The sequence below is a fragment of the Sceloporus occidentalis genome, unplaced genomic scaffold, assembly GCF_023333645.1.
Source record: "Sceloporus occidentalis isolate IW3139 unplaced genomic scaffold, rSceOcc1.0.p SCAF_282, whole genome shotgun sequence".
Lineage (NCBI taxonomy): Eukaryota > Metazoa > Chordata > Lepidosauria > Squamata > Phrynosomatidae > Sceloporus > Sceloporus occidentalis.
The window spans coordinates 6,006-70,766 of record NW_028317262.1 but is presented as its reverse complement, the minus strand read 5'-3'; the positions used below and the strand labels follow the sequence as shown (position 1 = coordinate 70,766).

Sequence of the window (64,761 nt, the reverse complement as noted above, 5' to 3'; positions counted from 1 at the left end):
GTGCACTTACTCACTTTTTGGCTCTGCGTCCTATACCCTGCAGACATACCGCGGCTTGGCTCCCTCCATAAACCTTTGCATACAATAACCTAATACATTAAAGCGCAGGTATTGGCACCAGCAGGGGGGGGATCATCATGTCTTCCTCCATGACTTAATAAAACATATCTCAGTGTGACCAACGCCAATAGATGAGTAATATTTGCTTTCACTTGATCGTGATCATGCAAGTCTCCGTTGGTCCTCAATGAATATCATTTATAAGCGCTGAAGACCAAAGTTCAATCCTACAAGCGAATCGTGGAGTCCTTTGAAAAATATACATAAAATGTTTTTTAGATTTTAAAAGGACATACTAGATAAAAAAAAAAAGCTTATAACCCACACAAGATGGTTTCTTCCAGGCACTCGATTTGCCCTGTAGCATCCGTTCCAGGCATGTCAGTATCTGATGTCATAAGCATCTACAGGCCGACAATAATTTACACAGAGATCTAGCTCAGTCCTGAAGCAGCCAGAGCCAATTCTGCATTTCTACAGAAACATAGATGTCTGGCTGGCCAACAGCCCTCAACTCATTCTCTGCCAGCTCGATCTGCCCACCTGCCAAATGCCTATCGCTCAGAGAGTCGCACCAAGTGGGCAGGCAAGCAGCAGGAAGGAGCCTCAGAGTGTTCATTTATATGAAGAATGGAGACTGCTAATATTATCCCCATTTGCAAAACCAAAATACCTGCAGCGTTGACACTTAGGAGACCTCAATCAATCAAAACAACACTCACCAAAATTACCAACAACCTCCTCACCGTTAAAACAAAAGGTCATTTGTTCGAGCTTATCTGCTTGGACACTGTTGACCAACCCCTTCCTTCTCATGGCATCTGCGATACAGCTGTCTCCTGTCTGAAATTCTACCCCTGACCGTACCTTCTTCTGTGGAACATGTTCCTCAAACATTCTCTGTTGGCGGCATCAGGGCTCAGTTCTGGAGCCTACAGTCTTTCCTCTTATGTTTTTGTCTATTGGAAGACTTATCTTTTTTGATTCCTGCCTATGCCAATGACACACTTATTCCCTTTTTTTCTCTATTGACATCTCACCCTCTCTTCTAATTTGCCTGGCTTTCTAAAATTGGCATCCTAAGCTGCTAGTCATTCCCCGTGTCTCCTCTATCCTTAGATCCAGATAACTCACTGGTGGCAAACTATACCTTACCTAGATCTTCTAATTCTCCAGGCTACTGGCTTCTCCATGAGACTCTATAGGCACAAAGTACCCATAGGTACAAGCAGGTAATTATAAAAAATGTGCTGGCAAGACAAAGGGCACACTTCATAGGTTTAGGGGGTACATTATCTTGGTCAAGCTTAGGATACTTCAAACGCAGGAGCTCCTTACAATAGAGTAATATGTATAAAGGTTACCACCTAGTGGCCTAATGCTGTGTTACAGCAGTTATCACCAAGTTGGAGGCCGATAACAAAACAGATCATCAGCGCTCAGTTCTCACCAATGAGGGATTCAGGAGCCGCGTGACAATAATGAAAACGCTAGTAAGACCCAAGATGGCGGCACACGGCATCAGTTCAAGGAAGTGTCCATGAACACACAAACTCAACTCATAGCTTCAGAGACGTGACCTGCCCAAAAAATCCCACCGGGAGAATTTGAAGAATTTAACTTTTTGCTCATGAAAGAATTATTAATGGCCAACCCAACCATGTTTCTCCCACAAGAATGGGGAGTGTCTCACCCAGTCGGACTCTCTTACTAATGAAAGTCTATGGATGAACGGACTTCATTAGCACTGCCATAAAGCATCAGCTCAGTGTGGTGCAGATAAAGTCGTCCAAATATCACACTTGACAAATCTGTTCTGAAGAGACCTCTGAGGTTCCAAATAGTGTATCAACTACAACTAAAGACAGGAGGCAAAAAATAAATAGACATTACCAGGTTATCAAAATAATTGCTTTATTTTTTAAATCCAAAAGTAATTTCTTATAAATGTTTTTTCTTTCATTGTCATGTACAGATAACACCGAGCTGTATAAAACAAGGCTCGGCTTTGGAAATGGAAGAGAAGGGGGACTCTGTCCCTAACAAGTCATGTTAATAAGTCACAGATGTTTGCTCGGACTGGTGGCAAATGACCGCTGCGGCCACGCTGGGTAAAACGTTCAGTCACCATTTTGGTGGAGTGCCCAAGATTATCCATCAGACACAGGATGCCTCCCTTAAAACCAAGCAGAGAGAGGCTACCAGATTACTGCAGGATAACGTAAAAGTAGTGGTGCCACGTGGCCGAATCCACACCAGATGGAAGAAGTGAACTTGTGTCAATGTTCTGGAATTTTCCATAATAGTAACAAGACCTTTATAGGGAAAGGTGTGTTAAGGTCACCCATTCGACTTTAAGGGGCTGTTAACAGAACAACCCCGTGCGAATGAGCAGAAGCTGGCCCAGGTTCTATCGATATTAAATGCGGTCATATAAGCCCATTGTTGAGCGGAAGTTTATTACCTCCACGCAAGGAAGAACCAATTAGAATTAGCCGTTTTGTATCATCATCCCTACAGGATCCCACTGATGTCATCCTTAAAACCCTTGATATAACCATAAAATAAACTAAAATAATAATAAAAAAGAAAAGAAAATTGCAAGCCAGCACCGAGTACACAGACGTCAGGCTGAAAGGCTGGTAAAATAGTGGTTAGAAAACATATTTATACAAAAAAAGCACCCAAGTCCTTATTAACCCCTGAGTCATCAAAAAGCCTCGCCAAGCGATTTTAGAAAAAAAAGAGTAAAAAAAAAAAAAAAAAAAAAAGCAGTAGCCGTATCGACGGACCGTCAGTCCTGTAGTGTATTGAGTGGGAGCTGAGTGCAGGAGCCTGGCTCTTTAATACTAAATCAAACCGGATATTGGAAGCGATCATTCAGCCATCGGTGGCAGCGCTCTGTGGCTGGGAGTAATTACCCATCAATTAATTCAGTAATAAGAGGGGCTTATTACGTCTTTGTTGGAGCAAAATTACAATCGCCCCTCATCACGCGTCAAGTCTGTCCAATTCGGTTTTAGGGCTATCGGGCTTGTGTCTTGATTTTGGGCAACCTTCTTTTAAAAGAAATACCGATTTAAAAGAAAAGAAAAAAAATCTAAAAGAAATAGTGTTATTTTAAGATGCCCCCAACCACAGGAACCGGACAAATTGCAGACGTTATGACGATCTTGATATTTTCGCAGCCATCTTTATATATATTTTTTTTTTGCACAAAAAATAGCACAAAAAAATCTAGAAGCCAGAGGCACTTGGCTCCTGGGATTTGCCAAGCCCTGGCCTAGCATCATTAAGACTTTTTTTTTTCCCCAAAACCAAGCATTTGCCTCTTTGGAAAAGTAAGCGATTACGTTTTAAAAAAAATTTTATTTAAACAAATGTTTTAAATAACCAGGCCGTGAAAAACTAATATTTCATGAACAAGCCACCCTGCAAAAAAACCCTCAACTTCTGTTTCATCCAAAATAGCCCAAAATCTCTTCCTGAAGAAGACTGAAAACACTACTGGGCAGGTTAAATCTGAGATTACTCTACACTATCCACTCGAAAATGATATTCATCGCAGAACATCTTCTCATGATTCTACCAAGGAACAGCTCAAGTCATATGAGCTTGATAAATCATGAAGGCTAAGGTCCTGCCACCGCTTGATGTAGGTCCTAGATGGCCTAGGTGAACTTATCAAAGGTCCTTGGATAGACATCCCCAAAGGGTTCCACTACTCAGTCCAACAAACCACCAAGACGACCAGCATTCAAGCCACAAACAAAGTCCATCACAAAGAGACGCCTTCAGCCTCTACAGGAAAATCCAACAAAGAATCTACGAGCCCAGATAAGGTCTTCAGAAGCCTGAAAGGGAGGCATCCAAAGCGATCTAAAAACGTCATAAATCATTATGCGCCAGCCATAACATTTCAGAAGCCATGGCTACATAGCTCTCCTGAGATTTGTCCAGCCCTGTGTTTAACCCCAAACGGCTCCACTACTTTGTCCAACAAACCATTAGTTGACCAGCATTTAGTATCGCAAGTGCGGTCCACGACAAGTAGAACACGTAAAATGGGGCTGGACAAACCAATGGAGAAAGCCATGATCCAAAATGAGGTTTTCAGAAGCTAGGAAGGGACGTATCTATAGTGATTGATATAAAACAGCACAGGTGGTTAGGTGCCAGCCTTAGAATTTCAGAATCCATGGCGTCACAGAAGATGAAGCATTGGTGGTATCATGTGCTGTTGTAGAACTTGCAATTACTGGGGTTAAATGGGTTCCTTACGCTACAGAGATTACTAAAAAATTATTTTTTTTCCTTCAATTAGAAAATGAAAGCCGCCTCTGCAAATCAAGCTTCGGATATATTATTGGCATAAGCTCATTAGGACGTAGCACAAGCTCCTCCAACACCTCAACCCAAGGAACCCATACATCAACCTTTAGCATCAACACCTTGCCTACAAATCTTATCATCAAATTTCCCAAGCCAATCGTTAAAAATTAGTAAATTTCAGCTGAAAAAAAAAAACAAAAAAGAGAGCATATTCATTGGCAGTTTCAACAGGCGGTGGCCCTCCGTCAGCCTGTGGCGGACGAAGGGGGGCGCGACCCGTCATCATCTGCTTCCGTCTAGATCAAACGTTGTCTCCGCCTCGTTCGCGACTTCATACTTTCTCGCTCTTGCACGCCTTGCCATCGACTTCAGTTGTGCCGCTATCTTGTCTCTCTTGTGACGACCTGAGAGGAATGCTGTCCAAGAACATGCTGGGGATATCAGCTCCAAAGTAGATCTTGCTGTTCCCGGAGATAGCCTGATACTTCATGAGCTCCAGGTACTGAGGGGTCAGCTTTAACTGCACGGGGGAGATGTTAGCGAGAAACAATGCTTTCCAGCAGCTTCATATTAAATAACAGAGCGAGAACTCATACAAATGGCTAATCTCCAATCTACTAGACAACCCCCCCCCCCCCCGGACTCCTTATCATACTGTCTGTGGGGGACAATAGAATGACTCAGTCTTAATTACCCATTCAGGGCCAATGTTTTGGAAATATCACCAATATGACTCATATCGACGGCCGGAGCTCTCACCTTGTTTGACTCCGCAAACCTCTCAGCGGTATAATACTCGGCGTCGGCTTTGGCTTTCTCCCTGGCAAGGTAAGCGGAGTCTGAGGGAAGCGAAACAGAAGAGTTTGTTAGACCATGATCGGCCCCTCGCTGTCGCGTTTATTACAGGATGACAACTTTGTGGCACCTGCTCCTCAAAGTCTGGACTGTAACCACCACAGAACTCCTTTATCTTCATAGCCTTCTATTTTGGCAAAAAGTTAAATTCTTTGGTGTAAGAGTAAGGAGCCGAGATCAGTGGTTGAGCCAACATTAACTCATGAATTTCCTGTCTTGATGTCCTTTACCTTCTACTCCTCCCCCATCCTTAAAGGCTGCTTGAACCAAACAGCAACTTAACAATAGGGGGGAACATTACGTAAGAGTTGCAGATGCTTAAAAGAGGAAGTTATTATGGTTGCTCCAATGGTATACTCAATTTCTAACCCACACACACATTAATATATATATATATATACACACACATCTGTAAACAGTTACACGGCTGTAATTTGTATAAAGGTGACACATCAGCTTTAAATGAACCCTTTCAGGACATTACTTTTAGTCATCCAGCTTCTGTGAAGCGGTGTATTTGCGCATCACCTCCGGTCTCGCACCGGTCGTCGAGGAGAAACGTACCTTCGATCTCGGAGATGCGTTTCTCGGTTTCCTTCTCCATGACTTTTTGCTGGAAATTGATTTTTGCCACCTGGGCAAACTTCTCTGCCTCTGTGGTGAGAAGAAAGGAGGGCATTAGGTAAGGACAGGAGGTAATGATTTGCTGCACAGTCCTTCAGCCCGGAACGAGCGGCAGGGTGAGGCACCTAGAAATCAGTCAATGATTCCCCATCATTTCAAAAGCCTACCGAACTAACGGAGGAGACCCAAGGGTTGAACGTCCACTTCTCACCGGCCACCTAATGACCTGTAGGTTGCACATTTGAAACACTTCCAAGCCACATCTGTATGAACACACCATGGAGTCTCCAACCCAGACCACGTTAACTGTACCTATTATAGCCTTCTTCCGCTCAGTCTCTGCCTCTTTCTCCACCAGTTTCTGCCTCTGAGCCGCAATAAGGAGCTTCGTCTTCTCACCTTCCCTGCAGACGAGGGTTTAAGTAAAGCGTTATGAATCTGATTTTGCATTAGAACCTCAGAGATAATATGAACTGCGGTGAGGAGAACCGGAGAGGCCCTCCCATACCAGTTTGCGTTTGAGATCATTATGATCTTTTTCCCCATCCATTATGTTTTGCGTGGAAGAACACTGGGCACAGGCCTTTTATTGAGTGTGCCCAGGTACATCCACCAAATGTGGAAAAGTTGCCACCTGTCCACCAAAATACAACCCTGGTGAGCTTTAAATTATTTCTTGAACAAAACACGGACTGGTAAAGATCTATAGTTTTTATTATGCTCTTAATGGTTGACTTAATAAAACTAAATACGTACACAAGCCCCTCATTTCAGAAATTTTTTATTGTCGAAGAACCAAGATCGGCTACTCACATCAGCTCGAAGTTCCTCCGAATGGCTTCTGGGATTTTGGGTTTGGTAACTCTGACGGCCTGATGGCAGATTGGAAAAGATCAGGATTTGGGCGTAAGCCAGGCTGGCATGTTACTAAAGCGGCAAACAAGGGACTAATTTGCACACCAAACGTGGGCTATTCGAATGGAGATGCACCATGCAAGGTCCTTCAGCATGTCTGAATATACTAAGAACTTCACTAAGAGGAAATACTCCAAAAACTTTTTCAGGCCGCATATCCAAAAAAAAACCTGTCTAGAACCACAATAAATAAAATAAACCTGCTACAAGGGTGCAGCCTTAAAGAATATCAGGCTGGTTTATGATGCATTTGTGTCACTGGCAGAGCGACGGCCCTGGGTTATGAAAAGCGACACCTTTGACAAATAGCTGCTAATCTCACTCGACTGATGAGAGACAATAAAAAAGGGCAAGGCAGAGGAACACACTTTGCACTCAATCCTTTAGGTCAGGATCTTCATGGAGTTAATTGACCGATAAAGTGCGATCCGCCATTGGCAGATGCCCCCCAAGGTTAGGAGCGGATACGGTGGTGGTCTCCTAAGCAGCCGCACCATCACGAACAGTGGGGCACGGAAACATTACCTTTTATTTTTCATACAGTCCTTGCCTTTGCAACACAGAAACAGATCCTTCTCTTAAAGATCATTATTTATCCCGACATTATGAGCGGATCTCATGTGAGGGCCTCTGCTCGCAGATTTTAGTATAAGCTCTGAAGGTCGGAGGTTTAAAGGCCCTCCTTCCACGCCTTTAATTACACTCAGGGCACAGAGTTCCTGAAAACTCTGCCTAACGTCCTACACAAAGATGGCGGAGCGTGAATTAGTGCTATCTGGATATTAACCGAGAATTCCCTCCAGGGCAGAGCTCTTACCTGTATCGAAAGTCCTGGAGCCATGACGTTGAGCTCCTTCTGTAGCGAGAGTTTCAGGTTCTCGTCTATTTGATCTGTACGAGCGAAGAGAGGAATAAGTGAAGAGCGTTACTCAACCTTCTCTAGAGTCCACCAAAGCTTTTGGAATCCAAAACGAACTCCAGTTCATTACAACCCCAAACGTTCCTCGTGCTGACTGAAGATGGACCCAAGCGTTTGTAGACCAAGGATCAGGACTTTAAATGAAACCTCTCCTGGAGGATAAATGTATATCTACCCAGAATCATAGACGAGGAACATATGGAAACTCACCGAAGAGCTCAATGTAAACCTCCTGGAGGGTGTGAGAACTGCAGAACTGATTGAGCTCGTGGTGGATCTTGTTGAATATTAAGGTCTTGTCGTAATCGGCGGTGTAGTTTCTCACCGTGTCATACACTATAAAGACAGAGGTTGAAAGAGCTTTGCATCAGGGAATCGGTTGCCCGGATCTAAACCACCTAAAGCTAGAGATGACCTCTTCTTCTTTGTGGCCTTTATGGAACCAGAATATTTTTGGTTTACAACAGAAGTAGAAATTCCCTGGCCAAACCGAAACAAAAATGGCAAATCCTAAAGCAGCGTGCGCGAACTTGACTAGAAGCACAACGCCATCAATCATGCTCAAGGAGCTAGAGCCAAGTCAAAATTTGTCGACCTGCTGACTTTACGCATGACCCAGAATGATTCATTCACTCGCCTGCTGACTTTAAGCGTGACCCCGAATAATTCATTCACTCACCTGCTGACGGAAGCAACATATTCACAACCTCAATTCTGTCAAAATAGATCATGACGCCACCGCTGGAAGGTAAAAAAAAACAAAAACAAAGATGGGTATTTAGGGAAAGCAAGTCTTCAAAACGTTCAGATCTGGACACTTCCTAAAATCAGAGTAACGCTTCAGAGCTTTCAATCACACGTGGTCGGATTCGTGCCCAAAGCGTTACCGTGGGGTATGTACATAACCTGTAAGAGCAACCCCCGGCACATGATCAACGGATACTACGATACATGCCTAGTGACCAGAAGCCAGCATCTTAATTCCTTCCACGCGGCAAGAACGGGGTTTTACAGAGAAAAGAAAAAACAGGAATTAGCCCCCAAATATAATCAGAGACAGACCTGGTGCCGCATGGTACATTTTTTACTTCGTCAGTCTGAAGAGTGGTCTGAAAGGAACAAAACAGCATGGTCAGCAACACTATCTCCAAAAAACAAAAACACAGCAAACCCCTCCCCAAAACACTAAAGATGCTGCTCTCGGTAATACATTATGGACGTTGTCTTTCTTTGGCCCATCCTCGCAGGGGCCCCATTGTACAGCACCGTGGGATACGATGGCGCTACATAAATGAATAAATAATAAACGACTTAATGCCATCTGCTCATTAGTCGCTCTCCAAAGCTTCTGTGACTCCCGGCCACTAACGTTATGACAGCGCTCCTGTAACTTCCCCGCAGCCACCCAAACGGCAAGCGCGCCGTGAAGCGACTCACCTGGACGGAGCGGAAGCTGGTAATGAAAGGAACCATGATGTGATAGCCCGGCCCGCTCGGGTTACTTAATAACGCACCCCCTCTAAAAGAAAAGAAAGATCAGCGATGAATTTGAAGAATTTGTACAAAAAAAGCGCACAAAACTATTGTTTAAAAAAAGAAGCAGCCACCAGCATGTCTGACCCGTTCCCTCTGCAGAGGAGCGGCATGCTGGTAGACCATCCCCCCCCCCATGGTGTCTCGAGCGCGGCTCTGATGGGACGACGGTGCTGCCAGCCCCCCCCGGCACGCGTGTTTCAGAGCCATTCTCTTACCTGTAATACACGGCCAGGTGGCCTTCCTCCACCTTGTGTATGGACGAGTGGAGGACCAGGGCAGTGACAGCCGTCAGCACCGCGATCACCGCTCCCAGCTGTGCCATGGTCATCCTACCTGCAAGACACGAAGCGCTATGTCAGCAGCGGGCCCCGCGCGAGGCTCCGTCCATGTTGGCCTAGGAACTGTCTACTAACGGCAGGGCTACAGGTAGTAATTAAGACCGGGTGCCGTGTCTCGTTGCTTTCCCAAGTTACGCCTGCTGGCACGTGCCGAGGAACCGAGAGTAGGGGGTTCCAAAACCGACTTCCACGTACCCCCAACCGGACAGACTTTACGGCGTTCCCAGAGGAGCTGCCATCAAAGCTACCAGCGGACCTGGACGGACTTCTTACAGCGCACGTTTTCAGGGTTTTAAAGGGGTATTTGGTTTAACCCACCACTTAATGGGGAGGAATAATCCTGAGAACAGGAAGTTAAGACGGCTGCTCTCAGGGTGCATGCCGGGCTTCAAACGCATATAGAATAATGAATCCGTAAACAGCATTACACAGCTTTATAGAGTGTAGAGAACGAACAGCCCGGAGGCAGCTTTAACCCTTAAACGAGCGACACGTCCTCTTTAAAGGCACGTTTGGCCCGAGTTTCAGGAAGAACATTTATTGCAGATCGTTAGACACACGCACGCGGGCGCGCACACACATACACACACACACACGCACACACGCATACACGCACGCACACTCTCTCTCCGTGCCCACTCTCCGACGATCTCTTCTTAATGTTTATTTTACCGATACTCCTAAAAATAACCCAGAAGTAAAAGGCGTCCTCGGAATTCCGCTGATCATCCTCGCACCCGGGCAGACGTTCCCTGCTTAACCCTTAACCACCCCTCCCCCGCTCGCCGTAACTTATCCACGTTCCAGGGATCTTCAACGCAATCAATGTTATGCACATTCTTACTTTTTATTGCTTTAATCAGACTATTTTTTTTTCTTTAATTATAATTCTGAACATAAATATATATTTTTAACATTATATATATAAAATGTATCTAGAAATGCATTCTAGACCTTTGAGACAAAAAATTCGAGCATATTTTGGAGATTTTAACCAGGGACCCCTACATTTTTATATACGCTTTTAATTTTAATACATATCACATAAAACAAATTTCATTTCAGTCAGTTCCTTTTTTTTTTTTTTTAAGCAGACTCAATCAGAATTAATTGAAACTGTATAAATATATATAAAAAAACAATCCTTTGGATATTTTACGATATTACGTCTAATTTTTTATTACATAATATAGATTTTTTTTTTTTACTCATTTCTATTATCGATAAAAAATGCCAGTATTCACATTGGGTTTTTTTTTTCCTAAGCAGATGTTTTTTGTATAAATATGAGAATAGATGTATATTTCATTATTATTATTTTTAATGAATACATTGTATCTAGTGATATATATCACTATATTTTGGAGATTTTAAGCTAAAAACGTTATAAACATTTTCCGCCCTCCTGGCGTAGGAGACGCAGCCGCGCTCCGCACCGTCGCTTTATTAAACATGCTGTCCTTTTATATACAGAACAGAAGATCAGGAACAACCCCCCCCCCCCAACCATTTGGCAACGCGACGCAAAAGTCAACACAATATCCCAAGACAGCCCGGGGGCCGCAGAATAAACAGCCTCGGCGTCACACTCCAGGAAACGGAGATGTCTCACGCGGACTCGCCCCGCACTCTCAGGCCTCTATGACCCGTACGCCATAAACCTAGACCGAGGAACAGAACTCCTATCCGCCTAGTGGATATTACAAGCTGGGTGTATAGTGAGGGGCATTAGAGGCAGGTACAACGAGGAGGTTCTGCCCCTCCACGGCTCTCTGGTCAGACCTCACCGAGGGTACAGGGCAGTCCTGGAGACCTCCAGAAGGAACCCGTCATGACACAAGCATTTCAGGGGTACCCCGACCAATCAGGGCTTCTGCAAGCATTTCAGGGGTACCCCGACCAATCAGGGCTTCTGCAAGCATTTCAGAGTTACCCCGACCAATCAGGGCTTCACAAAGAACCGTTGCCGCCGGCATGTAAGACTGACGCACAGAGCGCGACCTTTCACCCACCGTGAACCCAAAGTGACCTTGGCCCTTTAAACATGGCTCTCCAATTTACATAATGAGGGGTGGGGGTGATGCGTTAACCAGGGTGATGATGTCACACACGCCTGAGGCCATTCTGGACCGGGTCGAAAACCCCCTAAAGACCAGCCCCCCAAACCAGAAAACTATACCAGGAGCAGTTACTGCCGCCGGCTGGCACATCTTACACTGGCCAATGGGGTTTTATTTTAACTCATTGCTGCCCATAATTCCAACCGCCAACACGGGGTTAACCCCTCAAGTGCTATATAAATAAAAGATAATAACAACAATAATAAAGACATAATAAAGCTTTCTGGATGTTTTTTTTTTACGTAATTATTTTTTCCCACCCATCCCGGCTGCCGGTGAGGCAGATTTACGAGAGGCGTTTAGCCGCCGACCCGCTTCGTAAACAGGACATGATCTTATTAAGCCGTGATGTCACGCACTAGCCAAACCATTGTAACCTCTACCACCTCTGCCGAGAGGCTGTTCTACTTATGAACCACCCTCTCTGTAAAGGCACAGACGCGGAGGATGGATATTTAAACAGAGGAGATTTTGCAGACGCCGCGGTGCAGACTCTGCCAGAAGGGGGAAATGCAGCCCCCCGGAGAGGGAGGCCAGGACCCCACGCTGGCGCCACAAACGCTTACTGTGTTTACAAATGTGTAACCGCTTACATTGTTTACTTACCCCTACCAAAGCTGCCGGGGGCAATGCCCCCACTCACCCCCCATACCCCTACCCAAAGCTGCCGGGGGCAATGCCCCCACTCACCCCCCATACCCCTACCCAAAGCTGCCGGGGGCAATGCCCCCACTCACCCCCCATACCCCTACCCAAAGCTGCCGTGGGCAATGCCCCCACTCACCCCCCATACCCCTACCCAAAGCTGCCGGGGGCAATGCCCCCACTCACCCCCCATACCCCTACCCAAAGCTGCCGGGGGCAATGCCCTGCACTCACTCCCCATACCCAAAGCTGCCGTGGGCATTGCCCTGCACTCACTCCCCATACCCCTACCCAAAGCTGCTGGGGGCAATGCCCTGCACTCACCCCCCATACCCCTACCCAAAGCTGGCGGGGGCAATGCCCTGCACTCACCCCCCATACCCCTACCCAAAGCTGGCGGGGGCAATGCCCTGCACTCACCCCCCATACCCCTACCCAAAGCTGCCGGGGGCAATGCCCCCACTCACCCCCCATACCCCTACCCAAAGCTGCCGGGGGCAATGCCCTGCACTCACCCCCCATACCCCTACCCAAAGCTGCTGGGGGCAATGCCCTGCACTCACCCCCCATACCCCTACCCAAAGCTGCTGGGGGCAATGCCCTGCACTCACCCCCCATACCCCTACCCAAAGCTGGCGGGGGCAATGCCCTGCACTCACCCCCCATACCCCTACCCAAAGCTGGCGGGGGCAATGCCCTGCACTCACCCCCCATACCCCTACCCAAAGCTGCTGGGGGCCATGCCCTGCACTCACCCCCACCCGCTGTGGGAAATGCCCCTCCGTAGGCTGTCACTCGCTCGCACTGTGGAGGGGCAGTTCGGTGACAGGTATTCCCAGTAACAGCCCTTCTCTTTGCCCCCGGGACGGCCACTTACTCAGTACAGTCCCGGGACTCTCCTCGGCCGTGCGGCGCCCTCTCCCTCACATACTCCGCGCTCCTGCGCTCCAACAGCTACGGAAGGCGACAGGGCCCAGAGCCGTCACCATAACAACGGCTACAGACCTCCTCCAGCGCGCGGCTCCACTTCCGGGAGCTTCCTTCCTGGTCAGGAGGATTGTGGGAGGAAGTGTCCGGATATCTCGCATTCCTGGGCGTAACCAACACCCCCACTACTCTCAGGCAGCAACTCACACGCATTAACCATTTCAGCGCCGCGCCCCAAGTGCAAACAACGTCTTTTAACCCTTTCATCGCTCACCACGTGTGGGGTACATGCTTGGCAAAGTGGTCTCAGGATGATGACGTGATGATGATAAGGGGCCCTTTATGTTGGGGGGGGTCACCAGGGATCGGTGGTCCAGCAGCCACCCTGAATGAATTAAAACAAAACCCAAGCGCGTGAAGTACGTATAAATAGAAATATGCGCAGAACCGGTTTATCCCATCACTCACAGCCAGAGCGGACTAGGTATCTACGAATGGCTTTAAATGGGTTGCTCTCTGCAACGTCTCGTTCGTTAATGAATAAAATTCCAGTAAAACTGATCCCTGCGCATATGACTCGCTAAAAGCGAGCGTGCATCAGCAAAAACCAGACCTCGTGTGCCCTCGCACACGGTTCACGTCCGCAGTGCCCGCCACTTTAAATCTCAGTTGGCACTTCACTTTGCAAGCCCCCCCTGCACACAATAAAACCAGAGGTTTTCCAGGACTCCCATTAAACCAAACTGGGGCCTGACGATTTTCCCCTCTTCTGTGATTGGTGGAGTTGAGGGTAATTAAATAACCCTTAGGGGGGGTATCTGCGCCTCTATACCCTAAAACTAGAGGTGGGGGACCAACCTTTATCGCTAAAATCTAAATATGTAGTAGGGGGTTGCTGATTTTGCGAGTTATAGGCAAAGACATGCAAACTCATGTTGAACTTGCATGCCCTCACCTTTAACATTTAATATTAAAGCACATGTACAACCCCCCAAAACAACTCACAGGGTAGTGAAGCTAAGAAATGTTACTCGTGAGATTACCCATCACCTGCCTCACGGTGTCATTCCTGCCTCACGGTGTCATTCCTGCAAGCTTGGGGCAATAAAAGACTAATATAATAGAAAGAAATCAGGATACTACAGCTAGAACCCCACGAAAGTCTACAAAAAGTATGTGAGATAAACTACACCTGCTGCATCTGCCTGAGCGTTTACACCGATCCCGGAACCCTGACATGCGGACACAGCTTCTGCCAGGTCTGTATTGGGAACGCGCTGGACACCCAGGAAATGGGGGGATACTCGTGACCTGAATGCAGAGAGTTTAAGGACTCGGCCTGAGCTTATAAGAGCCCGGAGACTGAGGAACATATCACTGAGTCTCAATACAGAACCAGTGCTGAAAAACACCATGATCCCCTGTGTTGTATTAACTCTTTGGTTCCTGCTTCTAAAACCTGTCTACACTGTGAAGCTTCTCTGTGTGAGGAGCACCTGAGGGTCCACAGCAAGTCAGCAGAACACGTCTTAACGGAACCCACCACCTCTACTGATAAAAGAAAATGCTCCGTCCACAGGAAGGTCCTGGACTATTACTGCCCAAGGGATGCTGTCTGTATCTGTGTGTCCTGCAACTTGGCCGGAGACCACAGGGGACACCAGGTGGAGACTCTGAAGCCTCTGAGAAGAAGAATCAGAAACTGAGAAATGTTCTGCAGAAACTGACCTCAAAGCGAGAGGAGACAGAGAAACGAGTCCAGAGTCTGCAGGGGTGTGCAAGAAACATGCATGGTGGACTAGCAGTGCCAGTCACCACCTTCATGAAGGACATCAGGGAACAGCTCGAAGCTCTAGAGAAGGGAGTACCGAGTAAGATTTCCCGGCAGGAAGAGCAGGCGTGGCAGCTGGAAATATAGAAGGAGGGAACTTAAGATGTTAATCAGAGCATTTTATTTAGAAAGATAAAGAACCTGACATACACAAAAGGCAAATCTGCGTTAAAGGACGAAGGCGGAATAATGCCTCCTGCCTTTAATAAAATCTAGACTTTACGTCACTGCCCCCCAATATTATTATAGACAAGTTTTTAAAATCACATAAATTACATATAAAATATAGCTGGAAATAAATCCATAACAAATCCATCTAGCTAACGTAGCCGTGGATACTGGAGTGGATGGTTTCCATCATATGATTATAAACCAGAGGATGCTGAGAATGCAACGGAAGTTTGGAATGGAAAAAAAGAGCTACTGATGGTTTTAGTTTGTGTGGGAATATAAAATGTCTCACATTTTGGGTCAAAAAATCTTTGAGAAAATCTAGAGTATGTACATCAGCAGCTCTCGGAAGAGATTAAACGTGATAACATTTTAAGTTTGGCAGAAAGCACCTTCAAAGGGAGATGTTAGTTATCAGTCCAAAGGAAACTGTGATACTTTGGGGACATCCCATGTTAGATGATATCAAGTTTTCTGTCCACCATTCCGAAATACAACGCAGCACAATCGACATGTCCCAATCCAAAAGTCTGGGCTGGCAGAGTTCTTTTGGTGGTCAAGTTGCCACGGTAGAGAGAATTCTGAAAAATCTACAGAGAAAAAGGGCATCCGAAGATCACCAAGAAACTCCACGGGCAGAGAAGGACAATAGTGTCTGGACTAAATAATCCAAGACGCTCTCGCGCTAAATGCATGAGCGACATTAATCTGTGCGGAGAACAATTTATACCAATATCACAAAATATGCAGATGGACGTGGAGGAGTGACTCGGAAGACAACAAATGTTCATAAGCACATGGGACTGTACCCAAGCACCATGGAAGGTGGGCCCCTGACATCAAGATGGTCTGCTTCTTCAGTTTTTGTTTATGTACTTTATTTTCGTATACTCCAGGATCAATCTTTACATAATTTGGGTGGCTATAGGTATCGGAATGGTCCTCCTGGGAGGTATTCGATGATGATGAAGATATAGAATTTCCAACTGATGTATCACAATCCATGCTCCAAAAGGAGTTTCTTGTTCGATTGTTGACTCCAGAAATCCAGATAATGTTGATAAAATTATTAATTAATTCCTCATTATTCATTCATTTTGGCCAAATAATCCACTTTTTGTGTAATTTAGAGTAACCTGGATGTTATTAAAAATAAATCCCAAGCTATTTTGGTATGATGCCCAATTGTTTATACATAAATTTCCCCTTCTTAGACGTGATTATCGGGCATTATGCACTGCTCCACCCCACGCTGTGCAACCGGCCAATTCCTAATTATGTATCTAGGTGAGAGAACATAAATAGGACACGGTAATTATTCACAGAAACAGAAGGTATGTGAAATAAATAGTCTGCGCCCTGTATTTAGATAAATCTCATCCTTTGCGCTCTGGGAAATTCAGTATAGTTTTCTTCCCGCTGCTTTCAGTGATGGCTTCTTCTGATATGAGTGACCTGTCCAGTCTGCCGGAACATTTACAGAGATCCTGTAATCCTGCCATGTGGACACAGCTTCTGCCTAGTCTGTATCACCAGTATATGGGATAGTGATACGGAGAAGCAGAGAAATTGGTGTCCGGACTGCAGAGACATGCATGGGACTCACTCTTACCTTAAAAACACCCTTAGACCATGCAAGGACGGGATCTTCTGTACCTACTGTGACTCTCCTGTACCTGCTGCCAAAACCTGTCTACACTGTGAAGCTTCTTTGTGCGAGAAACACTTACAGAAACACAGCAAGTCCCCGGAACATGTTCTAACGGAACCCACCGCTTCACTGGAGAGCAGAAAATGCTCTGACCACAGGAGAGTCCTGGAGTATTACCGCACTGAGGATGCTGTCTGTGTCTGTGTGTCCTGCAGGCTGGATGGAGACCACAGGGGACACCAGGTGGAGACTCTGAATGAAGCCTCTGAGAAGAAGAAGGAGAAACTGAGAAATGTTCTGGAGAAACTGACCTCAAAGCGAGAGGAGACAGAGAAACGAGTCCAGAGTCTGCAGGAGCGCAGGAGAGACGTGCAAGAAAAAACAGCTGGAGAAACGGAGCGAGTCGCGGCCCTGATTAGAGACATCAGGGAACAGCTGGAAGCTCTAGAGAAGAGAGTGCTGAGTGAGATCTCCCGGCAGGAAGAACAGATCTCACCCCGAGCCTCCGAACTCAGCCTTCAGCTGGAAATAAAGAAGGAGGGACTGTCCAGGAAGATACAAGACATCGAGGAGCTGTGCAACACGACTGACCCAGTAACTGTCTTACAGGAACAGGAACCAGGCTGTGGTGACTTTTGTGAAGCTGAAGATGATGATAGAAAGCTCCGTGCTGTAGATCTGGATGAGGGTCTGATCTCGGTGACTTTAGAGACAAGCTTAGCTGATATTGTGACCGCTGCAAAGAGACGTCTCGATGCTCCTCAGGCTTCAGACATATTACTGGATGTAAACACGGCTGGTAATGATATAGTTGTATCAGGTGACTTCAAAACTATAACCAGAATAGAAATAAACCAGAGTTGCCCAGAAACACCAGAGAGATTTCAGGATTATGCTCAGGTTTTAAGCACCAGGGGTTTCTCCTCAGGGAGACATTACTGGGGAGTGGAGGTCAGTGAATCAGGGGAATGGGGTGTCGGGATGGCCTATCCCAGTATATACAAAAAAGGAGACCAGTCAATGATTGGAAATAACGCCATGTCCTGGGCTTTGTGGAGGTGGCCGGATAATCAGTATTTGGTGAGACATAACAGTGAAGCCATCAAGTTGCCTAATTTATCCTGTCCGGTATTAGGGATATTTCTGGACTATGAGGCCGGGCGCCTGTCCTTTTATGAGCTGTGTGACCCGGTCAGACACTTACACACCTTCACTGACACCTTCACTGAGCCGCTTCACGCTGTGATCAGGGTAGGGAATGAATCCTGGGTGAGGATCCGGAGCTGGGATTAATGATCTCTGTGTAACTGATCTGCCTGGCAACCGGTGACAGCTCAGAGAGGGGAAATCTGATTGGTTACAACAGATAGCAACATAATAACCCGTTGTGTGCCAGGGCTATTTCATGTCTGAGTAAATCTGGGAGTGTTACTATGTCTGCATCTGAATGTAATTTCTCATTTATTGTACTAAAATATACATGGTTTCATTAATGGCAATTAGCTCTATTATCTATCTATCTATCTGTCTATCTATTTTCCTAACCAATTTTTAAAACTGTTTTCTAAATTCTTTCTCAAATTCTGCATCAATTTAATGTAATTTAATGTTTTTTATTTAATCAAATAAAAAACCTCAATTTAGGTTGGTTATATTGTGAACGAAATCAAACAAATGAACAAGATCTATTTAACCTTTTTTGGCTTGGACCATCTATCTGGAAAAAATTAAACTTTACGAACCAAGTTATATTGGATGCCTTAAAAACAGGTTATAAATTTAGAAGATCCGAAAATTCAGAGGTGTATTTTACGGTTTTTACACCTTTAAAGGTCCTCAATTATTATATTCAGAATATTAATCTCAATAAATGGACCTTAAGTAATATATGTACACTTGGCGATTTAAAATCAAATGATTTATTCCTTAGTTTCTCTGAGCTTAAATGTAAATTTAAACTTCCTGAGAATGAATTATTCACGTATATTAGAGTGATGCATTTTTTGAATACTCAGATAGTTCATCCACCTTTAGAACTTGACATATTTATTAATAAGTATTATAAAAAAAACTTAATATTTTTGATATCATCATATTTAGATAATCAAGAGAGTGATGTATTACCCCTTTCAGTAAGGAAATGGCAAAATGATTGCGAGGTTACTTTTCCTATGGAAAAATGGGTGGATACTTGGTCGCAAGTTAGGAACGCAGTACACGCGATTAACATTCAAGAGATGTTTTTTAAGCTTCTTTATCGCTGGTACTTAGTTCCGTCCCGCTTAAATAAATTCTCCAATTTAAATTCTAATTTATGTTGGAGGTGTGGATATGAGGAGGGGACCCAATTCAATATATGGTGGGCCTGCTCTAAGCTGCGTAACATTAAGACTCAAGTTGAGAAACTTTTTTCTTATATATTTAAATCTAAATTTGTTATTTATTCTTATATCTGGCTTTTCCATTTGTCTCTCCCCTCCTCAGAGACTGTATACAAATTACTAATAGTCAACATTTTATTGGCTATTAAATTATGTATAGCGAGAGCTTGGAGGAAATCCGAACCTCCTACTTGGAAGGAAATAATTGAGCAAATAAATCATCAGGCTAAGATGGAAAAATATTTTTATTTGATAAATCAAAAGATCTCCAAATATAATCATATATGGTCCCCATGGTTTAAATATACGGCGGAGTCTTGCTTAGATAATTTCGATTCTTAGCAATATTCTCTCTTTCGACATCATATATACTATTGCCGTATATGCCTTTTCTTGATTTTTACACATTAATTTATATTTATTTCCGTACCCTGTAAGACCCCAATGGGTATAGTGTCTTGAATCTATCATAGCTATAGATGCTATCCTACCGCCACATATGTGTGAATGCGTCCTCGTCAGTGTAGTGAATGGTTCTGTTTGGTATAATGTATTATCTTCTATGGTATTGCATAATTATTAATATAATATACAAAGTGATGCAATTTTTGATTCTCAATTTATTTCTCATACTTTGTATGTTTTTGTACGATATTCTATGCTGCATCTTTTTTCCAAACTTTGTACGGTATTGTTTGTTAATGTATGTTTTCTTCTTATATATTTTAAAAATTAATAAATTATTTAAAAAAAAAAAAATAGCTGATGAGAAATATTCTTTTATCGCATCTGCAATAATCCGTTCCGCCGAAATCATACTTTATGTGTTGGATTTAAGAGGCATTCAGGGATTTAAATGTCAAACGGAGTCAGAAACCTCATACCATATCATACCCGCAAAGGTCCCTGTTAAGGTTGACCAGTCCGTCTCCCAAATCTCTGTGCCCTTCTTCTCTCCCCTACGACACTCTTCATATTTTTGTTGCTTCTTTTTTTCGACTGTTTCTGACACAGCTGTAAGGGGTTTCTGAGACCCCCCCATCCCCAACTTCTCTGTCAAACAAGGCGCTTAATCATCTATTACTGTTAGAGTCGACTAGCTTTATTTTTGCGGAAATCAAGTGCCGCTCACCTTTGTAGAGTGTATGCTTTGAAGTAGAAGGTCTGAATCCTACCCTTGGGTTTGTGAGCACCCACTGCTTTCCTTTTGGGGAGTTGGATGGAGTTAAGACGCTCGGTGATTGTAAGTGTTCGGGGTTAAAAGAGGATAGAGATCTAGCCGATGCCTCAATAAATACTTCTGTTCGGTTTTTGAGGATGACAGGGAAGGGGTTTGTTTCGGTGGGACTCCCTCACAGTGTGATTGGAATCCCGCAGAGTTCTTCAATCTTCTTTTTGAATTCTCCTGCAAACACTACATACTGTAATGGTCAATATTATTGGTACCTCTGAGTTTTTCTTTACATCATATAGACCTTCAGAATTAATTTGAAATGTACCTACTTTGTATTATGAGAATATTTTAACTGGACACCCAAAGGGATGTATCTTCAGCTGATGTGATTTCATAAAATATGACGTGGACAGCATTAAAGGCAGAGTCCTAGTGTTTCTATAAGCTTCTTGCAGTCTCTTCCACTCTTCATTTGCAGGATTCCTTTTCCCAGCGGCAGATTTCGGCTCCTTCCAAAGGTTTGCAATTGGATTGAGATGGAGACTCATTGATGGCCTGTCTAAAACAGTGTCTTTTTTTAACCCATTCTCTTGTACTTTCAATTGCGTGCTTTACATCATTGTCCTACTGGAAGACCCTTCATCCCATACCTAGTTTTCTGATACCATTTTGCTGTAGAATACCCTGGTAATCCTGATTTTATGATTTCCTTAATAGGTTCAAGGCCTCCAGTACCAGAGGCAGCCCCACAACATTACGGATCCTCCACTATATTTTACTGGAAGTAGGGTGTTCTTTTCCTTATAAGCTTAATTTCGTTGCCTTTAAATATTTCACAGGGATGCATCGCCAAAGATATCTACTTTCATCTGTCCATAGAACATTTACCTGAAGGAAGCTAGGTAGGTTTGGACAAAGATCAGTTGCTTTCAGCAGTTGGGTCCTCATTGACCTTTGCCCATAAAGCCTTCTTGGTTTAGTATGCAGCATATAGAGCGGGATGAGATCATCACACCAGATTGCTCCAGGTCAACCGTAACCTGTGTGGATGTCTCATGTGGTGTTTTCCCACAGTTTACACTTACCTTTGAAGGTTTCTCTTATTAATTTGACTCTGGCCACCACACCCTGGAAGGTTATTGACAATTCCATGAGCAGAACGTGTCTTCATAACATCGTGAACTGTTGAAACGAGGACTTTGGACCCTTTCGAAATCCAGTGTTAAGTTATATATTGTGTACTGTGGCCTATACAGGTTGTGTGTGTAATCCACACGTATGTATCATCACAAATATACTTTAAAATTACTGAAACGAAGGGCATCCATTGTTTGCCACCATCTTGCCACAAGCTCCTTCTTTCCCCTATGTCTCGGTTACCTATATCATAATTCTTAAATTGTAAGATGAGGAACATGGTCCTTATAAGCCCACCATCATTGTCAGGAACTTTGTAAAGTGTAATAAGGCTACCTCCTGGTATATATGTGTGTGTATATTATGTGTTTGTTAAGTCCCCTCATATTTAAATTGTACAGTGTTGTGGAATTGTTGTTGGTGCTTAAGAAAGAAAAATAGTAAAAGAACACAAATGAGGTACTACAAATAGCAACCTATAGGGTTAATTAGTTACGAGTAGCTTTCTGGGAAATCAGACCAGTTTAGTTTCGTTTTCTTGCTCCTGCTTTCAATTATGGCATCTACTGGTCTGAGAGAGGAGCTGACCTGCTCCATCTGCCTGAGCGTTTACACCGATCCCGTAACTCTGAAATGCGGACACAGCTTCTGCCGGGTCTGTATTAGAAATGCGCTGGATTCTCAGGTAGCGGGGAGATACTCATGCCCTGAATGCAGAGAAAGGTTTCTGACTCGACCTGAGCTGAAATCGACCCTGAGACTGAGGAACATAGCACAGAATCTTTTTTCGTCAGATCTAAGAAAAACTGGGATTTCCTGCACTTACTGTATCCTCTGTCACGTTCCTGCTTCTAAAAGCTGCCTACATTGTGAAGCTTCTCTGTGTGAGGAGCACCTGAGAGTCCACAGCAGGTCTGCAGAACACGTCTTAACTGAACCCACCATGTCATTTGAAAAGAGAAAATGCTCCATCCACAAGAAGGTCCTGGAGTATTACTGCCCAAGGGATGCTGTCTGTATCTGTGTGTCTTGCAGGCTGGACGGAGAGCACACGGGACACCAGGTGGAGACTCTGAATGAAGCCTCTGAAAAGAGGAAGAAAAAACTGAAAAATGTTCTGCAGAAACTGACCTCAAAGCGAGAGGAGACAGAGAAACGAGTCCAGAGTCTGCAGGAGCGCAGGAGAGAAGTACAAGAAAAAGCAACTGGAGAAACGGAGCGAGTCGCGGCCCTGATTAGAGACATCAGGGAACAGCTAGAAGCTCTAGAGAAGAGTGGAAATAAAGAAGGAGGGACTTTCCAGGAAGATACAAGACATTGGGGAGCTGTGCAACATGACTGACCCATTAACTGTCTTACAGGAACGGGAATTAAATGAAACTGACTTTTGTGAAGCTGAGGAGGGAGATATTGAGAGTGATGAGCATGAAGAAGTTACTAAGGACACACAGAGAGATGATAAAAAGCTCAGTGCTGTAGATCTGGATGAGGATCTGATCTTGGTGACCTTATACACAGGTTTAACTGGTATTGTGACCGGGGCAAAAGGACATCTTGTTGCTCTACAGGCTTCAGACATATTACTGGATGTAAACACGGCTGGTAATCGTGCAGCTGTATCAGGTGACTTGAAAACTGTATCCTGGTCAGGAATAAACCAGATTTACCCAGAAACACCAGAGAGATTTCAGGATTATGCTCAGATTTTAAGCACCAGAAGTTTCTCCTCAGGGAGACATTACTGGGAAGTTGAGGGCAGTAACTCAGGGGAATGGGTTGTCGGGATGGCCTATCCCAGTATAGACAGGAGAGGAGATCAGTCATGGATTGGATATAATAAGAAGTCCTGGGGTTTGTGGAGGTGGCCGGGTAATCAGTATGCAGTGAGACATAATGGAAAATTAATCCTGTTATCTCACCTCCCGTCCTGTCAGGGGTTGGGGATATTCCTGGACTATGAGGCCGGACGGCTGTCCTTTTATGAGCTGTGTGACCCGGTCAGACACTTACACACCTTCACCGCATCCTTCACTGTGCCGCTTCACGCTGCGTTCTGGGTTTGGGGAAAAGCCTGGGTGAGCATCTAGAGCTGGGATTCATGATTTCTGAATAATTTATCTGCCTGGCAACCAGTGACACCTCAGGGAGAGGAAATCCAATTGGTTACAATATACCGCCAGGGCCATTTCGCTCCCCGTAACTTGACTAAATCTGGGAATGTTACTACGTCTGCGTCTGAATGGAATTTCACATTTATTGCTCCAAGTGATTTACTGGGTTTAATTAAAGCTATTATCTATCTATAGTTCTTTAATAATTTTTTTAAAATTCTGGGCTGCTTTGGAAAAAACTACATATCCCTTTCTAATAATGAGAACAAGTAAAAATAAATGTACCTGTAATAAAGATGGCGAATGTAACGAAATGTGGATTTTCTTTCTTAAATTAAGTGTCAATAACACATAATTTAATAGTTTTATTTATTTAGGGGGGTTTACCCGTGTATGCGAGACAGGAGCGTAAGAGGCAGCGAGTTATAGGTATGAAGCCATGGCTGGGAAATGAAGCCAAGAACAAGGATTTGGTTTTATTTCCCACAATGGCCCTATTTAGCGGAATAAGAAACTATAAAAAAAATATGGATTCCGCCTTCCTCCAAAAGGAGCAGAAGTGGGCAGCGTTTGTCCCGAGTCAGCATTCTAGTCAGAGATATTCTCAAGATCTCTTTTTGTATCATCTGACATCTCCCTCTCTACCACAGGCCAGATTCTACTTGTGAGGCTCGAAGACAAATATAGGCCTTGGTTATATTAGGAAAGAGTTAATCTAACTGGAGTCAGCCGGGGGTTGGTGATTGGGTTACCATGTAGTGGGTGGAGCCTTGTGTGATTATATAAACTGTTTATATTAGTCGGGCAGTATTTTCTGAGTTTGCCGGAGGTGCTGCGCTGGGTCAGGCCTAGGGCATCGTCTGAGGTAAATCCGTTAATCGGCAGCTTTTGTCCAAATACAGCATTTTCTAAGTGTAGTTGGTGATAATCAGGAGGTGATCTGGTGGTGATAATAATCATCTGCATACATTTCAGGTACAGTAGTAGGCCGCCGGCCTGTTGACGTGCAATTTGTGTTGTATTTTTACTTCAGACCAACATGGCGGATTATAAAAGGCTAGCAATTCTCTCTTACACCAGGAGATTCATAAAGTGGAGGCTGAGATTTATAAACTCTCCAAATCAGCAGGTGCCACTGCCTCAGAGGCCTCCTGGAAATAAATAAATAATAAACAAAACTCCCAAAACACAAGAAAAAGGAGCTAAGAGAGAAAAGTGTCCCTCAAAATGGCATCCTCCAGAACAATAGTGATGCGCGATCAAATAACCATCAGACTGATGCATTTTTCAATTAAAAAAAAAAAACTTTTGAACAGTTTTCTCATTGGGTTTGTGTTAAATGGGAAGATAATGGGGATTAAAACTTTAAAAAAAAAAAAAAATTATTGTACTATTATGCGAAGTCAAAATAAATAACAAAAGTGGAAATTATGAGTTTAAACGTCTCTACTAAGACTGCTGCTGCCATACAGGTCTCCTTCCTAGCCAAAAAAAATCATATCACCAGAGTGCAAACCATAAAGGAGTAAATAAATACAAAAATATGTATTTATTAACCCCTTAAGGATAATGGGCGGTCCCTAAACCCATTGAAAACCATGCATTTTGAGCCCGTACATGTACAGGCTTTGTCATTAAGGGGTTAATGAATATGTGTTTATTAATGTCCCTTTCTGGTTTCTGTCGGTTTCCATTTTATGATGAGCCAGGTGCAGGGGTAAGCAAGGTATATAAAGATAGCTTAAATTGTCCTCAAGAAAATATATGGAGATTCCCCTGAGTAAAGTGTAAAATTATCCCAGTGTCTCACACAGGACATTTTGGCCTGGCACTCAGAGGGTTAAATTGAGTCATACCTCCTACGTTTTTATAGATGAGTGATGCAAACTATGTCTCTGCAATTTGCATTAAGCTTGCCCAGCGGATGCTGCCAGACGTCACTTGGGTAACAGCGCTGAGTATCTGCGAATGAATGTATAATCCTGTATGGAGGGAATGAATTTCTCCTGCTCATTACCCAGATTTACTCTTTTTATACATGATTATTGGGCTTATGCACACCCTCCCCCCAACACCGTGCAACTCATAGTTATGCATCTAAATACGAACATAAATAGGACACGGCAATTATTAATCTAGAGCGTCATCAGAAAGTATGTAAAACAAACAGTCCCCACCCTGTATTTAGAAGATGGTAAAGCTCACCATCTGCGTTCCGGGAAATTCAGTATAGTTTTCTTCTCGCTGTTTTCAGTGATGGCTACTGGTAGTCTGAGACAGGAGATGACCTGCTCTGTCTGCACTGACATTTACAAAGATCCTGTTACCCTGACATGCGGACACAGCTTCTGCCGGGAATGTATCACTAAGACATGGGATGGCCAGGATGACGAGCAGAGATTTTCTTGTCCTGAGTGCAGAGAAAGGTACAGGACTCGCCCCAAGCTTGAAAGAAGCCATAGACTGTATAACATAGTGGAGAGTTTCTTATCTACTCACCCAGCGCAGGAGTACGATGGGGTCTCCTGTACTTACTGTGACTATCCTGTGCCTGCTGCTAAAACCTGTCTGCATTGTGAAGCTTCTCTGTGCGAGAAACACTTAAAGAAACATAGCAAGTCCCCGGAACATGTTCTAACGGAACCCACCGCTTCACTGGAGAGCAGAAAATGGAATATTACTGCACTGAGGATGCCGTCTGTATCTGTTTGTCCTGCAATTTGGCCGGAGAGCACATGGGACACCAGGTGGAGACTCTGAATGAGGCCTCTGAGAAGAAGAAAGAGAAACTGAGAAATGTTCTGCAGAAACTGACCTCAAAGCGAGAGGAGACAGAGAAACGAGTCGAGAGTCTGCAGGAGCGCAGGAGAGAAGTGAGAGAAAAAGCAGCTGGAGAAACGGAGCAAGTCGCGGCCATGATTAGAGACATCAGGGAACAGCTGGAAGCTCTAGAGAAGAGGGTCCTGAGTGAGATCTCCCGGCAGGAAGAGCAGGTCTTACTCCGAGTCTCAGATCTAATCCAGCAGCTGGAAATAAAGAAGGAGGGACTGTCCAGGAAGATACATGACATCGGGGAGCTGTGCAACACGACTGACCCAATAGCTGTCTTACAGGAATGGGAATCAGACCATTATAAGTTTTGTGATGCTGAGGAGGGAGATGATAACGACAGAGAAATTGATGATAAAAAGCTCAGTGCTGTAGATCTGGATGAGGGTCTGATCTCAGTGATTTTACACACAGGTTTAGCTGGTATTGTGACCGGTGCAAAGAGACGTCTCGATGCTCTGCAGGCTTCAGACATATTACTGGATGTAGACACGGCTGGTAATCGTGTAGATGTATCAGGTGACTTGAAAACTGTATCCTGGTCAGAAATAAACCAGATTTACCCAGAAACACCAGAGAGATTTCAGGGTTGTGCTCAGATTTTAAGCACCAGGAGTTTCTCCTCAGGGAGACATTACTGGGCAGTGGAGGGCAGTAAATCAGGGGAATGGGTTGTCGGGATGGCCTATCCCAGTATAGACAGGAGAGGACGTCAGTCAGCGATTGGATATAATAAGAAGTCCTGGAGTTTGTGGGGCTGGTCGGGTAATCAGTATGTAGTGAGACATGACGGTAAAGTAATCCAGTTACCTCACCGCCCATTCTGTCAGAGGTTGGGGATATTCCTGGACTATGAGGCCGTGCGGCTGTCCTTTTATGAGCTGTGTGACCCGGTCAGACACTTACACACCTTCACTGCCACCTTCACTGAGCCGCTTCACGCTGCGTTTGGGGTAAGGAGTGAAGCCTGGGAGAAGATCCGGAGCTGGGAATAATGATTCTTGTGTAGCTGATTTGCCTGGCAACTACTGACAGCTCAAAGAGAGGAAATCTGATTGGTTACAACAGGTAGCGCCTTAATAACCCGCTGCATGCCAGGGCTAGTTCACGCTCTAGGACCCGAGTAAATCTAACGTCACTATACCTGCTTCTGAATGGAATTTCTAATTTATTGTGCCAAATTATATACTCTGTTTAATTAATAACAATGAATTATCTATCTATCTTTCCTAAATCAACCTAACCAAATTTTTTTACATTCTGGGGCTTTTTAATCCCCCCTCAAATTCTGCATTAATAACATGATTTAATGGTGACATTTAATAAAATAAATCGGCTGATGGCGATTTGTGTCGTGGTCTTAATTATATTAAAATAATTTCATGGCATCTGAAATAATCCATCCCTCTCAAATCACACTTTACTTATTGGACTTAAGTGGGACTCACAGACAAATGTCAATCAAAGTCAGAAACCTGAATAGCATACCTGCTAAGAGTCCCTGCTTAGTTTGGCCAGTTCCTCTCCCAAATCTATGTGCCCTTCTTTACTCCCCTATAGCTCTCTTAATCATACCTGTGAATTTGTGGGCTCCGGCCCTCCGGAGCATACCCTTGAGGGATAAGGTCAGAACTGCCCAGATTAGTGGGCAGTCCTGCTGATGTCAGTGGGCGTTCTCCCTGATGTCAGTGGGTGTTCCTGGTGACATTGTTGGAGACACCCCCATTTAAAAGGGATAATGGATGGGTAGTGGGGCATGCCAGGACCACATTCCCGTGACCTGGTAGATTCGGTTGTTAAACCGGAGAAGCAGCAATTTTCCTGGAGTTCTCCAGGCCTTCTCCTAACAGTGCTGTAAGGGGGCTTCTGAGACCCCATCTCTAGCTATACAGGTAGATAAGAGTAAATGCACTGAGAAAAGGGTAAGAAGGGTTAACACCTGGGAGAGGGTGTTACTGACACATTTTAAAAATGGTAAGGAAGCGAGACATGACTGGAAGTTGGATGTTATTGTGAATTTGGAGACTAATGATTTGTCCAGTGAGGAGGTCAGCGCGCTTTTCAGTAACCTTGATGAGGATCTGCAGCAGGTGGCATCCAACGTATCTTTATCGGGGGTTTTACCCGTGTATGCGAGACAGGAGTGTAGAAGGCAGCAAATCATAGATTTTAAGATGTGGCTGAGAAATGTAAATATGGATTCCACTTTCCTCCAACAGAAAGAGAAGTGGGCAGCGTTTGTCCCGGGTCAGCATTCTAGCCAGAGATATTCTGGAGATCTCTTTTTGTATCCGGCTTTACTGACGTCTCCCTCTCCTCTACCACAGGCCAGATTCTCCTTGGGAGACTCGAAGAAAAATTGAGGCCTTGGTTAGATTAGGAGAGAGTTAATCTGACTGGAACCAGCTGGGTGTTGGTGATTGGATTACTTTGTAGTGGGTGGAGTCTTGTCTGAGTATTTAAACTGTCTATAGCCGGGCAGTATTTTCTGAGCCTGCTGGAGGTGCTGCGCTGGGTCAGGCCTAGGGCATCGTCTGGGGTAAATCTGTCAATCGGCAGCTTTTGTCCAAATACAGCATTTTCTAAGTGTAGTTGGTGATAATCAGGAGGTGTTCTGGTGGTGATAATAAGCATCTGCATACACTTCAGGTACAGTAATAGGCCGCTGGCCTGTTGAGGTGACGTGTGTTGTATTTTTACCTCAGACCAACATGGCGGATTATAAAACACTGTTTACCAGCAATTCTTTCTTTTATATCAGGAGGTTCATAAAGTGGAGGCTGAGATTTACAAAGTCTCCAACGCCACACAAATCACCGGTGCTGCAGCCTCAGAGGCTTCCTGGAAATGACCGTTGGACTACAGGTGGTTGTGAACAGTAGAAAATGGTAGACAAGAAGCAGATCCTGCTCTTTCCTCAGAATTGTTTTGAGGCCCTTTCAGGATCCAGTCTCGGCCTAGAACTATAACCAGACTGAGGGAGAAAATACAAAACAAAGCTTAAGGAGGCAAAACGCATTATGAGATGCCCCAAAGTTCACACAGAGGGGGGAAATGCTCAGTTAATAAGAAAGAATAAAAGAACACAAAACAGTATTACCACAGAGAACCCAAAGAGTTAATTATTTGAGTAGCTTTCTGGGTAATTAAAGTTTAGTTTCATTTTCTTGTTTTCAGTTATGGCGTCTGCTGGTCTGATAGAGGAGCTCACCTGCTCGTTCTGCCTGAGCATTTATACCGATCCCGTAATCCTGACATGTGGACACAGCTTCTGCCGGGTCTGTATTGGGGATGTGCTGGACACCCAGGAAGAGGGGAGATACTCGTGCCCTGAATGCAGAGAAACTTTCAGGACTCGACCTGAGCTTAGAAGATCCCTGAGACTGAGGAACATAGCACGGAGTCTGTTCGATACAGAGCCTGTGCTTACAATGGCTGGAATCTCCTGTAGTTATTGTATTAAATCTCCTGTTCCTGCTTCTAAAACCTGTCTACTCTGTGAAGCTTCTCTGTGTGAGGAGCACCTGAGGGTCCACAGCAAGTCAGCAGAACACGTCTTAACGGAACCCACCACCTCTACTGATAAAAGAAAATGCTCCGTCCACCGGGAGATCCTGAAATATTACTGCACTAAGGATGCTGTCTGTATCTGTGTGTCCTGCAGCTTGGCCGGAGAGCACAGGGGACACCAGGTGGAGACTCTGAATGAGGCTTCTGAGAAGAAGAAGGAGAAACTGAGAAATGTTCTGGCGAAACTGACCTCAAAGCGAGAAGCGACAGAGAAACGAATCCAGAGTCTGCAGGAGCGCAGGAGAGAAGTACAAAACAAAGCAGCTGGAGAAACAGAGCGAGTCGCTGCCCTGATTAGAGACATCAGGGAACAGCTGGAAGCTCTAGAGAAGAAAATCCTGAGTGAAATCTCCCTGCAGGAAGAGCAGGTCTTACTCCGCGTCTCAGATCTAATCCAGCATCTGGAAATAAAGAAGGAGGGACTGTCCAGGAAGATACATGACATTGAGGAGCTGTGCAACATGGCTGACTCATTCACTGTCTTACAGCAACAGGACTTTTGTGATTCTAAGAGTGATAAGGATGAGTTACCTTCTGAAGAAGAAGAGGACAGAGACATTGATGATAGAAAGCTCCGTGCTATAGATCTGGATGAGGGTCTGATCTCAGTGATTTTACACACAGGTTTAGCTGGTATTGTGACCGGTGCAAAGAGACGTCTCGATGCTCCTCAGGCTTCAGACATATTACTGGATGTAAACACGGCTGGTAATCGTGTAGTTGTATCAGGTGACTTGAGAACTGTGTCCAGATCAGAAATAAACCAGATTTACCCAGAAACACCAGAGAGATTTCAGGATTATGCTCAGGTTTTAAGCACCAGGAGTTTCTCCTCAGGGAGACATTACTGGGGAGTTGAGGGCATAGAATCAGGGGTATGGGTTGTCGGGATGGCCTATCCCAGTATAGACAGGAGAGGATGTCAGTCATGGATTGGATATAATAACAAGTCATGGGGTTTGCGGAAGTGGTCAGGTGATCAGTATTTAGTGAGACATGACAGTAAAGTAATCCTGTTATCTCACCGCCCGTCCTGTCAGAGGTTGGGGATATTCCTGGACTATGAGGCCGGGCGGCTGTCCTTTTATGAGCTGTGTAACCCTGTCAGACACTTACACACCTTCACTGCCACCTTCACTGAGCCGCTTCACGCTGCCTTTGAGGTATGGAGTAAATCCTGGGTGAAAATCTGGAGCTGGGATTAATGATCTCTGTGTAAAAAGATTTGCCCACCAACCAGTGACACCTCAGAGAAGAGAAATCTGATTGGTTACATAATAACCCGTTGTGTGCCAGGGCTATTTCACTCCCCATAACCTGAGTAAATCTGGGAATGTTACTAGATCTGTGTCTGAATGTAATTTTTCATATATTGCACCAAGTGATGTAATGGGTTTAATTAATCAGAATTAGAGCTATCTATCTATCTATTGTCTATCTATCCATGTATCTCTTTATAGTTCTCTAATCAAACATTTAAGATTCTGTATCAATAACATATAATTTAATGGTTTCATGTAAGCAAATAAATCGGTTGATGGAGATTTGTGTCTTGGGATTGATTATGTTAAAGTCCTGTTATTGCACCTGAAATAAAAGACGCCGCTCCTCACAAATCCTACTTTACTTTTGGACATAAGAGGGATTCCGTGGCAAAAGCTAACTGGAATCAGAAATCTCAGTATCATATCTTGATACTGAGTATCAAACTGGCCTTATTTAATTAGTCCAGTGCCTCTGTGGGAGCACCACATTTCTGTGTGCTTCTGTCTTCCTCTGTTGCCCCTCTTACTTGCCTCATTGCTCCTCCTTCCTCCCACGGTGCCCCTCTTTCCTCCCCTGTTGCCAGTCATTTCCAGGAGCTCAGAATGGTTGCTGCGTATCCGGGTATATTTGCCTTGTTTAAGTTTTAAAGACGGCAAATATAACCCATTCTTCTCCTTCTAAATACCCCACTCAGTTACACAAATACTCAGCAGTAGGGCATAAAGTGACACAGAGTCTCTGGGTAAAGCCCTACCCCAGCCACGCCTCTAACCCCACCCCTTAAAAGCGTCTTCTTCCATTATTTGAAATGTCGGGATGTCTGCGGTGTAGGGACTGTCCGCCGATAATGGAGACATCCGCCATTTCAGTGCCAATCTCTGTAGGGCCAAACTCAGGGGCATATTAACCTTGGGTACTGGCCTAGGCCTGATCCAAGCGAACAGAGCCCTGCTGCCCGGATACAGCATGGTACCCCGTACCCGGCGCTCTGCTGGGTAAAGCTGCCATGGAGGATGTGCGGGTTTGGCTCAGACCTCCTGCTGGCTTTATCCCACATAAATAAATCTAAGCAAAGAAAGAGGTAGAAATCAAGAAGCAAGAACGTAAGCAGCAATGTATAATAAGACAATGTATGTAAGACATGTCTCAATCCTAAACCCAACATTCATCAGTTACAAAAATAAATATATTATATAAAATAGAATATGATAAAGCTCACTCTCTGTTCTGGGAAAGTTTTCTTCCTGCTGAAGGTATTTTCCCATTGATTGCGCTAACAGTAATTACCGTATCGGCTCGATTATAGGCCCCAGCCGATTATAGGCCGCACCCTAAAAGTTAGGAGCGTTTTTTAAGAAACATTTATATTTTTAGAAAAAATACACATTAGTGGAATAGTAAAACAGTATTCTAACTAACACACTGTATTTTAAGATTTTGGTATCTATTATGCAGTTAGTCAACATATATTACATACAAACAGAAAACCAATAGCCAATTTAATGCACCTTACTTATAGATATGCCCCTCTGCCCCCCAGATATGCCCCTCTGCCCCCCAGATATGCCTCTCTGGCCCCAGAATAATCTGCCGGGTCGCCTGATCGGTGGGGGTTCCTTTATTCCTGGTCACATCGACCTAGGCATGTACGCTCTTGCTCCTGTTTCAATTTGTATTAATGTGAATTATCTTACCCCTAACCACTGCTTTGTAAACAGCCCAGGGCGTCTGGAGAAACTGAAGAATGGGGTTGTCCTTGAAGAAATCTGTGATCGGTTGTTCGATGGAGCTTGGGTCAATATTCAATCGTTCAATCTCCATACTCATGAAGGAACAAGCTAAGCCAAGTACGCCTGCTATCAGTGCATGGTCTGACCAATTTATCACTCCTACGAATTTTATTTCGGGGAGACTAGTCTTTTAGGTCAGCCACTTTATTCAATTCATCTCCACAAGCACGTCAATGACATTGTCTGCAAACCCATTATGGGCCTCCATGTAATCCACCATCTTGGATTCCATGTGGTCCACCCATGTAACTCTTGGATATCTTTTTACAGTATATTAGTCATGTCTCGTGTATCCTTTTTAAACGCTTCACCCTTATTTTAGAGGAGTGATTTCATTAAGGTATCCATGACTGGGCTATCACCACCTGTCTCCAACACTTAAGAGCTCTGATCTCCAGCCACAATAGACTCTAGACCTGTTGATGAGTTAGAGCTTTTCTCCACCTATTGTGGCATGTTTTGTGCCTCTATGGCTTTCTGTTTTCTCAAAAAAAACGGAAACTCTGGCCAAACTTTCCCTAACTCAGCTATGGGACACATTTGGGGAGGACTTTCCAGGTACATATATTCACTATAATTAACTAAAAACATAGGGACGGTGGGGGGAATCACAGGAACTCCTTCCTCGCATTTCCATCTTGCTCATCATCAAAAACCCCTCCTTATTAACGTGATTTAAACAGGATTATCAGGTATTATGCACTACCCCACCCTACGCTGGGCAATTCATACTTTGTATACATCTAATTGAGAACATAAATAGGACACGGCAATTATGATTTCCCAGAAACAGAAAGCGAAACAGAAATGTGAGATAAACAGTCCGCACCCTGTACTTAGAACGTGATAAAGCTCACGCTTTATGTTTTGGGAAAATCAGTATAGTTCAGGACTTCAAATGGAGGAGCTGAATGTTTCTCTCATGCCCCTTTGCCTGCTGGGACATGTAATCTGATACACCAATCAGGGGGCGGCAGGATCTTCCAGAGGTTGTTGGGAGCTAGCTATGGGCAGTGAGGGAGGTTCTCAGAGTGTGTGGAAGAAGGTCCTCCACAGGAGTGGGCTGTGTGATCAGGCTGCAGGAACACTCTTTACAGTATTGTGAGCTCCCTGAGGAGAGAACGTCTTGTAGTTACCCTGGGGTCCCACCATTAGCTGGGGAGGGTATCTGGAATCCCCCCGCTCAGACCTGAGTGCCCGCTGTCTCTATGCTGCCCGATGGTAGAGAGACCTCTGGGACAGCGTGGAGGAGGCAGGACTGGTCAGCCAGAAACACAAATATATATATTTATATTCTCCTGTACCCCAGGCAAGGGCCCCAGGTATGCTGGTTAGGGATCATCACCTGCATTGTAGGTTCCTATCCAGTAGGGGACGCTGCCAATGACCGAGATACCTCAATCTCTTTGTTTAACGCAGGGGCTCAGAAGTCCCAAGTGAGCCCCAAAGCAGTAACCCTGGTAAGTGCCACGGGATGCTGGGAAGATGCTACCGGATCAAAGGGTTCTTCTGCCACAAGAGCTTCCCACTCAGCCCCCTATAGCAATCTGAAACATGGGTTTATTAAATGTATAGAACGTAACTAAAAGGGACAGATCTGGATTAATACAAAAAAGGCAAAAGTACAGAGAAAATAATTTATTGGTTTAATCTAATATTTATATAATATTAAATTAATTCATGTTATCAACAATTAAAAAAACATACAAGACAATAAATAAACTTTTTAAAAAAAATGTCCTAACGCTGAAGGGATCGGCCAGACCTTTGATAGTAAAGCAGACGAGGGTATCCTTCATATTAACAAGTCTTCTAATACACAAATAAATAAATAAAATAGTTTTATAAATAATTAATAAGATAAATAGTTAGAAATAAGTTATATATATAGAGAGTTCATTCTCTGGGGTTAGATTTACCATAAAGAGGGTTAATTCATTAAATTAGATTCCACCGCTCTGTGATCTGCTTAAAGGGGAACCATATCAGAGAATCGTAATATGACGCTTCCCCTTTAATTAGCATTCAGACTCCGAGAAACCATGAAGAACGTCGGACGTTAAGAAATGTCAGTTTGGGAACGTTGGCCTAGAAGCAAGTTCATCTCGGTGAGAGAGGGAGGTCACCCATCTTGAGATTCTGTGTTTCTTGTTACAAACCATTGTTACGAAGATATGAAACTCCATAGTTTTGTATAAAATCAGTCCAGCGGTGAACGGGTTAAGTGCATTTTTTCCCCCCAGAAAATAATAATAATAAAAAAACAAAATACCTTCATTTGCATATCCCAACAAAAGGATTCAGTTTCATAAACGTCTGAAGACACCTGGGAAGGGATGTGCGATACTTGGACACCACAAGGTGGAAAAGGTGCTACATAAGGTCCCCAAATTGGTGGGTGGTGGGAAGTTACTTAAACTAAAATCCCTTCGCGTGTATGGAAGAACTTTTTGGGGGATGTATGATGACCACTCATGGATCAGAAGACCCTCTGGTTCAAAAACAGAAGATAATTTGCACCTAAATCTTAAGAACTTATGTCCATGACCAATGCATAAACGCTGGTGTTGAAGGTTTTTTCGACAGCAACCATGGAACGTTTTGGTCAACCTTACATTGCACCTTTGCTTGTGTGGTCAACGAATTCTTGAAATGTTGTCACAGTAACAGTCTCCAACTCCTTCCCCTCTGTCGAGGCTTATAGTTCCTTATCCACTAGCAGTGAAGAGATAAGCCACTGGAGGTTTGGATCAAACTTCATTATTTGGGTGTTTTCTGCTTGTAATTATCCTCTGCCATGTTTTCCTTTATCCAGGGTAGATATTGTGTTATGCGGGTGTACACTCCAGGTCGGTTTTCCTTAGCACATCCGTCCCCCCAGCTAATTACTCCATAGAGGGTCATCTGTCCATCATGGGAACATATCAGAGGTCCACCAGAATCCCCCTAGAAGAGCAGACAAAGACCTGGTTAAAGTTAAACTTAGCACGACTTAACCTGCCGACGTTGGGTACTAGAAGAGAGATCATAGGCGGCTAACGCCAACTTCTCATACTTGGTCACCACTACTTTTCTGTCACCTAAACCTGAGCCAGCTCTTTGTTGGAGGAATTTACAAAAGGTTCCACAAGGACCTCAGCGACAGTAATTCCAGGCAGCATTAACAGAGAATCACCAAAGACAGCTTCTCACCTTGCAGGCGTCCACCTTCCACTCGGGATCTCCAGCACAAAACATATTGTTGTTTATCAGTTTCCCGTAGTAAAGCTCCGACTGGCACAGCTCCTGGGGGATCAGCTGGACTGACGTGGACCTCAGAAGCTGAGAGAAAACCAAGCTGTCTGCAGAAATGGAGAACAAAGTTACATACAACTTACTTGGTCTACAAACAGTTTAGAACCTTTTATAGACAGAGTAAGAACAAACAGGTGCATCTGAGGTTCTCAAGGCCTTCAAGATGGACTATTCACTAATTGTTTGTTTTAGCTATAGGGTTAGGTATCGAATGCTCAGAAGAAGAATGGCTAAATACTCAAAACTTGTGCCTACACTTCAATAATAATCCAATTATACCTAGCTATCATGTACTTACTGTAGGACTCTTTGCCAAATCCGGCAATTTCACACTTGGTGCTGCTCGCCATTTTGAGCTCGGATGGTGGGAGACAGATGGTCTGGACGGATTCTGTCATGGATGCACACTTCCCTGACGCAGAGCGAATTTTCACCAGAGCTGAAAAAACGAAAAAAAAAAATGTATGAGTTGCCACCCATTAACCAAGGCCCTAGAAAAGTGACTTTAAGCCACCAAACGGTCCCTTACCTATGTCATTGTCCAGTGCTCCGGTATGGTCATTGTAGTCTGCGTGTCGGATAACCTTCTCAACCTGGAATTTTTGCTCTTTCTCTTCATTGGCCTCGTCAAGATTAGACTTTCCCAAGATGACCACATAATCTTTGGGTTCTGGGAACTCACTAAATGGGAAACATAGATCAGGGATCACTCAAATGACAAGGTATTAGCTACATATGTGCTAAAGAAAGTCACGGCCGGAACGTAACCACGTTGGAGGGTTTCTTACCTGTCAGGGAAGCAGTGGGCTGCAGTTAGCACCCAGCACGGACTAATAAGGCTGGCGCCGCACAGAAAATTTTCCTGACGGCTCCTCCTTGAAATCTGGTAAACGGTGGCCATCCACGGCTGGGACTCGATGGGGGTGCTACTCCCACGGACCACCTTATACATCTTATGCTGACGTTGGCCACATGTGGGTTCTGTGGGTGAAAAAAAAAATCATCAAAATTCAATGGGAGTAAGACAAAGTTAAACTTATGGATGGCCAACAAAGTATTTTCTTGTTTTATCTCATATGCAATACAACTGGATCATCTCAAAATTCCAGGACCATTCTGGGTCCGCATGTCCCATATGGAGACCTAGATAGTAAGTAGAAACTCCTACTTGGTATTTCAGTTAGAGGCTATGTGTCCGTTTATTCCACTAGGGGGAGACTGTGGACCATGTTTCCGGGTCCAACTATGCAGCGTACTTACCAGGACTCTTTTCTTCTTCACACTTTGGAAGATCACAGGGCATGGCTGCGATTTTTTTCCCGTTCTTGAAATAGCACCATGGCTTTAAGCCTTTGCTCGGGTTCCTTTAAAAAAATGGAATTATTACATAAACAGTACTAAGATAACTTCACACTAAAACAAATCAATTCAGGTGACTTTTTAAGCACTCAGCAGATTGCCAGGTAAGGATCCATAACTGCTGGTTTGGTTGACCTCCTGACTCTGGAAGTTCTTCTGTTCTTGGTGTTTGTGTGCTGTTACAAATGGCATTAGTACCTGCAAAAGTTGTGTTTGCCAAGTCCAAGTACGAAGGCGTCCTTCTTCTGGGTATTAAAGTAATGATGCCTTATATCAACTGAATCCCAGGGCAAGCAGTCTTTGCCGTGGCTAGTCTTAGATGCGATGCCCCTGTAGTCAAAGCCTGTATCCTTATAACACTTTGTTTTAATATCTAGAAATGAAGAACAAAATATACATTATATCACAGTTATCAAACATCTAAATACCAGATTTTGGATTTTTTTTTTCTCCTGGTGGGGCAGATGTGGACATCTTACTGGCTCCACTGGTAGTGCAAATACCACAACAGAACAGCTCTGTTATCTTAGCCCAATCAAGTTGAGAAACTCTAATTCCTTATCATACCCCCATGGGGAGAAATAGAATGACTGAGTGTTAATCACCCAGCAGGACCCTCTGACTAATGAAAGTCTATGGAGGAACAGACTTCATTAGCATTGCCATGAATCATCAGCTCAGTGTGGTGTTTGAGCCAGGAAAGTCAACCAAAATATCACATGACAACAGTGGTGGCCTCCAGGTCTGCAGATAAAGGGAGTTCTTTGGGGCAAAACAAGATATTACTGCATACAGCGCTGCGGTTTATGCTCAAGAAGGATAAGATTTTCCTCCAATGGATGTCCTCCTTCAGACAGACTTTAAGATTAGTCCTGAAAGGAGATCTCCTCAATATCCTCAACCAGCTGGAGACACCTTGTCATTGAAGGTGATACTAGTGTTGGATTGGCGTTGGTGTTGACCCATGTCAACGACAATTACCTATTTCACACTGTTCTCCGGTAAAGCCTTTGGGGCAGATGCATCGGAAAGGTCTCCCGTAGAGTCTGTAATACACACAGGTTCCTCCGTTCAGACAGACGCATTCTGTGAAAAAAAAATATACATTTATATAATATTTTCTCGAAAGTCTTTGGGTTGAAGGCATCAGAAATGAAAACTTCCAGATGTCTTTATTTCGCCCACCATCTTCTGTCCCCTGCTTTCTTTTTCACTCTTACCTTCTGTACTTTCCTTCATTAGTTTTGATAATCTCTAAGGGAGGAAGAAGAGAAAAAGTAAATGTAAAAATGTACATTTTTTATATATATATTTCATAAGGAATTTTGGAATATGAATTAAAAACACTTACTGCTTCAAGTCCAGAGAAAAGGACGAACGCAAACACTACGGAGAACAAAAACGTCTTCATCTCGTTCGGTATTTATCTTCTAGAAGTGAGGTTGATGAGGTCACCACTGTCTAAAATAATATAAAGATATTATTTATTTTTTTATATATATATAAATTCATCTTAGTAAATTTGGTAAATGAGAATTTGCAAAATATTATAAATTTTTTTTAAATATTGTTAAAATGAATATTAAATAGATAAATTCTAAAAAATAACTTTTTATTCTATATATAGATATATTCTAAAAATAAAATGTTTAGTTCTCCTTTCAATTCATCTCTGTGTAGCAAGAATCCCCCCCAAAATTACATTTTCCAAAGAACAGAATAACGCACTACAGGCTCAGTAAATTAATCATTTTTTCAAACTGATTCTATTCATTTTTTTAGATAAAAAAGAATGTAAAAAAATGTATTAACAAAACCAAACTCAGGATATTGTAATGTGACTTTCACTTTTTAACGTAACATTTTCTATTTATTTTTGTTTTAATTCCAAACACCACAGCAGCTGGGCTATAAGCTGAGCATGATGAGAGTTGAAAGCCACAGCATCTGCAGTGAACATCCCAGACTAAAAGCTACATTAATATAATGATAATAAAATATAAATAAAATATAATTAAAGTATAATAATAATCTTATAATAATATTAATAAAATATAATTATAATAATAATTTTATAATATTAATAATAAAAATATAATGGTAATATTAATAATAACATATAATAGTAATAATATTGTAATAATATGAATAGAATTATAATAATTCTATAATATTAATAATAAAAATATAAATAAAATATAATAATATTAATAACCCTAGAGTAATATTAATAATGAAATATAATTATAATTGTATTATAGTAATAATAATAAAATATAAATAAAATATAATAGTAATAATCTTATAATAATAATATTAATAATAAAATATAAATAAAATTGTAATAATTGTATTATAGTAATAATAATAATAAAATATAAATAAAATGTAATATTAATAATCTTGCTGATCTTTAGTATGAAGGGTCCCTCCATGCTGCTGCTGGCTGCCTTGGCCAGTAATCTGGTGGCCTGTGAAGCCCAGGCGTAATCCATAGCAGTACCCTGCCCAGAGCAGAAGCCACTCACCAGTTCACCCCAGTGCCCTTGCTGGTTTGAGGATGCTCTCTGCCGCTGATACTCTCTCTGTGCTGCAGCTAGAATGCAGACTGTGCCTTATAATCAACAGCTGTGCGATCTGATTGGCTGGCAGCCTGCCCTTAGAATGCTGGCCCCTGCGCTCTGATTGGTTGGCACTGTGCCCTAGGCGTGGCAGCTCATTAACTCTTTTTTTTTTTTCACCCAGAGGTGGATGTGACTCAGGCGGTCGGGGTTTACAGCTGATTTGTCAGGAAAAGCTTTGCCCAAAGTGGTTAAAAAAAAAAGAATTAAATGATTAACCCCCCTCCCCGTCTTTGTAGGATTACGCGCTGTATAGCGGTACTTAGTATGTTCTTACAACAAGCACAGTTACTCAGCATAGAATGTGTGTCCCCTGGGTACGTATATGGTGACTTCACCTATATTTACCAATATAACTCGTTACAAAGTATCTCTTCACCCAAATCATTAAAAACATGGGTGACATCGCGACCCGTCGGCCCACCTGGACAGGTGCCCCATTTGATGATGGCCAATGGGCAAATACAGGTATTCCCAGCTGGATAAAGTGACACCCCCCTTTGTGAATATAGAATGCACGTGACTCATTATGGAATAATAAAGAATGTGCGTGATTAAGTGAATCATTAAAAACGATTATTTGTCCCCAAAAGAGCTGATAATCAAAATGAACCTGGGGGGATTCTTTCATTTAACATAAAATGACCACTGGTTTTGGTGACTTATTCACTTAAATGTGAGTACACGGGGAATATCAAAAACATTATAAAGGATCGACTTGGTTCAGGGACTCTACTGTGAATTTTTGTATATTAACACGGAAAAAAAACCTTCCAAAATGGGTAATTTTCACTCTTTCCTTTAAAAATTCCCCAACGCACCATGCCTGCTTAACCGTATGAATGAGACAAGACACGTGCCACGTGATGATGCAGAATAAAATAAGGCAGGGTCACCCTCAGGGCGTAGATTGCCCCTGGCTGGGGCTGGTATTAACCCCTCTCTCTCCCCCCGAGCCAGCTCTCCCAGCTGTGCTGGTGTTACCGGGAGGTGTGCACTTCCTGCGGAGGCATGTGTACGGTGAGAATATGACTCAAGCTTCTCCTCAATTTCGGTCTTCGCTCATTATAACTCATTGTGAGGACGCATTCCATAGTTGGACGTGGGATGATGATTCCTGCTTAAGAAAAAATCTATTTTTGTGATGTACCAAAATAGGTGTTGGCTCGTTCTATTTGGGGGGGGTAGTGATGATAAATCCACGGCATGGACTTCCAGGGACCATGAATGATTAAGGAGTTGGTGGACCTAAAGGACCTGTTCCAGTAGACCTTAAGAACCTGTTCCACTACCATTGAAATATAACACCATAAGTGGTTACAAAAGCTCATTATTTCGTAGGGTTCTAGCGAGGATAAGTTGAGGTCATCTTGATGGCCACCCATCAGACCACTTTTTGATGTAGACATCACAATAAAAAGGAGGTAACTGTAAACTTGGTTGATTGACCACCTGTCTACTGATTGTGGAAGCCCTAAGTTATCCAAAATATCTCTGTTTTTCTCTTTTCTTTCCTCTCTTCTTCTTCTCCTTCCTTTTTCTTTCCTCTTATTACTCCATTTCCTCCTACTTAGGCTGCTTCTACATTCACTAAGCACGATTCGGAGCTACAGTTCCTGGCAAAACCTCAAAGTTCCTGAGCAAGACATGGTAACACATTCCTCTGTAATGGGGTTCTGCGTTAATCAGGGCCACCATCAGATGTTCTGAAGGCCAGGACTAAGTTCCGATGTCCCCCCAATTGACCCTATGTTGAAAAAGACCCTCATTCTCCTGCCTCCTGAAGCCACCAGCCATGATCGAGACTAAGAATTTTTTTTATGTTTTTTTGTATTTTATTGATGTATTTTTATTATTATTCTTTAATGACACGTAGACATGAAATGTGTTTCCACACGACGCGCGAAGCGCTATGCGCTATATTATAGGTGTCCTTCTCCACTGAGTGCCCTTCGTAAAAGGGGTTAATGACTCTCCTCGTTTTATTTTTACCTGCCGATAGGAAGTGAGTTCACTCCTCCGCATTCAGAGGAAGCTGAGTCAGCCATATTGTGCGGGAGATCAGAGCGAATCCCATGGTGAACCTGTGTTAATAGCATGGGGGGGGGGTATAAGTGCCTCCAGTCTTACCATGTAATAATATCTGAGTGCCATCAAAGAATAAGGATTGATTTTTTTTTTCCACCCCTGTATGTACAACAAAATCGGCATCAGTGCTGTCTTCAGGGCTGTGTTTATAGACCGACTTTGCTTGGATGTGTTTGTAAGACATAAGAACAGATCCAATCAGGGATTAAAGTCCTCATCATGGTGGACACCTTGGTGTCAATGGCCTTATGGAATTGTTCTGAATTAAATCGCCTGTATTCAAGCAGGGATTCCAGCTGTGATATAGCAGGGATGCTCAGATATCAGAGGAGAATATGATGGAGTCGGCTTCAGACTGCGTGACCCTGAAAATCTGCCCCATTCACCCCAGGGTCCAGAGACTAGGTTAAAACGCTGAAAATCTGCCCCATTCACCCCAGGGTCCAGAGACTAGGTTAAAAAATAGATGGAATGCCTGTACAGCATGAGAGCATCCCGGGACATGCGCCGCAGCTCTGGCATGTGCTGCATGATGTTACTGCAGAGGCGCATGCTTGAGCCGCATTCCGCGGCAGGATCGGCGTTCCTGCTGAGCACAGGTTTTCGAAGCTCTGCGTCCGGCACGTTTATTTTTCAGTGACCGTGACAGATTTTACAAAGTGCGGTTATCAGCAGACGCCTGAAGCTGCTGTCGGAAAGAAGAACCGTCCCAGCTCCCCCGCTTCCCCAACCTTACAGAAGTCACTCGGTGCTTCATTAAGCCGAGAAGAGCTTGGGCTCACTATCAGCGGGGCGAGTCTAGCATTAGTAGGTGCAGTATTAACCTGCCCGCTCGCCCCAGCACCCACATACTCACTCTAACACCCCGCACTTACACATTCATATACTCACACTCTCTTCCCCTCTACGTTCTCGTGCCCTTTCCAGACATCACAAACACACTAACACCATGCACTGACACTCACACTCATGCTAACACCGTACACAAACACACTCATGCTAACACAATACACACACTCTCCAACATCACACTCTTACACCATGCACTTACCCACACACTCTCCGAAACACACACTAATGTTAACACCATACACTAACACACACTCATGATAACACAATACACACACACACTCTCCAGCATCATACACCATGCACTTACCCACACACTCATGTTAACACTATACTCTTCCACCTACACACACACAAACTCACCAACCCTATACACTAACACACACTCATGTTAACAGCATACACTAACACACACTCAACACCATACACTAACACACACTCATGTTAACACTATGCTCTTCCACCTACACACACAAACTCACCAACACCATGCACTAACACACACTCATGTTAACACCATGCACTAACACACACTCATGTTAACACCATGCACTAACACACACTCATGTTAACAGCATACACTAACACACACTCATGTTAACACCATGCACTAACACACACTCATGTTAACAGCATACACTAACACACACTCATGTTAACAGCATAAGCTTCCACATACACACACTGGCCAACACGATACGCTAACACACACACCTTATGCCTTATTTGCCAGACACCTGTGTGCAGACCCACCTTAGTGAGCGCCTATTTATGGGGACCGTGAACTATTATCTCCAAAAAATCAGTGTCGAATTCGCAAACTTGTATGTATTAGGAGGACTTTATTTCACATATGTTGGGAATGACATTTGTTTTGCATTCTAATTTACTTCTGTTTTTCTAAATAGGAACCGATAGTGCTGAAATATTACAAAACAGACCAAAAAAATGTTTTACAAAATTCACCCAAAGTGCTTCTCAGCTATTTTCTGCGAAGTGCCTCGTGACTTGTCGAGACTCATATCACCATCCCACATATACATATAATGGGTACAGTCCAAAAGAATATATAATAATAATTATTATTATTATTAATTATAATAATTATAGTTTATTTATTGAGCACCAGTACATTCTATAGCGCTATTAGAATGTGGGAGAATATACAATTAAGAAATAATATTATGATTATCTAAATATCGGGGATACTTCATTGCCCAATAATTTTGTAACAAACGGGGACCGTTAAGGTTAAGAAAGATGCTTTTAGGGCCGTGGGAAAACCAACACGGATTACTAGTATCAGCAGAATGGATAATCAATGTTGAGAAACTCAGATCATCTAAAACATTATTTTGAAGAACCTCAACAAAGAAGTCCTGTGCGGTGGGGTCCTCTGCGTTGCCTTGTGCTGGGAAGTAACTTGGGTGTGTAGGGTGGAGGACCTAACTAAAGCAAACGTGTATCTGTATCAGGAGTCTCTGTGTACCTCCTGCCCTGATCCTGGACTGCCTGATCTTCAAGATGGGGTTCCACCTGTTTTACATTTGTGTGGGTCAGGAAGCAACGTGAATTAGAATACACCTTTAAGGATGGAGGTCATGGCTAAAACACCAAACAGGTAACTGTATCAGAAGTCTCTTGCCTCCTGCCCTGATCTTTGGACTGTTGGAGCCTGCTCTGATCTTTATTTTAGAAATATTTTTTTTCAGCCTATCAGAGCCAACTTCCGGTGTCACGTGACAATTAAGCCTTCCCCTGAGAAAATATATGAAGGTGAAGTTTGACATAGTCTGGGTTCATGGGTTCACGTCCACTTTCCCGCGGCTTGTCTGCTTCCTCGTGTAGACGCTTTCCGTAAAGCTGAGAAATAAGAATAGGCCGGTAAAAGTGGCCATTGTCTCTCAGCGTTGAGAGGAAACGTAGGCGCCGCATCTGAAACTGCTTCTTTGCATGGGATTCCCTTGACAGTTTGTTAGTAATGAGGATTGGCAGGAAGGAGCAGATATGAGTCAGGGTGTTAGCATGGCACCTCTCCCTGGCACTGTCTGAAGTCTATGAACGGGACGCTCTCCGTGTCTCTAAAAGCTTCTACGGGAAGAATTTTCGAGGGTGATGACTCTGTAGGAGATGAGGGTCTTGTACTTGGCGACTGGTACAGAAAGAGCTTACAATCTATTAGGAGGTTGAGGAGGTATAAGACAGATGGAGAGAGGCTGCTTGGCTGAGGATGATGTGACTGTAACGAGAGTGATGTGGGGAGATCGGTGGCCAGAGATCTAGAAGGTAGGGAGGACGTAACATCCTGGGAACACGGGTGGGAAAAGGGAAAATAACGTTAGAAGAGAGACGCATGTTTTGGGCAGAGTGAAGACTGAAGAGGATGGTTAGGAATATTTGGAGATAAGACCAGAGAAATAGGCTTTTAAGAGGGGGTTAAGTTTAATTCTAGAGGGTATGAGGGGCATTGGAGTGACTGGTACAGGTGGGCAGCAGATGGAGAGCAATGGGGGTAACAAAAGTCCACATGCAGTATCACAAGAGAAAGGATTAGTATTGTATTAGTCTTATTTGCAAGATGTTTTGCGGGTGGATGTGGCAGGACTTGGAGAGCCTCTGGATGTGAGGGGTGAAGGAGAGAGCAGAACCAAGCGCGATATCCACTTGGGCTGTTGAGTCGAGAGGAATTCTCAGTTGTGGTGGAGATATCAAGAACTAGGGCCAGAGGAGATGGTGGGGTAACCAAAAGCTCAGCTTTGAAGATGTTGAGCTTCAGGCAGTGGGACACCATCCATGATGCCATTTCAGAGAGACAGTTGGTAAGGAGAAGGCGAGATCTCAAGAGAGGGAAGGCGAATTAGCTTCACGTCTATGGAAATATGGCGGACTCTGTTTCTGCAGCTCTCCGTACACCCGTAAACAAAGCAATTCCCTATAAAAATGCACCCTTTCAGAGTTGTTTAATATTTAATGAGTACTCAGACCGGCTCAACGCAGAAGCAATTTTTCTATTTCAGCCTGTGGGAGCCGAAATCTGCCCTGATTCCCAGCGGTTTTTACGGCGAGGGCCTCCGACTCATTCAAGCCGCGTTTATACCGTTTAATTGTTTCAAAATGAGCTGATCTCTAGAGGTTATCGCCCTGTGTCTACCTCTACACGCCCTGTCTTGAAGGCAACGCTTAGAGTCGCGTGATGTGGTTCACCATCCAAATGTATCCGGCAACAAATTATCCAAATGTAGGGTAAAAGCCACCGGGAAAATCCAGATGTTTACGCTTACGGAATGTTTACAGAGTCAAATTATGAACAATTTTGAACTATTTCCTTTGTACACCAAAAAAAAACCCCAGTGTTGCAGAAGCTAACGTTTGGCCGAGCGGATACATCTGCGTGTTAAAACACGACGAACATTGCTAAGGATTTTTAAGCAGTTTGCTTGCGTCTGCATTGCTTACTTAATGAAAATTTGTTTACGGCAAATATCTGATTTGTTTACGCCTATAGCTTTCCTCGACCGTGTGTGCCGGTCCTGCATGTAAACATTTGTAAACATTTGTCACGGTGACAAACCGACGATCTTGACCCTGAATTTTCCCAGAATTATACATTCTTTGTACTTTACGTCATCGTGTAAGACTCTACCCACTAATACGGTTTATTGATTACTCCCTGTTGGGAAACATCTATAGGTGGAGGCGGCACGGTGATGAGACTCCCTTCCCGTTGTAAAGATTCTAGCTACTGACCAAATATGTTAACCAAATGGCTCTAATACTGGCCCTCGTGAAAACCTTGGCTTGTCATTATTTGAAGATCATCATCAGTAGAAGAGAGGTGCATCAGCAGAGGAAAGAAGGGCATCAGTAGAAGAGAGGTGCATCAGTAGAGGAAAGAAGGGCATCAGTAGAAGAGAGGTGCATCAGTAGAGGAAATAAGGGCATCCGTAGAAGAAAGGTGCATCAGCAGAGGAAAGAAGAGCATCAGGAGAGGAAAGAAGGCCATCAGGAAAGAGGGCCGTCAGGGGTTTGGGAGAGGGACTGGCTAAACTAAACAGGGACTCGTGGTGGGTATGCCCGTGTCCTGTGGTTTGGCATCGAGAATTGTTGCCTCCGAGGCATGTGATTGCCCATCTTCTCTGTAAAAGTAAAACCTCAAGTTTCTGTGACTGCTCATGAGTTTCACAATCCTACCCGGCGAGTGACTGCAGACGCTCTAATAATTGTTAGTAAATATCCAGTTTCTTCATTCTATTTTGGTCGGTATTATTCATATCCTCTCCGCGGCCGGAGGATGAGAACGAGCTGACGCTCCCTCCGCTGGTTAAACATTGTTTAGTGGCTAATAGGGCTTCCTCTTACCCACTAACGTGCAGATATCGATTTATGATGACTTCGATCTGCGTTTAACCCCCTGGGTGCTGGTGGGGTAACAATGCTTTACTGCCCCTTAGTCCACGTGTATGACTCACTTCCTGTATTTAGCTGAGAAACTTTTTGTTATACTCCCCATGTCTTGGGGCGAATAGGCCCATTCTCAGGGTTTTTACCCCCCAGCCTCATTGTTTCAGGGTCAATAGGCAGATTCTCAGAGTTTTTACCCCAGTCTCGCGGTGACCGAGCAGATTCTCTGGGTTTTTACCCCAGTCCCAGTCACATGACTCTAATTTAATCATTTAGGAGCATTCCGATCTTTTCTCCCTGCTATATCAAAGATGGAAACCCTGCTTAAATACAGGTGAATTCAATTAGAATATCTTCACCATCAAATTTTAATTTTAATGTTAATTTTTGTGAAGAATTTTAATTTTTGTGAAGAATTATTCCGTTTTGTGAGAATTTTCGGTTTTGTGAACCCATGGGATCAATGAAAAAGCATTCTGAATATCTGTGATTTTTGGTTATCATGCGCGGCGCATGAATGAAATAATAAATTGAATCTTTCTACGGCTGGATTCCTCACATTCTTTCGGTTTTAAGTAGCAGATCCCAGCATGCCCTTCCTTAAGAAATGTTATTTTCTGAGACGCTATGGGCGCTATTCAGTGACCCAACTGTTCTGCATACACTCCAATGTCTATATAATTTAATTTAAATAAATAAATAAAAACAAATTTAAAAAAAAACATAAAAAAATAATGATAAAATAATATTAAATAAAATAGCAACTGCAAAAAACGGCATCTGAATAAAGTAAATAAAATAATAAAAGTAGGGCAGAGTTGTCAAAGCTTTCAGGATAACATTAGTGTGCGCAGCCGCACTACGTGTATACGTCTTGTCCCTTTGGCTGAATCTACTAGACAAAAACACTAAAGTTTTTATCACGTAGTAGAATGCCTTTATATTATTCACCCAGTGGGACCACCTAACAAATCCTTATGTCACAAGGACTAACTTAGGACTTGAGTAGGGCTGCCATAAAGCAATCAGCACAGTGTGGCTTGCGAGTGAGGGGGTGGAGTCTTAGTATCACATGCCTGCCTTTAATGGCGCCCCAACGTCCACATTTACGCCAGTTTTGTATAAAAATGTTGGGAATCACTTTTCTCCAACGCTACCTCAGCCGACACCATTTCAGATGGGACCTAACGTGCAAAAGGTAATATTTGGTTTTCCACGGGACTTTCAGGTCTCTCACGTGGCCTACAGGCGCGGCATTTACATTGTCAGGATGCCAGACTTCGTTGGACTAGGAACATACGAACAAGGCTCTGCCAACTTACACAAAAGCGGTGGGGCCCACTAGATTCCCGGGGCATGTATCCAGAAAACGATGGGCTCAGACTGGTTTGGGTAACATATCCAGTAAATGTGATGTCATCCAGTTATTATTATTAAGGGGCAGTCCAGCCGTCATACTTATACGTAATGCATATCGTAGCTAAGAGGTCCCTTTATGTTTTTTTGTGGTGTCCCCCTTGCCAATGAATATGGGGGGGTTCTGCAAACTTGCAGGGGCTTCTTTAAGAAGGTGTGTTGAGGCAGCTGCCTGGGGTGACTGGAGCGGACCAGGAGGCACCCCAGAAAATGCCCCCAATTGGTCTAGTACCTGATAGTGGCACAGCTGGAACGTCTACAATGTGTGGTGGACGTGAACAAGAGGTCCATGCTTGTATTGGTACAAAGAAGATGTGTGTACATGTGAGGGGCAACAATGGAGGCTTCTTGCCGGGGCCCTATCTTGTTGAGGACCGGTCCCAAGCATTGGTGGGTTCTTCTCAAAACAAATGGGTCTTAAAAGGTTCTTTGAAAAGAGTCCCAGCAAGCATTTCTCCGTACAATGACATCAGACGTAACCACAATATTGGAGACTTCCTCCTTTCTCATCTCCTTCTTCGTTTCCCTTATTAGGACAAATTAATGGCCGTGACTGCGCAGGACTCGGTGGGTTATGGCGACAGATGCCTCACACTCCTGCCGGGGTAATTAAAAAAAAAAAAGTTGTGACGCAACGGCAGTTTATCCAAAACCTTGTCGAGTCTGACCACATCCTGTCTGATAACCCATTATCAAAAAACAATGGCCGCCGCATGGAGATTTTATATTTTTTTCAACTCATTAAAATAGGGCTAGGGTTAAACTTAGACTTCAGGTTCAGTTTCTGTCTAATAAGGGAATTTTTGGTACATGAGAAAAACATACAATAATAATAATAATAATTGCTCATTTTAGCGAATATTTGGGGAAGCTGTCAGATAACCAATGGGGTCAGGGTGTTCTTTTTTTTAACACAATTGTTTTCTCGGTTGTGTCTAAAATTGGTCAAAATAGAATGTGGCAAGAAGTTAGTTATTAATCATTGTTTTGTAGCTAAAAATAGGGAAGAAAGTCAAAATTACATTATTTTTTTTCTGATTGTGTCTCGAAGGACCGTTCGGCCACCGAAACGTAGTCATCTCGATCGTCAAGAGATAGATTCATTACCAGAGCTGAGACATTTTTTCCTTCTTCTGGAGGACTAATTTTTCTCCCAGGTAACTGGGTCCAGTCCCTGGAGCTCGGTGGTGGGACCAGCCAACGCTGATACTTTGGGGAGGAAAAATGTCCTCTATTATAGTGTCGAGCAACATGGAAGAGAACGTTGGAGAGCCTCAACACTGGAGGAGGGGTCTGTCTCCAAACCCCAGCTGCATAACCTGGCTGTTATCATTTTTGAGTTATTGAGAGCTTTTTTCTCAACTCATGCTGTGTTGTAGCCCTTAGGGTAGTTATCATTGCTCCAAAGGCATAGTGGGTTTAGGGGGTCCATTGGTGTTTGGTAGGAAGCTTAAAAAGAAAGGAACCATTTACTAATAACCCCAAGCTCTGGTTAACTGTCACTACTACAAAGCACAACAATTATGTTATTACATTTAATTACACCCACGCTCGGCTCCGAGTGTCAAAACTAAAAGAAAGGAGTGGTTTATTGTTGCCTTTGTCAACATATAATTAAAAATATATTTATTTGTTAGCATTTACATTTTAAGCCCTAACTTTTTAGTTGGCCGTCATCATTTCAGTTATTTACTGAACCAAATTTTAAGCTGAAGCTGGACAATGCCGAATCTAATAATTAATGCAGGTATTGGTAGATCACTTCCTCAGTAGAAGATTCTAATGAGAAAGTTGCTGAAGTCAACAGAAAATTATAATGAGAAAGAAGGCCAATGTCAGGGCAGGCAGCAGCACAATGTAAGAGCCAAGGTCAGGGCAGATGGGCAGGAAAATTTAACCAGGAAGAAGCTATGGTCAGGGCAGGCAGCAATATATTTTAACCAGAAAGAAACTATGGTCAGGAAAGGCAGAAGAGGATTAAAGCCAGAAATCAGCTGAGGTAAATACCCTGTAGGCAGCAGATGGTTCTAATTAGAGAGAAGCCGAGGTTGGGGCATGCAGCTGGTTTTATATTAAAAAAATGTGAAGGTCAAGCCTAGCAACAATTTTTAAAAAAAATCCACATTCTGGGCAGGCGGCAGCATATTCTAGTCAGGAATAAGCCGACGTCAGGGCAGGCGGCAAAATCTATGGCCAAATATGCTTAGTTTTCTTTAGGCTGACTTTGACACCTTGGTGAGACATAAAGAGGAATCACATTGCGCGTCTTATTTTCAGAAGACCCTTCCTGATGCTAAAGACTTGGAGGCTGGTTGTTTTTCTTGGACATCTTTTTTAAAGATAAATCAGCCAAAGACCAAATTAAACAGCTGAATGTGTGAACTTCAAATGTTTATTCACGTACAGGGCCTTCTACAATAATAATTAAGGCTGCGTCGTCCGGATTAGTTGAGTTCCTGCTATTCATATTTGCGAGGTGTCATTTATCACAGACCTAACCCAATTTGTTTAACAAAGTATAGAAATTACCTTTAGCGTTTACAGAGGGATCTCCGTAAATCCAGGAGAGTCAACGAAGGAGAAGACAAAAGTAAAAATAATATTTCAATTGACAACATGGGCAGATTTATCATATTGGTAGAGAAGGAGAAGAGGGTCCTGATCTTGTGAGCCTACAATATTTTAGGAGGTTGAAAAGAAAAGGAGACAAATGGAGAGGGGCTGATTGGGAGAGGTTGATTTCATTGTAGTGCGGGTGATGTGAAGAAGTCGGTGGCTGAAGATCCTGAAGGTGAGGAGCACAGATGGTTTCTTCAAGATGCAGGTTGAAGGCATTGGTTGGATAGATTGTAAGCTCCTCTGAACAGGCATGTTGTGAGTGAGTGCGTACAATTTCTTCAATAACAATTTTAGGAATTAGTTCTTGGAATCATCAGTCTAGCTGGAGATAATCGCAAATCGTGTTCCCTTTTGGCCAACTGTAAGGTTCTGGTGGGAAAAAAGTGGTTAATTTTTTTTTTAAGACTTCATTAACAGGGTCTGTTTCGGTCTTCCAGGAATCTAACATTTCCCATGTCCACGCTGAAGGCAGCTGCTCAAACCCTGTCCCGTTGGGACCAATGTTTTTTCGGAATTACTACTGTCCCTTTCGGAGATTTGACATCATCACATCTGCTGTATGTTCTGGGGAACAGGCTACATGTCATACCATAGTCTCAGACATTCGCGTCCGACTATGAATCCTGCATGTATTATGTAAAGGCGTCATGGTCCACTGTCTAAGCGGAAAGGACTATTTAGCAGGTTGTCACAAAGTCATCAACCGGGCAAGATAGTAGATCAGCATGCATCGTTAATCCGGTCAATCAGATCTTGCAGCCAAGCGTCTAGCCCAAGAATTTGTCTGATCCATACGGCCATGTTTCGTGGAGTCAGGGCACCGTACCTCTCCACAAACATACATCTCCACATGTGATGAGAAGAACATTGTAGAGGATGAAATGGTGCTTAACAAGGGTTCTGGCTCAGATATCTCCAAAATTAAGAATACTATACGACCACCTACAAACACAATGGGATTATTTCTGATTACTGGTTCAATGGCACCGTGGTTTGATCTGTGATGTCCTTTGACACATCCGTTATCGTGTAGGACTTCAGCAATTTGACTTTTGGTTAGCAGGGTCCAATCTGCTGCGGACCATTTACCTGTAATCTGCTTTTGTATTTATTTTTTCGAGGCCGATTCTGAGCCACACATTTTACAGAGGAAAACTCAGAAGCTGCCTAGACGTCCCTTATGGAACATCTACCCACGGGTTGGATTCGGTTGCCGGAGATCATTTTTTGTCTATGGTACGGTAATAAACTCAGCTTGCCATAGAAAACGTTGTGATAAAACTCATAAGTGCCGACCACGCTTTTGGTCAAAGTCAACTGGACGTTTGGTCAAAACCAACTGGACTTCCTTGAAAAACAACTCTCAGCCTCCAAAAGCCACACACTGCCCAAATAATAATAAAAAAACCCCGAAAAATACAATTCCGCACCCAGAAAACCCACACAAACGCAGACGAGTCATCTCACAACCTCAGCCTGGACCTCAAAAACAGTCTCTCAAACTTTCTACCACACACACAACTCAAAAATTCCATTAGTTTACATCCCATCCACTACGTGTTAGACATATGAAGGAAAAAAAAAAACATTTCACAGATAAGCGTGGATCTAAAGTGACATTTATTTCTGAAAAATGCACCACAAGGTACAGGAGAGAGTCACAGAACACATACTTTTACAGTCACTGTGTCAAGAATTATCCATCTAAAGTTATATGCTCTGAGAAGATCTTCTCTCTAAAGTGCACAAAGCCGTAAACAGCACAGTTTTTTGGGGGTGAAAAAAAATAAAAAATACTCAAAATCTGGTTTGAGAATAAATCCGGTTAGTCTCTCTGGAAGACAACATTTTTATTATTATTATTTTGTTTAGTGTGTTTATATCAGTATACTTTTTTGTTAAAAAAGGGGAAAAATACCAAATTCTTTTTAAAAATATTAACTTTTTTTTTTTTTTTTTTTTTATTCAGGGGTCAGATTCGTCCACTTTAATAGACCTTTTTCCCAGATTTACTGCAACAATCACAAGAACGTATAAAAATACTGTTAAGACTTCTAGTGCGTAACACACAGGTGCTCTTCAAAAATCTCCGGTACAAACCATACTCGCTTCGGCTACGACGTAAAAAATATTACATTTGCACAAAAACACACTAAGCCCTTATATATCTATAAAACGATCTGTGCTTACAAAGGGTGCGTTACGCTAATGCGCGTGTAAAAATTACACGAAGCCCTCAAGAACGAATATAAAATTATGGATATATATATATATATAGAAAATATTAAATCCGTTACTACGCACTGTTCCAAAAAGTCTAGTAAAGAGCCTGTCGGATTATCGAGCCAGTACTTTGGGTTAGAATACTTCTATTCGGTTGACCAGTGTTCTGCTCCGGGCTACATATATGATAAAGGGCTGAACTGGTCATGGTGGGGATCCGGAAAAATGTCGTCAACGGGGATCCCCCTCAGGAACAAAACCCGGTGGGTTCCGTCTCCACATTTTCTACAAACCCTTCCTGAATCCAAATCAGGAAAATGGATACAACGTGGAGACTATTTGAAGGCGATACCATTTATTGGGCCAACAGAAAAAAAGATCTAGAGCTTTTGGGCCCTCAAGCCTCAGGTCTAGAGAAATGAGGTCCCAGAAAGAGACTCTCCATCTTTTTTTCTCCATTGGTCCAATAAAAGGTATTGTCGTTGACCAAAGATTTAATGGAACCCAATGGAAGTGATTTTGTGACAACTTGCAAGTTGCTCAGAAAAAACATGAGTCCTCCTCATTGGGGACATTTGACTTGTTCCCTTTCTAGGTTAAACCCCAATGAGTTCCTTTAAAAGGCATTCTTTTCGTGACTTTTAAAAGTCTACGTTTCCTACAAATCCTTACTGAACTCAGGAAAATGTATATGTCGCCATAATGCTCCAAGACAAGATGGAGTCTTTGGTTGAAGGCAATACCATTTATTAGACCGAGACAGAAAAAGACAGAGTCACATAAGCTTCTGGAACCTCGGGGTTCTCTTCTCCCATCTGGAGGAGAGACCTCTGAGGTCCAACAAAGTGTCTTTTTCTATGTTGGCTCCAAAAAAAGGTATCACCAAAGACTAAAGACTCTAATGGAATCCAATGGGATTGATTTTGCCGCAACTCATAAATGTTGGGAGTTGCTTGGAGAGCAAGACAAATTCCTCTGCTGTTCCTCCTGCTCTAGAGTAATAAGGAGTCAAATTTGTGATTTAGTGAATTGACTCCAAGAAATAAAGAAATAACCCGCCATTGCTCTCCATATATATGACATCTACTATACAGATAACAGTCAATGTACGGTACACGGAATCTAACACTGTATGACTGCCCCCTCTAGTACGTGCTCTAGAACAAAAAGGGGAATCCCCCCTCCAAAACTAACAGAGGGTTCCGAGGACCTAAACACGGTTACATCGTAACATTGTGCATGTCACCGTTAAAGAACTGTGCCATAGGCTGCTACCGCAGGCTGTAAACAGATACACGAAAGGTGCAGCGACCTGTAGAACACATAGGGGTTAAGTGAATAGATACCATGTTCCTAACACAAGGGGCGCCCCACGCGCTAGAACATGCTCGATTAAATATTGGGAAGGGTCCCTTACAGATCACAGAAAGCGAAATCTAGGATCAAACACGTTCTAGGATGATATACTAGCAGTTATACATAAATATATTAATCCCGAGGCATGGGAAGACCACCAATACATTGAAAATTGCTGTTTTTTAACCAGTTTTCTCACTTATTTTGGCCGCATCAACGTTGTAAACAGAATTTCAGGTGCCTTCCTTCTCCTACCCATGATCCTTTAGGTTAGCGAAGTCCTTCAAATGTGTCCCTTGCAGCGGTGGGATGATTAACCAGGAGAAGACCTGACCAACGTCCCTACAATGATCTCGTATTTTACTTAGATTTAAGTATTTAGACCAATTTATTCAGGGATTCGCGAGCAAAATTTCGGGGGGGTTCCGGGTGGGGGGTTTACCTGATTCTCATATTTATCCGGGGGTTTCTGGATGCTTCCTTCGTAAAAGAAGCTTTGATGGTGCGACTCTAGTACAAGGGTATTTTGGGGTGTTTATGCAGAATTAGTATGAAAACCTTGTGCTCTAGAACTCTAGACGAAAAGTGCTTGTGTTCAAAGATTCTAGAATAAAGTGCTAAGACAAACCCCTTAAGGAATAAGGGGTATTTATCACGGAGATGTGGGGGTTTTTTTTAAGGGAGTTTTGAGTAAACCCATCAGGATTCCTTCTCCAACTTTTTAGTGCTGAGGGCCACATAGGTTTTGGAAGCATTGAATTTGTTTTAAAGAGATCCAGCTGGAGAAAGGTGGTGGGAACTCAAAGCCATTGAGAGCAGGTAATGCCGAGTTGGGCTGATGATCTCCAAAATTCAGAGTTTACGGAGGACCTGGCACATTATGAAATTACCCCCGGGTTTCAACCCGCCTAACGTGGTAGTTCTAATCCAGGATCCTAATAAGCAGGGCCCACAGAGGTAGAGTGTGAGAGTTATCTATAACATCGACCAGATGTCTTCAGATAGTCCAAGCGAAACCAGAAGGTTTTATGAAGAGCCTAGTCCTCTACAGCTTGGTCTATTCACTAAGCTCAAGGGCCCGTTTCGCCTCACTCCTCAGGGCTTTTAGGCTGAAGGACACTCATGGAACATTATTGACCGTGGACCGGTACATCCAACTTGGAAGCGTTCTTCAAGTAGAAGCTCTTCTCATCTCGACAACCTCTAGTGCAATTTGTCCAATACCATATTTTAACGTTCTCAACACACACCGAGCGTGCTCTCAACTTCTTTTTGTTAAATACTAGAGAAATACAACATGGTGGAAGCCTCTAACTCTTGAAACTGGCGGACGACATTCGTTAAATAAAACATCAAGCGAATCATTCTGTTCCCAGACTGACGTATGAGGTCAGCAGCCGGTAACGAGTCACACTTTCCACACCAGAGACCGTCGCGTTATCGCGTTGGCTTTGAGAATGTAGACCTCTTTCTTCCAATGCTTGGAATGTGGAACAGAACGCATTTTTTTGAGCAGAATGACCGATTGTCATTATTCCAAGTAACCTCTGCCCCTTCCCCCCTGAACACCGGAAGGTCCTTTCTTGGGGTAAATGCAGTTTATCGGGGTGGTTTTCTTCTGTGTCCAGGGTGAAGCTAGGCTAGGGGTACGACTTTGGGTTCTGCGAGTAGCGTCAACGGGGGGCCGACGTCTAAAAGCAGTAGTAGAGGAAGAAGAGAAGGCAGAGGACGACGGTAACGACGGCGATGCACCTGAAAAAGACAGAAACGAAAGGAGTGAGTCCGCAGCAGGCCCTCGGGACGAGCGACAATGGACAGGACCCATGCCTTCGATGACATCTAAATAGGTCACCTCTGGGAATGGGACTTCTCTCTGCGTTCTTCATGCCGATCCCTCCTTCCATTCCTCACCCTCTCCCCCACCCCGCTCTATCAGTAATGGCTGTTTCTGGTAAGCGGCCCCCTCGATGCTTTTCTCAGCATCTGTCTACCAGCTGCATTACTGTTACTCCGCTATATCCCGCACCTGTGGGAATTCTCCGCGTTCTTTAGAGGAATTATCCGTATCAAGCAAAGCTTCTTTTTGACCGGCCCGGGCGGCCTATTGTTAACCGCGCGCCTTAGAACAATAACCAGCCGGTAACCTAAACCGTGAGCAGAAATCCGGGCCGTACGGAAAACTGATGAGAAGGGAGGTCTACCTGCTTTTAATTTAAAAGGTGTAAGAAAGAATGGGGGCAGATTGTGTTCCAGGGATTAAGATGGCGCTGTCTCTATTTAAGAGATCAGGTGACGGGGGGGGGTCGGTTCTCTATTGATAACGTGTGAATTGACACCCAAATCCTAACGAGATTAACCGACCCAACAGAGATCTTGTGGCATGGAATGCGACATGGAAACAGAGCTTTATAAGACCCTTCCGGCCCCCGTCTGGTCGCCCGTTTCTCCTGCGGTAAAGACTCGAGCCTTAATCAGTCGTTGGTCTCGTCTTAGATTCAGGAGCCGTATGTCTATCCCATGCGTGTTTAATTCCCTCACTGTATTACCCTCTACCACCTCTGCTTGGAGGCTGTTCCACTTATCTTCCATTCTATCTCAGCATCTGGTCATCTAGTGTCAGATTCCGGCCTCTGGTTGTAACATTTTCCCTCCTGTACTTTGTTAAATCCCTTTATGTATTTAAATGTCTCTCTCTCTCCTCTTCCCCACAAGGGGGGGGGGGAATACTGCAGAACCCCCCCATATCTATTTGCCCCTTTCCCCACCCCCTCAACTGGCCCAAACATACCCCCTGACATATGATATACTTACTGCCAGTCAGGGCGGCCCCCTGAGAACCCTGCAGGTGGGAGTATAAGGAGACCCCTGTGTGGAAGGAGCTCCCTGCTTAAGCCGCCAATCAGTGGCGCGAAACGTTGGCCCACAAAGGTGGAGTTCATCTGCAGCGCTGGAGCTGCAGCTTCTCCCTAAGGCAAGTTCTTTTTGCGTATAAAATGTACTAGGTAAGTTCCCTTTAGCACGCTTGTGACATTTTCCGCGTCGCCCCCGGACCAGACGTTCACCTTAAATCTGCAAGGGCAGCGCGGTCGGGTGTACGCAACACATCTACCGCTTTAAACAACGTCTGCACACAGACACACGGCTTGGCACATACATGCGATATAACCTCAAAGGGACAAACGGGGGCGGAAAAACAGAGCTTGAACCTTTTCCTACCCCCCCCCCCCCGAAACAAATGTTCCCGGCGTGACCTTCTCTTTAATAAACAGAGTCCAGTTCTGCGGGGCTGACGACTAAACGAGGGACTCGGGGCGGGGGGTCATGGACAGGGCCGCTCAGAAACAGGATTTCCACCTGAAGAAGTGACCGCTGAGGCTTACGGGACCGTAGGTGTCGGAACGTCAGCTTTACCCTGACCTGCTTTTCAAAGGCATCACAGAAGCCGAGGGAGGCTCTAGAACACGGGTTCTAGGATTGTTGCCCTCGCGCTCCGCCTCCTGGACACTCTCTGTAATTACATGCAAACTTTCAAGCGGAAACTCCTATAAATCAGGGCCCCACTCGGCCCATCCACCTGTATCCGCGACGCTACGCCCCAGACGGGGGCTTTTAAATAATATTTAGTGGGCGTGCGCTGATCGCCTGGACTACGGACTGTTAGGATCCCTAATTTTACTCCCCCCTCCCTAAAAAGTTTGGTAAATGGCGACGTACCAGCTGTTGGCGTTGAGCTGATTCGCGTTGTGTTCTTCCGCGTTTGTCTCCGTCGCCGGTGGCGTCTCATCGTGGCGAGTCATCTGCACGGACGTTGTCTTCTCCTCTAATGGACCCAAATCGGTGGACTTACTTTCTTCGTTGTGGTCTTGGTTCTCCCCCAACATGTGGACAGTGTCAATATCGTCCATCTCCACCAGGGTCTTCCTGCTGCTGCTGGCGGCGCCCAACGGATCCTCATATGACATCACTAGCGTGCACATGGCCGCCATATTGCTTGCCACCAAAGGGAAGGCCAACTGGTTAACTGGGACGCCCTAACACATCTATACTGTCTCACTAACCCGTATGATGGTATTTAAAGATGGCCCCTGTGTGACCATTTGATCCACATGGACACCCCCTCTTCCTGTAAGCATGACATCATCGTCTACCTCGGCCTTCCGTTTAGCCGCGAAACAAATTATCGCTCGTAAACATCTCAAAACTTTATCGAAAATCTAATGAACGACATCCGAGGGTAAGCAGCTTCCAGCCTCCTTATTTACGCAGGTCTTTTCCGTGGACACCGTCCTGAAGAGGCTGAGGAAGGGCCGGATTGCGAAGGAGGGTCCGTCATTGGTTTCACGTTAAAAAAAAAAAAAAAAAAAAAAGGTTTTTGGCTGCGGACAGAGAAATAATTAAAAAAACACAATTCACTTTCTTTAATAACTTTATTAATAACCCTTACCAGCCACAACAACACGAAATTAGCCTATATTAATAAAACATTAAATTTATATTTTGGTAAAACAGGCTTTTGGCAAAAAAAATAAAAAAAAAAAAAATAAAAAAAAAATAACCCCCCATCTTGATTTTTTTTTACAAAGAAAAGAGGAATAATAATAAAACAAAAAAGTTTCAAATGACATTTTTTATGACATTTTTTAAGTGGAAAATATATTTTTTTTAGCCTGTTTGATAGATTATATGCACAATAATAATTATTTATATATATTACAGACAGAAAGAGAAAAACTATTTACTTAAAAAAAAATAGAAATAAAGGAAAAGATAAATTAGAGAAATTTAGAATTACCCCAGCTGTGAGTAAAATATTTTGAGCGAGGGGAAGAAAGATAAATTGGGAGTTAGTCGACGACCACGGCGTTAGGGACAAGGAAAGTGTCAGACTTACCGGCAGCAGGCATCTCTTTTATTTATTCATATTATTTTTTTTTTTTAGGTAAAACCTTCTATTTATGCAAATAAATTAAACATTTAAAAAAAAATATATATATAAATATAAGGATCTCTGTGTTGGGGCCAATTTGAGAGAACTGAGAATTCCTGGCCCCGAGACTCTTAAAATATTAACCCATCGTGAAGCTTCTGCGCAGCGACTCGTCAAATGTGTCTGACCTAGGTCCTCCTGCACGGAGCCACCTGCATTCAAGTAGGAATATCAAAAAAATGAAAGGACCAATAGGGTGTCTCGTATACGATCACAGCGGGGTAGGAAGGCGCGGCCCTGAGAATCTGCCCCTTCACCTTAGGACTGGGGCAGAGACGCCCTGAGCGTCTGCAGGTATGGAATCGAGCCTTCGCGTGATAGTATGTTTTATAAACGGTTACATACGTGGTATTACACGTCATGATAAGAATAGGCAAAGCAGCGGCCCTGCGCCCGCGAAACCACGTCTTAATGCTATCAGACACCATAATTACCTGCTCTAGTGACCAAATGTGACGTCATGCCAGAAAATACATACATGTGCATGTGTACACATGTAAATAAACACAGACACCTGCATATGGCCATACACAGAGAAACACACATACATAGATACATTTATCTATAGATACATGTAAATCTACACACAGGCATGAAAGAAACACATGTATATATCACACACATATATATACATACATGTAAATAACACGCACGGCTACATAAACACACAGACATACACACCCACCATTCCACGCCTGTATCAGCTCGTCCCGCCCTCGCGATCCGATTGGCTGGCTGCACCGGAAGCCGCCGTGTAAACCTCAAAGCGAGTTGTGGAACGCGGGCGCGCCCAGCGTGACGCGCGTAACCCCGCCCAGTTGCTGTGAGAGGCCCTGTGGACTTCCGGCGTGCAGGTGACAGGTGACCGGAAGCGGCCCCGGGAAGGGGAAACCAGGAAAGGGATGGAGCGGCCGCCGGTGCAGCACGGAGCCGTGTGTGGCCCGTGGGAGATGAAGGACCGGCTCGGTACCGGGGGATTCGGCAATGTGTGCCTCTATCAGAACCGGGTGTGTGGGGGCAGCTGTGGGGTCCTGGCTGGGTGGTGGGACCGCAGCTATTGGGTTGGGGTAATAGAGGCAATGCAGGGAGAGGGTATTATAGACGGGGTTGTAACCCGGGGGGGACAGACAAGGGGTGGTATGACCCAGGAGATGACCCCACTGACAGACAAGGGGTGGTATGACCCAAGAGATGCCCCCACCGATAGACAAGGGGTGGTATGACCCAGGAGATGCCCCCACTGACAGCCAAGAGGTGGTATGACCCAGGAGATGCCCCCACCGACAGACAAGGGGTGGTATGACCCAGAAGATGCCCCCACCGACAGACAAGGGGTGGTATGACCCAGGAGATGCCCCCACCGACAGACAAGGGGTGGTATGACCCAGGAGATGCCCCCACCGACAGACAAGGGGTGGTATGACCCAGGAGATGCCCCCACCGACAGACAAGGGGTGGTATGACCCAGGAGATGCCCCCACCGACAGACAAGGGGTGGGTACCACCTCTCTATGCCCTGTTGATAATGGCTGCCCGGAAGTTGTTGCGTTTTTAATTATTGTGTTTGTGTCACTGAGTTTTTCCCCCCCGCAGGAAACCGGAGAGCTGAAAGCCATTAAATCCTGCCGGCTGGAGCTGAGTACGAAGAATAAAGAGCGATGGTGCCAGGAGATTCACATAATGAAAAGGTCTGGCGCGCTTCTCCAGCACCGGGGGGCGGTATATAACTGTATAGGACGCCGGGGGGGGGGGCGGTATATAACTGTATAGGACGCCGGGGGATATTACTGTATACGGCGTGGGGGGGTGGTGGTTATTACCGCGCAGTCAGACGCGTCTCTGTGACAGTAATGACGGCTCCTATGAGCTCAGCTGTGGGTTTTTTTTCCTCCCCTTTAGATTAAATCACCCCAACGTGGTGAAGGCGTGCGACGTCCCCCCGGAGATGGACTTCCTGGTGAACGACGTGCCTCACCTGGCGATGGAGTACTGCGCCGGGGGGGATTTACGGAAGGTGAGTCTCGCAAGGCCTCGGTCAACTAAACGGCTGATTAAGGTCTAGACGGGGGGCCCTCTGGGGCGGCTGTTTAAGTCTGGGACACGTGTGTTTTCGGTCACGTATGTGCGTTTTTGTTTTGCTTTCAGCTTCTGAACAAACCGGAAAACTGCTGCGGCTTGAAGGAAAGCCAAGTACTGAACCTGATCAGCGACATAGGTACGTGGCGGGCGGCTCCCCCCCTGCCGAGGCGTGTAATGGTGCTGTCCGCCGGAGAGGCTGGACTTATGTGGTTGGTCCAATAAAATGACCGACGGTGGGAACAACCAATCAGTGGTTGAGGCGTTGCTTTTAGCCGGAGATCCTGCGGCGCCTCTTCTCCAGAGTCCAGCCTTTTGAATCATGGAGTCCGCAGGTGGCGCGTGGAGGTTGGTAGAGGCTTTGGAGCGCAGATTAGGAGGCTTGGGTTGTCTCTAGTGTTTGGAGCACCAGATTTAAATGGGAAGTTGCGCAGGGGGGAATAAGATGGGGAGGAAGGGTTAAGGCCAAGTCTGTAAACCTCGTTATGCTCCCAGCCTTAACGGAGTCCGATGGCCGGTGCTTTGAACCCCCTGAGTCTACAGGAAGTCTCGTATGAAGTGCTAAACACCAGAGCCGTGTAACAGCCAGCCCGCGTGAACCCGCTCCGTTTCGTGTTTCAGGTTCCGGGATTCAGTATCTACACGAAAATCGAATCATCCACAGAGATCTGAAGCCGGAAAACGTGGTGCTGATGGAGAGTAATGGGAAGGTGAGGGGTTAATACAGCGTCCCCGTGCGCTCCTGAGACAAGACCGAGGACCAATTAAAGGGGGAAAACGGGTAGACAAGGCTGGCCGGATGGGGGCCGATCTGCCTTCAGTTTCTGGGTTTGGGCCAAATAAAGATAGAAATAAGGTTGTGCTCTGTGCCACCATCCTCTGCTGATCGGTGATGCCGTGTACCTACTACTCTTAAATATATATATATTATATATACAGGGGATTGCTAGCCTCATCTTTTTTTTTTTCTTCTTCTTAGACGCTGCACAAGATCATTGATTTGGGATACGCCAAGGACCTCGATCATGGGAGTCTCTGCACGTCGTTTGTGGGTACCCTGCAGTACCTGGTACGTATACAGTGGGGTAAAATCTTACCCAGCGACCCCGCTGCCCGTTCTGAGGGGAGGAGGTTCTGCCACGTTACAGATCTCTGACCACAGACCTCACCTAGGGTAGTGGGTGCAGTGCTGGATACCCCATCTCCAGGAGGATATTGACATTGCAGAGAGAGATCAAAGGCGGGTCTGGGTATCAGTGACCCTCGCGGACCACCATCCTTTAACCACCGTCCCTTTCACTCTACACAAGGCCCCGGAGCTCTTTGAGAACAAGCCGTACAGCGCCACTGTCGATTACTGGAGTTTTGGCACCATGGTGTTCGAGTGCATCTGCGGTTTCCGTCCCTTCTTACACAATATGCAGCCGTTCACCTGGTAAGGGCCCGTTCCCCATTCGCTCGCCCGCTCCCCATTCGCTCGCCCGCTCCCCATTCGCTCGCCCGCTCCCCATTCGCTCGCCCGCTCCCCATTCGCTCGCCCGCTCCCCATTCGCTCGCCCGCTCCCCATTCGCTCGCCCGCTCCCCATTCGCTCGCCCGCTCCCCATTCGCTCGCCCGCTCCCCATTCGCTCGCCCGCTCCCCATTCGCTCGCCCGCTCCCCATTCGCTCGCCCGCTCCCCATTCGCTCGCCCTCCCCCTCTGTCTCGGTAGGGATTTCCATGCCGGGTGATGTTCCTTAGTCACGTTTGCTTGTATCTGGGGCAGACCGGTGGCAGGGAAGCGGGGGTTTGAGGGTGCTGTAGGACTCATTTATCTCTTTGGTGGAACGCAGGCACGAGAAGATCAAGAAGAAGGACGCGAAGCACATCTACGCCTATGAAGACCTGTCCGGCGAGATAAGGTTTAGCGCCAATCTGCCGGCGCCCAATAACTTATGCAGGTGAGGAGCGTTTAGCCCGATCCCGGCAGCGTGTCCCGGTTCTGTTGGGTGCTGTCTAGCCCGGCAGCGTGTCCCGGTTCTGTTGGGTGCTGTCTAGCCCGGCAGCGTGTCCCGGTTCTGTTGGGTGCTGTCATGCCGGGCAGCGTGTCCCGGTTCTGTTGGGTGCTGTCTAGCCCGGCAGCGTGTCCCGGTTCTGTTGGGTGCTGTCATGCCGGGCAGCGTGTCCCGGTTCTGTTGGGTGCTGTCTAGCCCGGCAGCGTGTCCCGGTTCTGTTGGGTGCTGTCTAGCCCGGCAGCGTGTCCCGGTTCTGTTGGGTGCTGTCTAGCCCGGCAGCGTGTCCCGGTTCTGTT

The 64,761-nt window shown here is 44.4% G+C and overlaps 4 protein-coding genes and 3 pseudogenes across 4 annotated transcripts in view; 5 read left to right on the top strand and 2 right to left on the bottom strand.

Moving 5' to 3' along the window:
- Nucleotides 1-4,552: 4,552 nt before the first annotated feature.
- LOC149275504 (erlin-1-like) lies at nucleotides 4,553-9,569 on the bottom strand. Its single transcript, XM_089504622.1, has 12 exons — nucleotides 9,457-9,569; nucleotides 9,143-9,224; nucleotides 8,768-8,814; nucleotides 8,385-8,446; nucleotides 7,916-8,041; nucleotides 7,604-7,677; nucleotides 6,685-6,743; nucleotides 6,184-6,275; nucleotides 5,812-5,901; nucleotides 5,152-5,231; nucleotides 4,730-4,912; nucleotides 4,553-4,573 (listed from the first exon to the last, which is right to left on the bottom strand). Exons 1-12 carry the CDS (start codon nucleotides 9,567-9,569, stop codon nucleotides 4,553-4,555), a joined length of 1,029 nt encoding a protein of 342 aa, XP_089360748.1.
- A 7,135-nt stretch (nucleotides 9,570-16,704) lies between these two features.
- On the top strand, nucleotides 16,705-18,217 carry LOC149275503 (E3 ubiquitin-protein ligase TRIM39-like; annotated as a pseudogene).
- A 3,955-nt stretch (nucleotides 18,218-22,172) lies between these two features.
- Nucleotides 22,173-23,703, top strand: LOC149275502 (E3 ubiquitin/ISG15 ligase TRIM25-like; annotated as a pseudogene).
- Nucleotides 23,704-25,983: 2,280 nt separating this feature from the next.
- Nucleotides 25,984-27,551, top strand: LOC149275501 (E3 ubiquitin/ISG15 ligase TRIM25-like; annotated as a pseudogene).
- A 2,184-nt stretch (nucleotides 27,552-29,735) lies between these two features.
- LOC149275500 (E3 ubiquitin-protein ligase TRIM39-like) lies at nucleotides 29,736-32,391 on the top strand. The gene is made up of 2 exons (XM_089504620.1): nucleotides 29,736-31,289; nucleotides 32,224-32,391. Exons 1-2 carry the CDS (start codon nucleotides 29,736-29,738, stop codon nucleotides 32,389-32,391), a joined length of 1,722 nt encoding a protein of 573 aa, XP_089360746.1.
- A 3,551-nt stretch (nucleotides 32,392-35,942) lies between these two features.
- Nucleotides 35,943-39,246, bottom strand: LOC149275499 (urokinase-type plasminogen activator-like). The gene is made up of 10 exons (XM_089504619.1): nucleotides 39,187-39,246; nucleotides 39,056-39,089; nucleotides 38,817-38,921; nucleotides 38,034-38,208; nucleotides 37,743-37,840; nucleotides 37,265-37,457; nucleotides 37,006-37,157; nucleotides 36,771-36,915; nucleotides 36,375-36,519; nucleotides 35,943-36,128 (listed from the first exon to the last, which is right to left on the bottom strand). The coding sequence occupies exons 1-10, from the start codon at nucleotides 39,244-39,246 to the stop codon at nucleotides 35,943-35,945; spliced, it is 1,293 nt and encodes a 430-aa protein (XP_089360745.1).
- Nucleotides 39,247-61,297: 22,051 nt separating this feature from the next.
- Nucleotides 61,298-64,761, top strand: part of LOC149275498 (inhibitor of nuclear factor kappa-B kinase subunit alpha-like) — a gene marked incomplete at its 3' end in the record, with an annotated part of 8,230 nt that continues 4,766 nt past the window's right edge. The window contains exons 1-8 of the mRNA XM_089504618.1: nucleotides 61,298-61,402; nucleotides 61,989-62,083; nucleotides 62,295-62,409; nucleotides 62,541-62,610; nucleotides 63,093-63,181; nucleotides 63,451-63,540; nucleotides 63,782-63,906; nucleotides 64,304-64,411. Of these exons, the coding sequence (XP_089360744.1) occupies nucleotides 61,298-61,402; nucleotides 61,989-62,083; nucleotides 62,295-62,409; nucleotides 62,541-62,610; nucleotides 63,093-63,181; nucleotides 63,451-63,540; nucleotides 63,782-63,906; nucleotides 64,304-64,411 (797 nt within the window). The remainder of the gene's footprint in view (nucleotides 61,403-61,988; nucleotides 62,084-62,294; nucleotides 62,410-62,540; nucleotides 62,611-63,092; nucleotides 63,182-63,450; nucleotides 63,541-63,781; nucleotides 63,907-64,303; nucleotides 64,412-64,761) is intronic.

Coding starts and splice junctions, on each gene's coding strand:
- LOC149275504 (XM_089504622.1), bottom strand. CDS start 9,569: ATGACCATGGCACAGCTGGGAGCGGTGATCGCGGTGCTGACGGCTGTC. Junction 9,225..9,456: donor CACCTGGCCGTGTATTACAG/GTAAGAGAATGG, acceptor CTTTTCTTTTAG/AGGGGGTGCGTTATTAAGTA. Junction 4,574..4,729: donor AGGCGTGCAAGAGCGAGAAA/GTATGAAGTCGC, acceptor TTTTTTTTTCAG/CTGAAATTTACTAATTTTTA.
- LOC149275500 (XM_089504620.1), top strand. CDS start 29,736: ATGGCGTCTGCTGGTCTGATAGAGGAGCTCACCTGCTCGTTCTGCCTG. Junction 31,290..32,223: donor CGCTTCACGCTGCCTTTGAG/GTATGGAGTAAA, acceptor TCTGCGGTGTAG/GGACTGTCCGCCGATAATGG.
- LOC149275499 (XM_089504619.1), bottom strand. CDS start 39,246: ATGAAGACGTTTTTGTTCTCCGTAGTGTTTGCGTTCGTCCTTTTCTCT. Junction 37,458..37,742: donor AAAGTGTGAAGAAGAAAAGA/GTCCTGGTAAGT, acceptor TTTCACCCACAG/AACCCACATGTGGCCAACGT. Junction 36,520..36,770: donor GGCAAAGAGTCCTACAGTAA/GTACATGATAGC, acceptor TTCTGCAGACAG/CTTGGTTTTCTCTCAGCTTC.